Here is a 70,608-nt window from a genome sequence, read left to right as displayed (position 1 = left end):
TTTTCTTTTTCTTTTTCTTTTTCTTTTTTCTTTTTTCTTTTTCTTTTCTCTCTTTTTTTTTTCCTAGTGGCAGTAAAATATTCCTTTGAACTGATAGCAGAACTCAGAATTCATCAAGTTTCAGGCCATAAATTCCCTGTGGCAGCCAAAGCCACTGAGCAAGGGAGCACAGCTTCGAAGGATTTAGGGGAGAGCGGTTCTGGGAACTCAGATGTGGGATGTCTGGAAGGTGCTGGGAATGTGATGCAACTCAGCTTAGGGCTTTCAAGATGTCATGAATTATGCTTCAGAGGAGGCAAGCTGGAGAATCATTGATTGTGATAGGCAGGTGGATAAAAGCAGTCTGAGATGCAATCCTAAAGCTAAGAAATCCTGTCCTAAGATCAGTTCAGAAAGTCAGTCATATCATTAAAGTCCATCAGGTGGCTACTTTCCCCCAAGAACCCAGAACATTTCCATGGCAGTTCCACATGGTTCTGCAGGCCGCCAGACCATTCCTTGCCAATTTTCTCTGAAATTATATAGTGTCAGGCAGTGTGAACAGAGAGCAGAGAGCGGAGAGCAGAAAAGCCCCCATTTCTACACTGAGTGAACAGGTAGGTCATGTCTGAAAGGAACAGGATGCAACACCTGTCTTAAGAGCAGTTGACATAGTCAGAAGTAAAATGGATCAAAACAGGACTGTCGAAGACCATAAGTACCTCTATCTGTCACTGCTGACACACAGCTGCTGGAAGGAAGACAAGCTCATATGGCTTTAGGACAAAACCTCACTCACACGTACCTTCTGCATGGAGTAGGAGGCCACTCAGGTGGTGGGTGTGGGTTCTTTGGGGCTGGCCTTTGTGGGAGCAACCAGCACCAGCCTGACCACCAGAGCCATGCCATGGGCAACCCCTGCTTCTAGCCATCCCCATATCTAGACATGGAGCTGGCACTGTGCAAAGTTCTCACACCTCCATATGGCCCAGTGCAAAGAGAGAAGCTTGGGAATAGTTGGGATATTTGGAATATTTGTACACTATGGCATCCCAAGGATTTTCTTTCTAACATTTGAAATGGCATTTTCTTTTGAAAGATTTGGTAAGATATTTGAGAAACATTTGGAAACATTTTTAAAAGGTCAAAATGAAAACAAACATTTGGAAAATAGAGAATCCACTCAGTCTGAAATGTTCATTTCCTTTGGATATGCTACACATAATTTTTTATTTTCTTACAGGGCTTCAACATTTCTTCTTTTCTGGTCAGAAAAGAATGTCAGATCCTGAGAATCTCCGTGGGGCTGGAGGAGCCTTTCCCACTTGGCCCTTCTGTGCACACATCATTCATACAAGAAACAGGCTCTTGGACCATAAAAAAAATTGAACAATTTGCCTCCAAAAGGAAACCACCACCACAGTAGAAAAAGATGCTGTGAACAAAAGTTATTGTTTAATGTGATAAAGAAAATCAGTGTTGACAAAACCCTTCCATTGTATCCCATTTCCTACAGTTCGGCTATTTGAAAACAAAGATTCTACTCTCTCTCTCTTCCACAGGCTTGCCCTAAAGCTTATCTTTCTCCCAGTTATGTGTCACTTGAATTCTACCAATTTTACACGCCCTGCAGTTTCTCTGACTTTGCTTGTCAGGACCATGGGGCAGGGATACATTTGTTAGCCATTTTCCAAAGCACAGTGGGCTACTGCTTCCTGATGCAGGCACTATACTAGTACAGATAATAAACAAAGAGGAACATGCCAAGCCACACAAGAGTTAAAATTTTGAAGTTTTCTTTCTGTTTTTCTCATTGCAATTTTAATGTAGTCATTTAGAATTCAATATATTTCACCCTTACTGCTCACTAAATACTCTCAGATCCGCAGAGATGTAGAGCTGCGGAACATGTTCAAAGTAAGGAGAAATTGATGGCCACAGATGCACAACATTATTACTAATTTCTTGTTTTTCATCATTCCTCTCCAGTCAAGAAAAAAAGATCAAATAATTGAACTCTGAAACTGGTGACAAACCTTATGGCATTTGGATTCTGAAATAAAAGAGAAAGCCTGTGTCTGCAATTATCTGGCAATTCAGCCTTAATGTTTGTTGTCCTTGGCGTTATTTTTAAGACATCTCAATTTCAAAAGTTATCCTCTGACAAGTGGAGATTTCTAAGGTATTGGCGGTGTCCTCTCTCTGACCCTGTGAAGGCAACAGTTTGAGATGGTTAGGATGTCTCTGGGTTTCACTTACCAGGCCATCAGTAAGTACCGACATACTTACCCTACATTTATTCTCACTGTGCATCTGATATACTAAAAGTGATAAAGCCACGACAAATGCTTTGCTCCTACTATAGTGCAGGTTTCAAAATTCCCAGCGATGCTCCCTGTGTGTTAGTGGTGCTGCCAGGAAGAACTTTGGCTTCTCAGATGCCACGTGGTTCACCTTCATTCACTTGCCTAAATACAGGTGTCTAAGGATAGGCATCCTTTGGAGCTGGTAGGTACAACATCAGACCTATGGGTGACACATGACAACTTTCCACAGTCATGTCAGGGACCACACAAGATATGCTACTGCATTCTCAGGGAACTGAATCCAGCTCTAGAAAGCATCCAGGCACCTACACTCAGGTGCTTGCCTAAAGCTACATCCTTCCCCCACTTCAGGATGAGCTGAGTCTTTCCATAAAATCTGTCAGTTTCTCTTCTTTGACTGCACAGCTGGGCAGGTGTCAGCATCTGTGCTGCAGGTGCTGAAGACACCCTGCCTAGCAGAATGTCATGACCACCATCACTACATCAAGTGAACATTGAGAGATTCTTCATGTTTGTGTGAAAAAATCCTTTGGAAGCACTGGCTTCTTTCCAATGAAAAGTTTTAGCCATTTAAGGTGGGGAGAACAGAGGGAAGTGGTTTTATTTGTTCTAAAATAAATACCAGGTTGACAGATTTCTTCAACACTGACTACAGATTTCTTTAACACTGACTAGTATGCATTTCTTTCTCATTTCAGTTTTGAAGTCTACTAAAAACTTTGTGACTGCACGTTCATTCCTCGCAGTGATACTAAAGGCAAGCAGTGCTCCACGACGAAACCTTGTCCAGCCAAAAATGATGGAAAGTCTACTATGAACTTCAGTAAGGGTAAGATTTTACCCCTAATTTTTGTGGTCAAAGAATATCCATGGGCTTTAGTTCTCCAACATATGATCCTTAGCTGAAGTAGATCAGGCACGACAGGGAAAATTCAGACAAATCACTCTGAGATCTTAAAATGGGGCAGAAATACCCTCAAATGTCATGCACTTGCACAGGGATGCTACAAGGGGATTTGAAAATAGTAGAGAGGTGAAAAGCTGCAGGATGCTGTCAGGAGTAGAAATGGTTCTGGAGGAGGTCAGAGGAGGGCAAGATAAGACATTTCTCTGAATGCATGAAAGTGCAGCTTGAAACTCGGTAAAAGTTCAGGGCTGTGCTGCCTTTATCCAAACCAGATTTCCTAGCTTCACTCTCTGTGGGCAGGATTATTTTTCAGCTGTTATTTCCTAGCTTTCCTGTTGCTGTATGCAATTGTTTCAAGGAATGTTTAGCTATCTTCATAACTCTGTGATTAATAACCAAGGTGGATTTTAGAGGAGGCCATGACATTGTCTGCACCAATGCAGTGTAGCACAGTTGGAACAGGACTATGGAGTGGGTCAGTGCTAAGGACCCACCTCACACTCCTCAGCACTGTGGGGTTTTCAGCCCAGCTCCAGTCTGGTTCAGGTGCCCATGAGGAGGCAGCACAGGCTACAAGCACTCCTAGGGACCACTCTCACCCTGGTTTCATCTATCAGCTCAGTTCGAGCTCCCTGAGGCCAGTCTGCAGTATAAATCTTTGCAGATCATGCATGGGGAAGGCAGATACATCAAAAACATGCTCCTTGCACACTCATGCAACTGAATGCTGGTGTCAGCACAGCCCCAGTGTAGAGGCAGTAGAATAACTCCCCTCTTTGCCCTCATTACAGCAGATGGAATCATGGTGCTCCTTGCTATAGCAATTCTGTTCAGGAAGAGACAGTGTAGCAGCAGAAGGGAGATGAGTCTGCAAAGCTGGACGTGGCTGCTTCAGCATTAGGATGTTAGACATTAAGACATTAACTATAGGCAGCTCCAACTATTTTTCCTACAAGCCACAGAACACCATGCTGATCCAACCCATCCAGAGCACCTGGGAGTACAGAAATGAGTGTGTAGGAAGTGGTTAACAATTAGTGAAACTAATTAGTGAAACTAACTAGCACATGGTTAAGAAAGGGAGAGGGGGAAGGCTCCTTTCCAGACACCTCTTCTCAATCAGTGTTAACACGCTGGGCTAAAATGCAACAGCTCAGCTTGCACTCAGGTGCTGACAGCTACCTGTTGGGATGCGAGTAACCCCTGCTGGGCTGCCTGCAGTTTATCCAGCCTGTAAAAACATAAATCACTTAATCTCTACTCTGAGCTTGAAGGGAGTCAGTAGTTCAGGCTCATTTTTATTGCAATTTATATGACTATTCCTGGTTGGAGGAGCAGGCATCAAAAAAGGAAAGAACTAGAACCCTGTCCTCTCTGTGATCACTGACCCATCTCTAGCCCTTCAGGGATGACAGATGCAGTCAGTCCAGTGGAACACAGAGCTGTTCTGCAAGAGCACAGTGCTGCCCAGATGCAGTGCTGTCAGCTCTCAGGGACAAATTTGCCATCTTTGAGAGCAATTCTTGCAGTGCTTGGTGTTCTGCTTGCTCTCTAACTTCTGAAATCAAGGTAGCAGAACTGTAACAGAGGTATTCTATTTCTTGAGCCCAGATTTTGCAAACTCACAGAAAACCTAATGAGAGCAAAATGCTCCAACTCAAGAATGAAAATAAAGAGAACTCTAAATTTGCGATTTAAAAAATGCTTAATTGGTACGACTATCGTTGGGATGAGTACTGTTGCACTTGGTGATTTTGTGGAAGTAGCAATATTTAAACAGCACACTCTAAGGCTAAGGCCTAGCTAAGCTCTGCTCTCTTTCCAATCTCTCTTCTAAATTAAGTTATCATCTCCAATGTGCTTGTTGTCTCCCTGTCCAGGAATGGAGTCTCATTCCCTGACAAGTGTTCAAAATACTCGAATGACACAAAACCTTTCCCTGGGTCTGTAAGAACATAGCTCCTACATTTAAATGGGAAATTTCTTGAATATAAATATTTCATTATTTGATCCTGCAAAGGCCCATGAGTCAATATATCATTGAATATGCTGAGTTGGAAGGAACCCATCAGGATCATCGAGTCCAACTCCCGGCCCTGCGTAGGACACCCCAAGAATCACACCATGGGCCTGAGAACCTTGTCCAAATGCTTCTTGAGCTCAGACAGGCTTGGTGCTGTGACCAGTTCCCTAGGGAGCCTGTTCCAGTGCCCAACCACTGCCCTCGAGGAGGAGTCAACAGCTCCTATCAGTTTAGAGTAGTCAGCAAACTTAGTATCCCTTCAAGCCTTGCATCCAAGTAGTTAATGAAGATGTTGAAGAGAACTGGGCAGAGGATGGAGCCCTGCAGAACCCCACTAGTGACTGGACGCCAGCCCAATGTCACCCCATTTACTATAATTCTTTGGACCTGATCTGTGAGGCAGTTCTCACCCACCGTGTAACATGGTTATCCAGCTGTATGCTGGACATTTTGTCCAGAAGACTACTCTGAGAGACAGTATCAAAAGCTTTGCTGAAGTCCTAAAAGAGTGTATCTGCTGGCTTTGCTTGATGAATTAGGTGGGTTACCCTGTAGTAGAAAGAAATCAAGTTCGCCAAGCAGGACTTTCCTCTCATGAAGCCATGCTGGCTGTGACCAGTGACTGCGTTGTCCTCCAGGTGTTGTTCAATACGTTCCAGAATAATCTTTTCCATGATTTTACCAGTCACTGAAGTGAGACTGACTGGCCTGTAGTTTCTGGGGTCCTTCCTGCCCTCCTTGAAAATTGGGACAACATTCACCAGCTTCCAGTCAGTTGGGGCCTCTCCTGATTCCCAAGATAGCTAAAAAATCACCTGTGAAAGCTGCTCATGTGCATAAGTGTTTCTGAAGTGGGTTCCCAAAAAGGATCTTTTTAGTGATGATCAGCAAAATCCTAATAGTTAGGGGTCCAGTGCAGAGATTTGGATGCTTGTTATACTTATGTAAACCTTCTGGATCGACGAGGTTGGCTAAAAATACAAGCAGTAAGTGGAAAGAATTGTAACACTTCTACTATTAGTCAGACCCCCGAAGAGCAAAGAGCATCATGGGGAAGAAAAAAATACTGGAAATTAAATTAACCAAACTTTGCTGAAATGGCACTAAAAGCTTGTTGCAGATGGAAAGAATATGATACATTACCAGAAATGGCCAACTTTTCCAGGTCCATTCCAGTCTGCAGATTTGTAATTCGAATCTTCTTGTTTTCTGAAATGCAGCATGGTACTGCTCCAGGCCCCTGATCAAAGTAATGCCAGTGTCAGTGTCCTGCTGGCTGGTGATATCAGTCCTCCCAGGCCTCCAGGATGCTTTAGGCAGATGACCTTGGGCCCATGCATGTGTTTCACCATGACCATAAGTGCAAAGTATGTGAAGAAAAAACGACAGATCTAAACAGGCAGCTCAGCTTGATGAAGGAATACACATATTTTCCTTTGGCTCTCACTAACTTCATAAAACCATCATTTCATTGCATCTCTGACTTTCTTTATCAGTTTTGTGTCTTGCAGTGGTGGATACAGCTCCATTATAAACAGGGGCTCTGTACAGTCATGGAGCTTGGCACATGACCCACTTGCAAGGGAGCATAGAAGCCCCACAAAGCAGAGCTTTTGAGGAACCCTCGGGGTGGTGCAGGTCCATAAACTCCCAGAAAACTCATGGCTAATGTTTTGTGCATTAGTCTCGTGGGTGTAGGAAAATGCTGGCCAAGGAGGAGGTGCCTGCCCAACAAGGTCTTGGTGTATGGCTGGGACCTGGATTTAGCTGTGTGGATCAGATAAACAGCAGTTTCCTCTACTTTCATCCCTTGAAGTTTTAGTAGTTGTCAGTTTAAAAATTAATTGGATTTTTTGGTTCAATGTATTTTACCTATTTTTGTTTTAACTTGTTTCTGCATTCCCCTATTGCCCTCCTCCTCAGCTCAGGCTGAGGCTGAAAGCTATTTACTCTGGTCCGAATTCTGCTCTCAGGTCCACCAGGATAAAATCAGTGACTAGTTTAAGCATGAGCAAAATCAGGACTGTTCTCTTGCCCTTTCTGTGCAAATGCAGCAGAGAAGGCCAGCAGATTCCTGGGATGCATGAGCAGAACCACAAAGAGCAGATCATGGGAAATGATTGCTCCTTCTACTCAGCACTCAATAGACCATATGCACAATACTGTGTCAATTTTTTGTTCCAGTACTATGAACACATCAATAAACTGGAGAAATTTCAGTGGAGGGCCACCAGTATAGTCAGGGATAAAGCACTTGCCTTGTGAGGAGAGGCTGAGGGCACTGGGTCTGCTCAGCCTGCAGAAGAGAGTTTCAGTGAGACCTGACCGCAACCCACTGTCCCTGTGGGGAGGCACCCTCCATCAGGGATGAAGCCAAGCTCTTCACAGTGGTGTGGAGTGGGAGGATAAGAGGTAATAGACATAAGTTGAAATAAAAGAGGTTCAGTTTGGATAAAGGAGAAACTCTTTTATTCTGAGGAGAGTCTGGGAGACAAACAGGATGCCCAGAGATGCTGTCCAAAGCAGGCTGAGCAGGGAGTGCATTCCACCAGTGGACCAACAAACCAACATATGCTGACAGATAGGCATATTGCTAAAGGCTTGACACAGGTGGGGTCCTTCACTCCACATCTGAAGCATGCCCTTCACTCCACTCTGTACTCTGAAGTAATGCCCATCTCAGGTCCAGCAGCCTTTATTAGCACTGCTTTTGTTATTACTATTGTTTGAGGGGTTGTTCTGAATTAGGCTTGACAGCTAATTAATTATCATAAAAACCGAGCTGCTTCCACTGTTCCTCTAATAATCTGGGTAAATAAGCAAGCACTATCCAGCTCTGTGTCTATACCAGTTTCATGTCTGTGCAACTTCACTTTAGCTTTAATGGAAGGGGAAAATAAGGTCCCATGAGCCATTTGCATTTGATCGTGTGTCCACAGTTGACATATGGCACACACATACAACACACAAATGAGTGGTTTTGTTTCTCCTTTTGCAGACATTTTTCATCTGACACTTTCATGATACTTAACTGCTCTCTCCCACGCGAGCAAAGTTTCCTCACAGAGACCTGAGTGAAGAGTAGCACAAGCTCTGGACCAGCAAATATTTACAGCATAAGTAGAAGGTTGGCGTTGCCTTTGTTAAATAATAGTTTATTTCTCTATTAACTTAATGTAATTACATGCAGAAAATACTTTATAGACTTAGCTCTCAAAATTAGCCTGGTCCATAGGATGCTGGGAAGCAGGGATAGGATTGATCACTAGGGGAGCAACTAAGCAGTCTTCTGGTTTAATTTGCGAAGCAGGATGTGGGTGATCAGGTTGGCCAGGGAACAGCCGTTACCTGTGACATCATTCTTATGATCCCCAGCCATCTGAATTCCCTCCATGCCCATGCTATTACATTACTGGACATCATTAAGAGACCTGGCCTGCCAGAGTGCTTGGGCTTATTTGACGCTCAGCAAGGAACATGTTCCTCACCCCTGCTCTGAAGAAAACATCAAAAGTGTTCATACAGCTCAGCATTTCCTCGTCAGAAGATGCTGAATTCAGACTGTCTTTGGTGTAGTGAGACTTAATAGAGATGGGTGTGTTGGGGTTCTGTTGGTGGTTGCTGCACTCCAAAAAGTTCTAAAGGGTTTGTTATAGCACCTCACGGTGCCAAACAGGGTATTGAATGTGGATTTGCCTTTCAATGGCATTCTAGTTTCAGCATTGTATTTATAAAGTGGAAAATGAACTACAGTTGTAGAAACTGCTTACTACAGTGAACCTATCTGTTACCTCCAGGAGGCAAGGGAGTCCTGGACCTGGAATAGGATGTCTCAATCACAAAGGAAAGTGATCTGGCTCAAAATGCACAGGCTTAGAGATGCCCCGTACCACTCTGTGTCGTACTGGCAGCACAGAGCAGACACAAACTCATCCTGGCCAGGCATGGTCTGGATGTAACATGTAGGTACCCACCTCAGAATGTTCTGGCTCTGCTAGGGCTTTGCACTTTCCACTCTCGGCCCATTTTCCTACTTCATATATTTGAGAGGACTGTTTAAAACATGGGTAAGAGAGCAGTGTTCTGGCAGTGGCATTAACAGGAGCTGTATATTTTGGAATGCCTTTTCAGCACAGGCTAAACAGTGAAACCACTGAAACCCCAAACCAAGCTTATGACTCTTCTTTTCTTGAGGGATTTTTGTTCCTGTCCCCAGTATCCTGGAAATGGGGGGGCCTAGGAATGTAACATTTTTTTTTCAGTTTCAGATATTAAGAACCTTTGCAGTGTTCCTTACAAAAAAATATTCTGACACTTCACTGCTTTGAAGGCTTTATTGGTGGAGGAGAAAGAGCAAATATTGGCATATGAATAATGTGTGGATTACAAAAAGAAAAAATATAAATTGGGTTAAGTATTTTTTCTTATCTCCAGCTCACTGCACTTTCATCCTCTTTCCAGCTCAACCGAAATTTTAGCCAGTTCAGATGTTTCCTCAGAGACCCATAAAAGCTCTACAGCCTAAAGAAAGCCCCATAAAATAACTAAAACCTCCCAGTGTGAAGTTCTGCCTCCCTCCCACTCAGCAATTAACTCTTCTTCCTCCCACTTACATAGAAGTCAGCTTCCCACACAATGGATGCCAAGTTTTCTCCTATTTTTTTTTCACATCAACCTCAAGAGAAGGTCAAGAGATTTGTAACCATCCTGTCCTTGGACTGTCCTGGGTTCTTCTCATCTCTAGATCTCTCCTGGGACAGCTGCAGTCTGCTATGGGCCTCTATCAATTTTATTGGCCATCAAAAGACTCTCAAATCTCCTTGATTTCAACCATTTCTCCTACGGAAACATGTCCTACCCATACTTTATGTCTTCATCTCTCTAACCTCTATGCTACTAACTTACTTAGAAAGAAACACTTTGGCTACTGAAAGCCAAGTTCTGGTGAAGGTCTTGGCACTTCGCAACTCTTTTACTTTGTGCCAGGCACATAGAGAGGTTACAGTAAAACAGAGCCCATTGCTCTCAGGTGACTCCCACATCTCCCTGTGACACAACCCCAGCATTATCCTAGCTCACATCCCTCCTTCTTTGTTGATGGCAGACCTGCAAAAGGTCTCTTTTAACACCCACATTCACCTTTTTAATTTGTTTTTTGCCCCTTTTATTTTCTGGAGGATGAGAAATCACTTCTCCACCCTCATTTCCTTTTCCTGTAGCTCTAATTATAGTTACTTACTGTCTGAGCATGTTTGCTCAGAAACTCTGGAATCATGGTGCAGTTTGTTTTCAAGACCATTTGCAAGAGGAAAATATCAAATGTTGGTAAGTGTACCAACATTTATTATATGGGGTTCCCCCTATAGTTAGTTCATATGAAGTATTCCTTGTACAACATTGCAAAAAGCATGTGACTGACTGACTGTTTAGAGAAACAGTAAAGTCTGCTCTGTACCAGGCTCCCAGCCCCTCGACAGCTGGCTAGCTTCTGCTAGTTTCATAGTGACAAACTGGATAAGCAAATACATGTGTCTGAATGAGGCCTATTTAAGCTCCATAGAAAAAGCTGAAAGCTCTGCAAGACAAGTCTAAGCAAGCAAGACATATTTAGATGTGGATGCACAATTCCCTGAGATGCTTTCTGGAATTCAAGAGGAAGTTAAGCTATCCATGTCAACACAGCCAACAACTGGACCATCTGTGGGTATTCTCACAGAGAATTTAAGATATTAAGATCCCCATTTCCTACCTAAGTGCAAGAACTGCAATTCATCTGAGGTTTGACTGTCTTTGTCAAGCCACTTCTGCACGTTCTGCCATTTATTATTTCCCATCAGATCTACTCAGATCTTGAAGGAGAACCACGTTCCAGTTCAACATCATAAAACACAAAACAACATTACAGTAGACAAACAAACATTTTTCATAAAATAGGGAAACACAGCAACAATTTGCATGTAGAGAAAGCCACATTTGCTGTGCAACTAGAACAGACACCTAAAATCACTCAGGAATGGGGGAAATGGCAAATGGGCCCTTACGTGGCACTGTTCACTCTTTCTAAAATATTAATTTATAGTCACTTCCAGCCTTAAAGTAATCAGCCTCTTAGGTGAAGCACAACAGAGACATCTCTGCTGACCCACCATGTGAATTCATGGTCACAGCTGCTCTGCTCTCCTGCATGGGGGCAGAAACTGCAATGTGAGCCCAATCATAAGCGTTTAGTTTATTGCATCTGTAAACAGTTAGTTGTCCAGTTCTATATACCAATTCAAATTCAACATCACTAGATGTTTTTCTGCAGAGGCTGAAAACTGAAGCGAAACCATAACTTGTCCCTAACCCAGTGCAGAGGCAACTACTCTTCATTAATGCCTTTTTTGAATAGGAAATCTCAGTTTTCAGAAGGCAGATATTGCATTTTCAAGAAGTGATTTTCTACTGCAATCTAAGGAAGGAGGTGGGGATTAATCAGCTTATTTGAAGCTTCCAGCTCCAGACTGTTTCCTTGCAGCTGTTGGCAGCTGGCTAACCCACACTCTGGGTACCCAAATGATGGAGGAACTTGCATTTCCAGCTCTTGAGACACTGAAAAAGGACTACAGACCCATGTGTGTGAAATATGTGGATTCTGTACCAAAGTGCCTTTTTGTAGAGTTTTTTTATGCTCAGTGACAAACAAAGGCTACTGGAAAAGGTGCAAGATTGAAAACAAGACCCCATACTGAGGGGCTTTTCCTATAACTGGGCTTCCTAAACAATAAACAAGTATTCCTGGAGCAGTGGAACTTGGAGAAACCCATGGCCAGATTTTTACCCATGCCGAGAGGTCCCCAAGATATCTGAGTCCAGTCCTGTGAAGCATCAGGAGTCGGTGGGGATTCCAAAAGGTCCCTTTCATACTTCTGTAATCGCATAAAACAATATTAAGACAAGGACAATATTTATCAGGGGATATTCTTGTAGAGGAAAACCCTCAGGGATGGGTCCATTGACAATTGCAATCTTCTTTTCTGTTATTTTTGGCAGGGTGAGATTCAAAAGGACAAAAGCAGCATTCATTTGGTGTACTGCTATTGAATGAAATGCTAGGTGTTGAGCCTAAGACCACCTCAGGTTTAGCTGCATGCAAGGGAAAAACAAGAGAGACACTGCAAAGTCAGCAAAACCCCAGAGGGCAACTCACTATCATACTGGTTCTTGCCTTTTTTTTCTGTTTGGAAAACAAATGAGTTATGTTTCATGTGGCTGGCAGCAGCTAAGAGACTAGAAAAGTGAACACATATCGTGCAAAGGCACGCTCCCCCTCCATAATAATGGAGCCAACAAATAGAGCTTTGAATGGAGAAAGACAAGTTAGGCAATGTCACTTGTTTTACACAACAGCTATAAAAATCTCAACATTCTATATGCTGCAGAAATTAACTCGCACCACAATATTTTTACCTCCCAACTGATACATTACATGATTATTTCAAGAAAATGTTTTTCACAAGCCTGAAGGTCTTCTTTGGAGCTGTGATCCCTCAGATGAACAGAATCTTTGTAAAAATAAAAAGCTGCATGACAAGAATGGGAAACTGCAGTTGGGCACCAAGATGACAGGACACTCCTCAGCATGGAGAAACTAGACACCTGTCTTCAGCATCTTGCTTTTGGTCATGAGAGAGCAAAGATCCATGAACTACACATGTTTCCATTGGCAAACTGTGGTTGAAACCTTTTTGCAAAGGAAGCCAAGGCCTGGGAATCCCAGAAGTCTGAAGGATCACAAGAAGTGCATCACATTTCGATCACAAGCTGTTTGGAGTAACTGGCAGTACCAAGGGACATTTGGCCTCTTCAGAGTGCCATGTAAGGTGGACCAGTGAAAGATTACCAAATATTTTCAGAATTTTTCAAGTTCTTGCAAATTATATGCAGGTTTCATATGCACTAAGTCAGTTTTCCACTGTTGATATTTAGTGCATCTTTCCCTTATCAAATGAGGATATTTTTCCTCCTGCTGCTGCGATTCTAAAGCAGGTCCCATAACCTTGCAGTGTGCAGAAGTGTGGTGCAGTAGAGCTTTAGCACGACAGGAAGCCCTCACTCTGTCCTGGGAGAAAAACTCAGTCTCGATCAAAATGTATAAGCATCGGAACTCTTCCAATACCTACTTAATCCACTTGTTTGAAACATTTGCATATTGCTAAAACTCACTAATAATTTGCTAGTACCATGTGTTTTTCATCTGTTATATCCTTCAGTGCCATACATTTTTCTCCTCAGATGCAACTCAAACAATCCTTATAAAGCTTTTTGTCTCTATATCTTATATGATGGTTCTTAAAAACAATCCTGTTTTCAGTACAGGTTACTCAAATGTGATGTAATATACCGATTGATGTATACAATATTATAAAAATGTGAAGTGATATATCGATTGATGTACACAATATTATAATGTACTCCATAATATACACAAGAATTCACTAATGAATAATTCACTGTATGAATAAATGGCATTTCAGTTACTCTAAGCAACATGTTTTTTTCTTGTTTCTGGACCTTTGAGCTTTTAAAGAAAAACAGCCCAAGCAGATTTCTCAGCACACGATTCCAGAATAATTTTCAAAAGAAAATTTCAAAAGGAAGAAACCAAAGCAGAGTTTTCTTTGTAACAAAGGATCTTAAAGCATATTTCTAGTAGGGGAGCTGAAAATCCAGAAAAATATTATAACCTTAAAGTGTAAAATAAGAGCTACAGCAGCAGCAAAGGTAATGGGAAATGACCAGTCAGCTCTGACCTAACCTAAAACATTCCTGTGCAAAAAGCCAGCAGTAAATCTGGGAATCACCAGCCTTCCCATCAGAGAAAGATTCCCATCACCTTGAAAGTCATGCCATGTTTGTCAGCAAGACCAGTTTTGAGCCTTTGCAGACTGAGGACTAGCAGAGTACCTGGCAGGAGAGCAAATGGGCTGCAGCACGATCGTGGCCACTCTGTGCAGGAGCCCAGGGCAATGCAGTACAGTGGACGAGCCTATCAGTGTGCAGTTTTGCAAGGTAAACATTCAGAGCTGGACAGTACCCAAAAATGAACAGTAGAGGTAATAATAGCAGTACTTGAAATTAATGGATGAGTCCTCATTCTGGTTAGTTACTTCTCTGTTTTATTTAGGTTCCAATGGCTAAAGCTGGTGTGGACAATACTATTCATTTTGTAGGTCTTGTTTTTTCTCACATTCAAGGAAAGGAAATGGTAATATACTCACAGTTTGGAACTGTTTTCTCTTGTTTATTCAGTGCTGATTAGCAGTATAAACTAAACACAACCTCAGCTGACTTCTATTTACATTCTCTGCTGTTTCAGTAGAGAACATCGTGTATCTGCTCTGGGCAGCCTCTTCTCTGTATGCTCTTGCCTTTAGGTGGTTTTGTCTATATGGGTCACCATGTCACATAGGTTTGGCCTCTAACCCTGCCCCTCCCTGAGGGATGGGACTCCCAGCACCTGCCCAAGGACATCTGGTGGGATGAGGGGTGCAGATCTGCAGAAGGCCTTTGCCTTTCTCAAGGCTGTCTCAACCAAAAGGTAGGGCAACTAAAACACTCTGAGGAGCCATTTCGAGCTCCTTCCCTCTTCTCCACAGTTGATCTTTGAACACTAATATTACAACGCTGGCCAAAATAATCATCAATCCAGTGTGATGGCACGTGTAGTCTGGGAGAAGGAGGTGACTCACTAGTGACTGAGTCCCACTCATGAGCTTGCCACAAGCAAGAGCTGCCATGCCAGAATTCCTGCTCAGTAGGGACACACATGGGCTGCACAAGAAGGGCTCACATAGAAGTTTTGCAGCCAGGTAGGACAGGGACCAGCATGAAAACAGAGATACTGGTCAGCTGAAGGATGATGCTACTGACCAGAGAGAAGGGGGAAATGCTGCTATTGGGTGTTTGGGAGGGACTTAAAGTTGTGGCATTAACATCTGCTATGTTTATGCAGGAGAGAAATGCGTGTGCAAGGCAGGTTAAACATCTGTTTGAAGACATTGAGTGGGACAATACAGATCATGCACATGGGTGCCAGGGAGGAACACCAACCTCTGAGTGATACATTGAGAAATATTTTTGGATATACCTTAGATCGTACTTTCAAGACATTGCCAGTGCTCCACTCAGCTCCAAGAAAAAATATCCAATTACCAAAAGAAGAAGGTCAATGAAAGGGAAAAACAGAGTTAATGATGGAGAATCAACAAAAGCTCATGGGTATTTTATTAGCAGTTTAAATAAACACAGCCCACACTTTTAATGAAGAGGACCTACAGCTCACATAGCAAAGACTGTCAGAAGGATGAAGTGTGGAAAGCAATAGGGCAGGCAGAAACACTATTGCTATTACATTTAAGATGAGTTTGAAAACCTCCTGGAAATAGTCTGTAATGCTTTTACTCCTGTTGCAAGATAAACTGGTTCTTGTTGCCCACAATACTCTAGGGGAAATCACAATTTTAGGAGAAGTATCTCCCGTGAAAGCCCAGCAGGAGTACATTGTGTATTTGCATCTGTTTCTAATTATAACCTTCCAAAGCTTTAGACAGAACAGCTTGCAAGTTTTGCCTTGTGAGGGACGGATTTCTTAGAGATTCTCTCTAAGACCTGAAAATGGATTTTGCTGCTCCTGAACCAAAACTGTGCTCTCATTAAAAAAATTTTCACACAGTGTGTGTGAAATGATGAGTGCACATAGAATAGAATCACAGTATCACAGAATATACTGAGTTGGAAGGGACCCATCAGGATTGAGTCCAAGTCCTGGTCCTATGCAGGACACCCCCAGAATCACACCATGTGTGTTGTCCAAGAGTGTTGTCCAAATGCTTCTTGAACTCAGGGTTGGTGCTGTGATCACTTCCCTGGGGAGCCTGTTCCAGTTCTCAATCACCCTCCAGGTGAAAAACTTCTTCCATATATCTAACATAAACCTCCACTCCTGCCACTCATCCCCTGCAGCAGAGACCTGCTACAAGACCTGGCCAAACAGTATCTCCTGCCATCTAGAGGCTTTCTGCATAACCACGAGGGAGAGTATCACCCACACTCACATGTGACCTGATCCTCAGGCTCAGCTGAGAGCTTCCATAAGTCTCATCTGGAAAGCACGTGCAGCAACTACTCACAATGAGAAACCAAGGTCAGAAATTCTTCATGGGAGTCTAGGAGACTATATGTCTTCCCTTCTCTTGCTTTCAGAGCCTCCCTCACTTCCTCTCAAATGATCACGTTTTATTTGGGAGCCATCTTGAAACCTCCATTTAGAAAAGAAAAAGGCTTTTTTTTTTTTTTTTAATAATTGAAGATGTTTCTTTCCAAAAAGGTGATCCTCTCCCTTTATTCAGTAATCCACACCTGGAGTCCACTGTGTTCAGTTCTGCATTCTCCAGTACAAGAGACATGGACATAATGGAGAGAGTCTAATGAAGTGCCATGAAGGCGATGAAGGAACAGGAGCACTTCTGGCATAATGAAAGGCTGAGAGACCTGAGACTTTTCAGACTGGAGGAGAGAACACTCAGTGGAATCATACCCCTGATGCAAGGAGTAATGAAGATGGAGCCAGGCTCTTCTCAGTGGTGTCCAGTGACAGACAGAAGTCAGTGGGCACAAACTCAAATACAGGAAAACCCATTTAAACCAAAGAAAAATATTCTTTTATTGTGGGATGGTTGTTAAACACTGACCGAGGTTGCCGAGAGAAACTGTGGAGTTTCCACCATGAGAGATCTTTAAAATGCAAGAGGACAAGGTCTTGCTGTAGCTGACCCTGCTTTCAGCAGAAGCAATCGGAACTAGATGATCCTCAGTGGTCCCTTCCCGCCTCAGTCATTCTGTGAGTCTATGACAATTTTTGTCCAATAAATAAATCCACTGTGGAAAATGCTTGAGATTGCACTTAGTTTTTGTAAAATTTTGGTTCTGTTTTTGTCTGGCTGCATAACGCAGTACTTGGTATCATTCATAGACTTGTACACTTCTTCAGGTTAGAGGGAACCTTTGGAAGTCAGGACCAAGACACTTCTCAAAGCAAGGCCAACATCAAAGCTAGATCAGGTTACTCATGGCCCTCTCCAGGCCAGTTATGAGCACCCTCAGGGATGGAGTTTTCCCTGCCTCTCTAGGCAGTCCCTGTACTTGATCAGCTCGATGCTATAAACATTTTCTTAATACTTCCTTGAAATTATTCGTGTTGCAGTCTGTGTCCATTGCCCTTCAACCTTTCACTGTGTGTATCTCTCAGAAAAGTGTGGGTTCATCTTTACGATCCCATTAGGCCACTGAAGATATCAACTAGATCCATCACTGTCAGCCAAGCCTTCCTTCCCCAAGGCTGAACAAACCCAGTGCTTGCCCTTTCCTTGTATGTCCTGTGCACCAGTACCCTAACCATTGTGGTCACCCTCTTGTTGATCCACTTGTTTGCCTTGTACAGGAGGGCAGATGGTACTCCATGTATAGGCTCACCTGTGCTAAAGAGAGAAGTGCCTCACTGAGCCCACTGACTGTGTCATTGCTAATGCACCTTGGCCTGTTGGTGAGCTTCAATGCCACAAGTATGTGCTTCCTTGGCATGTGCCATGTGGACGTTCCCCAGCTCTTTTTCTGCTGATCAGGTCATGTTTGGAGTTGGGTGACACTGGCACTGAGGAGTTATGGCAACTGCTGGCACCTGACGACCTGGTCCCTGTGAATTTTCTTGACACTGTGATTATTGCACTCAGCTACAATCCTGGTGGTGTTCTCCTTCAGGTGCTACTTCTCACTAGGGTCATATTTTTCACTGACTGTTGTGGTGCAGTTCGCAGAGTCCTGCGGGAGTGCTTCCTGCTTTATGGGACACACAAACATGACGAGAAAAGGAGCAGCAGTACAAGACATGGCTTTGTTTTCAAATGTTACCAGCTGAGGGCCCTCAGGCAGGCTGGCAGGGCTCCATGGGTGGGACTTTTTCAACATGCATGGATGCCAGTTTTGCCTTAGGAAGCAGAGCTGGGCTGCTGCAGCATTGACCTTATTCCCTTCTGCATTTACCTTATTCTCTTCTGCCAGAGGAAGACAGCTCTTCACATGAATAACATCTATCTGCCTGGTGAGAAAATAGGACATGGGTTTTGTGGAGAGCAAACTGTAGGGAGGAACCACAAGCATCATTTCACATTGTTCAGAGGGTTGGGTTACCTCCCATGAAGGCCTTCTATTATCTTTCCAAGTGACACCCAGTGCCTCCTTCATCACCAAAGAGCTCTTCTGTTCACATGCTGGGTCCACATGCTGGGCTTTGGCTGCCCCCAAGAACCCTTGGCATCTGTCACATGTTGGCAATTGTTCCTGATGCCTTTGGGGTAGAAATCCCAATTCTCACAAAAAATATGGTACAGTGATCAGAGATTAGCATCTGGAGTTGACCAGGGCCAGACAATGCTTTGAGCAGCTTCTTTGCTTGTCTCTTCCTCCCCACCCCTTCCTCCGCTGTGTTTTTCTCCCTTTTTTTTAAACCCTGTACAATTCCTCACCAGGCAGGGCCCTGGCATCCCTCCACCCCTGAGAGACTTGGATCAGAGGCAATGCAGGCCAAGCTGTATGAATTTTCTCTCTGTGGGGATCCTCCCTCTCCTCCATCCTGTTCCCTCAAGAATCATTTTGACAAGAAGGCAGGGGTAGTGCAACACCCCTCAGAGCCTCTGAAGGGACATGGCATTCTCTAAGCTGGCGCCAAGAGCTTGAAGACCAGATGTAGATGTGGCTTTGCCAGTAAGAGGGGCATGGGAGGAGAGCTGACAGAGGAAAAGACCCATCCCTCTCCCATTAGCACCATCTGGAGCTGTACAACATTCCCTGATACACAGGGCAGTCACAAAGCTGTACAGCTATTTCAGTTGAGATGAGATTTATCTCCAAGCGGGTGTGCTGCTTCTCCTATGGTGGCAGAGCAGGACCAGTGTGTCATGGGGACAGCAGGGAAGTAGGGAAGGAAAGGGGAGGGCAGCTCACAGCTCAGGACACTGACAGGGCCTTAGAGAGAGGATCTGGATGGGACATGGCCTTCCTGACCCACGTGGTCTTTAGACACCTCTGTAATCCCACCACCTCTTAGGTGAACATTGACCAAGACGAGTACCATCTCTTCAAGAAACTAGCTAGTATCACAATAATATGTTTACCCTGCACATGGGGCAAAGGATGCAAATGTGTCAATCAGATCACCTCAAATCGCACAGATAATTTACCTAGACCTCAAAGTGAAGGGAACAGACTGCATACCACTGCACTTCATGTGTTTCCCTGCTGTGCCCCACTGCTGACTCTGCCCCGGCTGAGTCTCTTAGAAGATTTACACTGGAAGGGAAGAGGGCCCTTCCACCCCTGCCCCAGCACCCTCCAGTTCCTCCCCCGCTGAGGCTGCAGAAAAAACAACGATCTCAGCTCTTCACCCATAATGACATACCTGAATGGGACTGTCCCACCCCAAGAGTATTTCCAGAAGGAATGAAGGAACCATGTCTCTGCAGACAAAATCTACTTGCGGTCTCTGAAGGTGAAATGCAGCTCTTCTGCAAAGCTGCTCTCCGGACAGTCACCCCAGCCTGTATTGCTGCAAGGACCAACATGTGAGACTTTTCACTTTCCTTTGCTGAACTGCATCAGTTTCCTGACTTCTCATTTCTCAAGCGCATAAAAGTCCCTCTGATGAGCAGCTTTGCCCTCTAGCACATAAACCACTTCCCAGCCTCAGTTTAGTATCAGCAGCAAGCCTGCTGATGGTGCACTCCACCTATTCACTCCATCCTATTGTCCAGGTCATTAGACTGTACTGGATCCAGCACTGGCCCTGGGAATGGCACTTGCAACCAGCGGTCATTTGGACTTTGCATTTTGAGCCTCAAAACGCAGCTAATTTCATATCCACTATTTCTAAAGTCTAACTATCCAAGCCATATTCCACCAATTTCGCTACAGACACACAGTGGGAGACCATGCCAAGCACCTTACACAAGCCAAAGTCTATGACATTCACTGTTCTCCCCTCTGCACAGAGGAACTTGTCTCAACAAAGAATATGATCAGGCAGGTCAGGCATGATTTTCCATTGGTAACTCCATGATAACTGCTAACCATCTTCAAAACGGAACAACACATTCACATGCTTCCAGTCCCTTAGAAAAAGTTGACACTTACTCCTCTCCCAAGGAGGACTTTTCAAAAGCTAACAATTCGTCACTTTGTCACATTATGTGACACAGATGACCAGAAAGGATGAAACAGAAGTGGAACCATGTATCATAGGTTTATTAGGGAAAAAAGTTATACTTCAAGACCATATATTTTGCACTGTACTGAAGAAAAAGTATGTGAGAATAATTAAAATGTTAAAACCCAAATCACCATAAAAAAGAAAATGCTCTTTTAATCACTTTAGTACCTTTTTTGTCCCCATACAATTTAAAATAACTACAGGAAGAAACTCAAAAGCTGTTAGAACTACACTACATCTAAGCTGGAACAAGAGTGAGAGAGGAACCAGAGAATGGATCAGTTCCCCAGGTATACCTTTTATTCATGTCAGCTTTTGCTTTATGATTTGGTTGGAAGAGATTTCAGTAGTATTGCAAAGGAAGTGTATCCCAATTGTCCTTAGGATGGACGATAGTCAAATGAGCTTCCTGCTAGTTGACTCCTGTGTTGGTGACTTGGGCTTCTTTTTGGAGGGCAAATAAGTTAAAAGCAGTTTCTAATTTGCAACTTACTCATCCTATGCCTCTGCACAGTAACGTGAAAGATACTGACAAGGAATAAATAACATACAAAATAAGATGAGAATGGATTGAAGAAAAGTTGCACAACAACTTTTAAATAGCAAAGGATAGAAAGTTTAACTGATGCTGATAAACTGCTGTGTATGTGTTTTTGCTGGACTAACAGTGCCACTCTAACATAGATAGAGGGGTAGATTCCCATTGAATGTCCAGTCCAAAGGCTGCCAAGGAAGTGAGACACACGTCTTTGATCAGTAATTCAAATGTTACATCAACAGTACTCACAAGAAGAATATAGCTCTTTCCTTGGTTAATATATTGTGCATAGCAATATCTCAAAGAATTAACAGCACCTTTTACATAAAAATTCCAAACATATTTATCTAGTGAACAAGAAAATCTCAGCATCTCTAAACAGTACTTTTGCAGATGTACAGTACTGTATTTATATAGATATAGATACACATATATCTCACAGTGAATTTACACTGTGAATGACCTGGTGATTAGTCCAGCAGTGGGTGAACCCACAGGGTAAGTCTTCAGGAGAATAAATTGCCTTTGGTGGGTGGCCAGTTACATTGCATGATTGCATAGGGGAGCCCCGTTGGGAGGAAAGGACAGTTTAGTATCCCATTAAGCAAGCACAGCAAGCTTAGGTCATTCCCGTAAGATATAAGAAACTTTCAAATTTTCATGGCTAATACAGTTCTGGTTTTCACAGGCTGCACATATTGCAAACTTCTCTCTATGCCTTAAAGACACAGAAGGAAGGTAGGACACCAAACTTATATCCTATCCCTGCTTTCAAGCAGAAATCAAGCAGCACCACAGATACAGGCTGGTAAAGGATGTTCATGTTTGGCTTCACGAGGGTTTCTTGAGCAGCTGGTTTTCACTGGTTTGCCTCATTTACCTTTCTTTTTTTTTTTTTCTTTTCCAAATCAGTTGCTCACAGTCCTCTGGTAGAAATAATTTGAAAAGCATGGTCTGCCTAAGACAGGAAAACAGACTGCTACCATTTTCCTGGGATGGGCACACCACACTCATACCAGCCCACATAGTAGTAGGGTGTTGTGTATCCAATGCGTCCAAATGATACAGGTTCCTGGCGGTACTGGCGGTAGTACCCTGTCAGGAGAAAAACACCAATTTGTATTCCACAACAAAGACACAGTAATTTAACAAGAGTAACAGATGCAGTGAGAGTCAATCTCACAACTCAAATGAAAACTTAAAAATGGTCTGGTAGGCAATTATGTCAAAAGGGTATTGGCTAGCCCTGGTATTTGGTCTAGATCTTTCCTGAATGATCTAACTCTGGTTCTTCATATTTGTTGCAGCTTTGACTGGTTTTACTGTTCAAAATCTCTTTAACTATTGTGTAATGCTATGGTCTGCCAAAGAGCTTCTGCCTTTAACCCCAAAAGGTGGGCATATTTCAGTTGTGTTTATGAAGTTTCTAAGTCAGTTTAAATATATAAAGGACTCTGGGGCAAAAAAATACCATCAAATCATATTATCTCACAGGGCTTCAGGAAGTGTCAGCTTTTCAAAAAACAAAAAGGTATCATTTCATGCAGTAAATATTGAGTTAAGCTCTCCCTTCCCCTTTTTCTTCATCTGCAGAAAGAATGTGACTGCTTAAAGCATTAGAAGAGGTGCAGCATTCTTGTTCACATAGCTCGTGCACTGGAACATCTGAAATATTCGTGGCTTGCGCCAATAATATAACTTTTGCGTGCTCTCTATCTCTGTCTCCTAGACCTAGTTATACACATCTGGATTAATCATCCTTCTTCTGAACTGAGAAATACACTACTTCCCAGTGATATATTAGTATCAGTGACTTTTTCAGTTTCTTCCTGGTAACGCCACCATCAAAAGAATATCAACAAATAATTTAACATAGAAACCATTAACATTAACTGAATAACTTAAACCAACAGACTTACTGAAAAGATTGGCTGACTTTCATGACTGGTTTCATTTTGTGAAGCAAGTTGTTGCCTTCCTGGCTACATGAGCTGAGCAGTTTACTCAGAGGAACTCCTTCAAGGTGAGAATTTTCACTCAGAGAGAATTATCTACCAGGCCAGAATAAAACTACTGACCTTAAGTCACTAGACATACTCATTCGTGTATTGCATTGAGTGAACTGGTTAGAAACCATTCACAAAAGCCATATTTTCAAATATGTTGCTGGTTCTTCTTGGCACATGGAAGAGTTTTTGTACCTCAATTCAATGAGGCAGGTCTTGTCATTAAGAGAAACATTTCACAGACCTATACAATTGTTTCTTTCTGTCTTTGCATTTTGTTCCTGTAAAGCATTTGCCTTATACGCCCCTCTCTTTCTGTCTGTCTCTCTTTCTCCACCCTCAAGCTGTCTGGGACTTTTATAACCTGTTTTCACCTACTGCATCAGCTGGACTATTCAAGAGAGCTGCCAGCAGCTGTGAACAGCGCTCCACTCTGTGCTCTGTTCCTTACCCCTTAATCCTACAGATGGGATGACAGGCACCTGGCCAGCATCCCACTCCCCCATTGCTGTACCTTGGATGGTGGGCAGGGCTTCAATGTACGACTGAGGTCCTGTTCTTCCATCCAGGTGTGAATCCACAAATTGGCAGTGGTCCTCGCCCCTTCCCCAGCTATCCCCAATGCTGTAGAAGGTGTCTGAAGGGTGATACAGACAGATTACTTAACTCAGCAATACTTTTGTTTGGGATGCTCTTTGCCACCAGGAAAATAGAAGTGGAAGAAAGCAGGAGGAATGTTACAGTGAAAAACACAGTATTACCAATAAGCAAACAGCGGCTAGAAAGAGGGAGAATGCTACCTTCAGAGTATTGAAGAAGAAATTATGGAAAATAAATGGATTACAGCTCCATAAGGAGTAGACCCTATTTTGCAAGTCCATGGGCCCTGCACCATAGGTGATGGGTGGAGAGAATTTCAACTATACTAGTCATTTGAATATATCATGTGAAAGTAAATACACCCATATAAGCATTAGCATTAATTCTTCTCAAGAGAAGGACTCCCACAGAGCCGTCACGCAATTCTTTCACATATAAAATGAAGAAAGTGAGAAGACAGAGATGGCAAGTAATCATATATCAAGAAATTAATCTTGGTGCCTACCTTTCAGATCATCACTGAGGTAAATTTTATACCTTAAGGAGTTGCAAAGAACCACTCCTACAAACTTGCGGTACCAAGTTCGTTTCACATACTGCTTGCCAGTGCAGTCTGAGTAGGTGGGGTCATATTTAAAAGTGAATGGGATCCAGATAGGCTCACCACCTTGGGGAAAATAATAAATTCCACATTAGAGACAGACTTCAGCATTTCAATCTGAGTTTTGCTGAGGTTAACATTTAATAATATGTTTTACAAGACACACTGCAGCAGATTAATGCATAACTTTTCTATATCCAGAAATACTACTTCAAGAACAAATACTGTTAAAAAAAGAGAAGAGAGGGACTTGATTAAATTCCTTGTAGGCAGTAGACAACTGTTAAACTGATTAAAAAACATGATCTCATGTACTGAACCACAGCTTTAAGTAAACAGTCTCATTTGTTTTAATAAGAATTCTTCTTTACCTAGTATTACAATTTCTTTCCTCAACATGGCCTGATCTCAGGTCTGACAGTGACTTGCATTTTAAGACTAAGTACAAAACTTAACCCTAGTACTGAAGAACAGATGTTAAGAATTCTGTGGTAATGGCCTGAGATGTGATTCTTGCTATCTGGTTAAAAAGATCATATCACAAATGTACTTTTCTGTTTTGTTTCTCAGATTACATCAAAACAGATGAGTTTTCAACAACAAACAAGTGAGATCTTTCCTGGGGAACTCTGTTCAGAGCACTGCTGCAAAGGAGAATGCTTAATTGTATTGCAAAAGACTAAATATTCCTACTGCCTTACCTAAATGTTTGTTTTACACTAGACAAGACAATATAATTTATTTTGAAATTGCTATTGTAGTAATGTATACAGAATGATACAAAAAGTTTCCAATGTGATAACTGGTATTTTTGTCTCTAGCTACAGCACAAAGCCCTGGTTTTACTGTGCTATTTTGAGGTGGTTTACAAATGAGATTGAAAGTTTTTTTCTGTTAGTCATTCTTCCTCCCTCTCACTAGGCACATAGTCCAAATCCTGCAAACACTATCATGTGATCAGCAATCCTTAAAACTCCACTGGTGTGAATAGAAATGTTAACTGTACTGATTTTACTCAGCCACACAGTGAAGGGATTACAGGATTTTAGCCACAGATTTATCTTTAGAATAAAACAGTAAACTATTTCTTGAATGCAATTTTGTTGCTGTGAATAATCTGCTTTTGTCCACCACTTTTGCCCACCTCCAAAAATCCAAAAGGATAAACTTAGCATGACCTGTAAGAGCTGTATTGGATGTTCAGAATCTCTTAATTTCCACAAGTTCCCAGAGCTCTGCCATCTCTTTTTGGTCTGTCTTTACTACTGCGGCCACATGAAGTATTTTCTCTTTGTCCAGTTGGAGAAGAAACTACAAGTGCAAAAGCCATCACCTTCCAAAGCTTCCATTCTTTGAACAGACCAACAAAGTAATGGATAGCAAAAAAGCTGAAGGTGTCTGGAAAGGTCACCACTCTCAGAGGCCTCTCACACTGACTGCCAGAGACATAGCATGCTCTGCAATACCTGTGCATCATCAGAGACTTCTGAGAGGACACAGAAAAAAACCCAAGTAAAATAAAACAGAGAAGGAAGGGAAATGCTGGACACTATTTTCATAAACACTGTAGCAAAAAAGCTCCAGAACCAAGCATTTTAATTGCTTAGGAAAGCTGACAGAGTATAGTGTATAATAACTATGAGGGGGTTTTTTTCTGCATCTCTTCTGAGAGCACGTACTGCCTCGGGTTACCCTACCAATGTTCACGTCAGCAAGGTTAGTCCCAACACCAGGAAATCAGATCTTCTGATTAGGGGCTGAACTAGCTTACTGCAAATTTGGAAACAGCTCAACAATCTGGAAAGCTCATCAGCTTTGTGGTATATCATTTGAGTCAGTAGCAAATCTGTGAGTTTTTCAGCATTTATAAGGGCATGATGATTTTTATAGATGAGCATAAGAACTAGAGAGACAAAAACCTGATGCTGCTATTCAAGCTTTGCTTAGGCAACTGAAGGACACAGAGATACAGAAGCAATAGAGTTTAATGCTTAATACTAAGCAATTTAAGCCTTTGTACCAGGCAGAAAGATGGACTAAAATCAAATGCTTATTCGAACATAGCTTTACAAGCTTTCTTTTCAGAAAATAGAATAAGGGGTCCTAAGACAAAAAATGTTTTGTGAATTAGTCCCATGAATTACTACTACCTGCTTAAAACTGTAACTAAAACTGCATGTTTAAATGTTTGTAACTTCTATATTCTAACTGCTTTGCACAGATTTTATGCACTTCATGAAAGAAACAACAGAGTAAGACTTACCAGGTGGTCTGACAATGAGAAGAGGATTGTCTAGAAGAATAAAACAAATAAAAAATTTAGTATTTTTTTTCCAAATCTGGTTTTGTAATATGAAACATACAGTCACTCAACAGGATGACAGTACAGCATACATAACTACATTATGAATGTGGGACTTAATATTGTCTTTTCAATTTGCAGACCTAACGTGTGTTTGTTATTCTGCTGTTTCCTCAGTTAATGAAATTTGCCACAGGATTGTATATTTATTTTGATACTGTAAAAACTCTATTGAGATTAGTATCAAAGTCCAAAGCCAGCTTTGAAACATTTCCTCTTCTCAGAAGGTCCTCAGAGCAGGAAGACATTTTTTCACTGTACACTTTTGAACGAATAGCGGGCCTGTCCTCCAACAGGAAATATAACCTAACTCTTGCATGCAAACCTCGGTCTCAGACATCCATCATGCTCAGCACAGTTCTTCAGTGCTATTAATAAATATGTGAAATTTATAATTTTAATCCTTTTTGTCATAGTGGCAGAAATTTTTGAGGAGCTCCTTGGGCAGTGCAATGTGCAGTGTCCACTCCCTCAGGAGTTTCTTGCTTGAAATACTCTTTAAATAAAGAAAGATAGAGTAAGGATAACAAAATAACATGATCTAGTGCATTAGCTTCTCTATATTCATTACACTGCAGTTTCTATTGTCTCTTACTGTACACAAAGTACCCAAAGAAAAAGCATGGTGGTTGTCTACTAATGGGGAAGAAAAACTCTAGGAAGTTTTAAAAGTTTGATAAAAGAGAACGATGGGTTTCTGATCTCTTCAATGTGTTACTAGGGGTGAGATTGAACATTTTCAATAAGCTGCTTGATCCTATGATGGCATTCTTTATTGAATATTCCCAGCAGCTCAAACCTTATGGTTGCATTAGAAGAGGACTCTGAATTAGCAATTACTTTCTCTTATGACCTATTCCATCACTCTAACTATACCACCTGGCTTTGCGTTTAGCAACTGTTTTTGTACTTATGCCACCTTATGGAGAGTCACCTTTGGCTACACGACAAACAAAAGATCAGTGCTGCAAACAAAACTTTAAATTTGGTGTACTTAACATGTTAAAGCTCACTGATTTTGGATGGGAAAACTAGGCATTCAGACCCATAGACTGGTAGCCAGCTAATCAGGAAAACAATCTGCAAGATACGGCACAAAATCAAAGAATCATAGAATCATTTAGGTTTGAAAAGACCTTTAAGGATCACTGAGTCCAACCGTTAACTCAGCAGTGCCAAGTACTCCACTAAACCATGTCCCTAAGTGCCATATCTCCATGTCTTTTAAATACCTCCAGGGATGGGTATTCCACCACTTCCCTGGGCAGCCTGTTCTAGGTTCCAGCCTGTTGACAGCCCTTCTCTGGACATGCTTCAGCACCTCAAAGTCTTCCTTGCAGTGAGGGGCCCAGAACTGGACACAGCACTTGAGGTGCAGCCTCACCAGTGCCGAATAGGGGGGCACAGTCACCTCCCTGGTCCTGCTGGCCACACTATTGCTGATACAAGCCAGCATGCCATTGACCTTCTTGGCCACCCAGGCAATATTAAATATTATGCTTGGATTTATACTTGAGCTTCTTACTCCTTTAATGAAAATCTGAACATGTTACCCAGGACCGTTTTCTTATCTTGCATTTTTGTCTCCCTTCTGTGATGACTTACTTGCACAGTTCTTAGTGGAGCTTCTGAAGTGAGCACTACAGAGTGAAGTCAAATGAGCAAAGGCAGAGACCACAGAAACCCCATGTTGTTAAAAGGGCAAAATTTGCAAGAAACAACAGACCTTTCACTGAAGTGAAGACTGAAAAAATTGTCCTTAATTATTTAGTGAAGTCATTGGCCTCTGGCTTGATGGTAGTAGAAGAAGAAGAAGTGGGCAAAAATAGCTCATTTAACATACTATTTTTAGAAGAGGGTGTTGCTCTTGAATGTACTATTAGCCCTGTGAAAGAGCAGCATGCCTTGTCAAAAAAAAAGAGCAGAGAATTTTGTCTGTCTGATGGAACTGTTGCCTTCTATATTTCTTCCAGAGACAACTGCTTCCAACTGTTTAGCTGTCCACAATTAGGAAACTACTTTACTAAATGCTGGTCAATCTATCAAAGATATTAAGCTTCCCATTGCTTCTGCATTGTTGAACGTTAGTATTCTTGTACATTTGAAATTCAGCCCCCTGTTCCCCCAGAGTTCACTTTATTGTAACTTACATTTTAATAGTGGTATTAGGAGTGCATATTATTTTCCTGTTTTAACTGATAACAAATAATTAAAGTAAAAAAAAAAAAAATTCAAAGTAGCAAGATCAGGATAATCACCATTATTAGCATGCTGTTTTCAGTCATTGCCTTGCTACATCTCTTATTAAAAATTCAATTTTGAGATGAAAATAAAAAGCAAACCATACCAGATTCTGTGATAAATGAGACAGAAGAGCTAACAGGTCCATAACCAAAGGGATTCTTTGCCTGAACTTTAAAATAATACCTGAAACAAAAAGAGAGGGGAAATAAGATGAAAAGAGATCCCAGTGCAATGGCTAAATTGTAAGTAATTTAAAACAGGGTAAGAATCAAAACAGCAGAACAGCGCTGAGTGTCCTTTTCGTTAAATGGAGTTGGATACTGAGCCAGGGTATGAGCTGGCTGTTACAGACAAATGTCTCCTTTTTGCAATTGCTCCCATGCATATTTTTGGATCATTTATTTATGTATCATCCCCCTTCCAAAAACCGCATACAACTATATCCACTTTCTATGAAACAACTGGTAGCAAAAGACTAAAAGAAAAAGTTGCAAGGAAATCAAATTCTGATCTCAGGAATAGTTTTAAACCAGACCAACTCCTAGGAAAGCAGTGATGTAAACTGCAAACTGAAACTGGATCAGATTTGGATATGCGATCAGAAACTAAGCTTTTGACCTTCGTGTAAAAACTCCAGCAGCATTAAGATCACAATACTTGAGTAATACAAGGCAGCATCACATGTTGCCTTATTGATTCCCCCAAAGTTTTTAAATCACGTGCTTAAGTCAAAGCACATGACTCACCACTAGAACTCCATTCTTTGCTCGACAGAAGCAAAATTATCCTCATCCTTAGAGAAGAATATGTGTAAGCACATTTTAGTTCATTTCCAAATACAATGATTTTTAGTTGATGCTTGCCCTGTCATTTTTTTCCCAGATTAATGTTTTCTTCTTTTTCTTTTATATTTGTACCAGTCCAGCAGAAACCAGTTAGAATGAAAGATTACTGTAAAAATTTCCAGCACAGCATTTTTTAAATTCCTGAGTTTACGTTTTCCTTTCTTTCCCCCTTGTTCAAGTTCATTCTTGTAAAGAAATTAATAAAACATAAAAAATTACCGTGCCTCTGTAATATCCACATCTCATTTGGATCTTAATTTAAACTCTCACCCAAAAGCAGACATCTTCAAAAGATCTATACATGACCCACATAATAGGTCAAGTGATTACTTACATGGATGGTTGCCACCAATGGCTGGATTACCTTACATGAAAATATCCCATCTGAGTGGCTGGCCTGATGCACCTCAGTTTGGGAAAGGGAGCCTGCTTCATTAAAAATATCAGGCTGCCCTTGGTGGTGAAGCTCTCCCCATCCTGCACAAAAAACTGCCAGTGCTGGTTCTCTTGCATGGGCCACACTGGGCTGAGACATGATGCTTATACTTTACAGTCTCCCATGCATTAGGAAGATCTAATACAATTCTGTTGCAAGAACTTTGCTGGTTTTAGTCTGCCACTCAATTTTTACGATGTGCACTTTCCTGTATCATCAGTTCTATCTTAGCCACAGAACAGAGCCTGGAGGTCACTCCTGAAAGGGCCCTCTCTGGCCTAAGCACCAGCTAAGCACATAGGAAATTATTCATAACAATAAACTGGAGGTGACATGGTTGAACCAGCCCTTTGGCAAAGGTGACTGCCTTTTTTTCACAGAATCACAGAATCAACCAGGTTGAAAAAGACCTCTGAGATCATCGAGTCCAACCTATGACCTAACACCACCCTGTCAACTAGACTGTGCCACTGAGTGCCACAGCCAGTCCCTTCTTGAATACCTCCATGGACGGTGACTCCACCACCTCTCCCTGGGCAGCCCATTCCAGTGTCTGATCACTCTGTAAAAAATTTCTTCCTAATATCCAACCTGAACCTCCCCTGGCACAGCTTTAAGCCCATGTCCTCTTGTCCTACTGCTGGTTGCCTGGGAAAAGAGACTGACCCCCATCTCACTCCAGCCTCCTTTCAGGTAGTTGTAGAGAGTGAGGAGGTCTCCCCTGAGCCTCCTCTTCTCCAGGCTAAACAGCCCCAGCTCCCTCAGCCTCTCTTCATAGGGCCTGTGTTCCACTCCCTTCGCCAGCCTCACTGTCCTCTGGACACTCTCCAGCACCTCAATGTCCTTCCTAAACTGAGGGGCCCAGAACTGGATGCAGTACTCAAGGTGTGGCCTAACTAGGGCTGAGTACAGGGCCAGAATCACTGCCCTGGTCCTGCTGGCCACACTATTCCTGATACATTAAAAGAAATGTTTTTTATCAAGTAAGGTGAACTGCTTTGCCTCAAAATCAAATTGATCTTTATGAAAAGGCTAAAAAGATGTGCAACACCCTTCTGTCTTCATCAGAAGGGTGGTAGTCACGTGAACACTGGGTTTTGCCATGAAGCAAAACCTGGTTATCTCCAGGATATGGGCCAGGACATCTTCTTGTTTACTCCTTAAAAATTACAGGTAGGTTGTCTAGATGAAATCAATGCGGAAGCTGCAGGAATTGAAATATTCTTGACTTCATCCATGACACCAGATTTACCTTGCACCTGTGTCAGACCTGGAGCACATGCATGGTCAGACTCTCTGTGGGACACGTTTCCATGTCTGCATGGGGGACGTGTCCCCTGTCTCTACTGTGTCCTGCAGCTGATACCAGAACTACTCCATTTCTGCTTTGTTCAGACAGTTCTGCCTTTAATGAATGACTATATGATGTTCACAAACAACTCACAGCTTTCTTTAAAAGAGACACATGATGAGGTAAAACAGCAGAATAAATAGCAGAATTTAGCAGTTAAATAGCAAAATTTAGTAAGGCTGTGCTTTTTGCTCATGCCTAGCACAATCCTCTTGCTGGCAGAAAAATTTCCCCCTGGTTTTAACTACTGACCTTGCTTTTTGTACAAAAGAGTGTTTAGCATGGCTGGGGAAAGAGGACAGGCAAAAAACCTCCCATGTGCTCCTCCACTTCTAGCCACCTGAGCAGAGCATGGCAGCCTGAGCTCTGCTTTAATCCAAAATTGCCAATGTTCTCATGGGGCACCTGTGCCCATCCATACCTCCTTCACTCACTAGCACTTTTTCCACCCGGACTGGGACAGGAGTGAGCAGCACAAGCATGACCACAGGAATAGGACACAGCGCAGTGATTCCTCATGCTGGCTCCCGAAACAGCCACAACACAGCACCAAGCTTAACTGACTTAACTCAGTACCTGCTCTAAATACTTCAGAAGAGCAGAAGAAAAATGTTTTCCAGCTTACACCTCTTCCATGATGCTTCAAAACATAGTGGAAACATCTATATGTATGTCTGATGTCCCACTGCTTCCAAAGTAGTATAATTAGATACCATCTTTGCAACACGGTGGCACCTTCTGAGCAACCCTTTCAATGCACTTAATTTATGTGTATTAATGGCAGCTTCAAACCATTCCCATCGGATGTATGAGTGTGATGATCCACCTCTGAAACTGGAGAGAGAGCAGCCCAAGAACCTTGTGCTCCTATTTAAGTAGAGAAAAACATGCAGTTTTGTATCCAATGTTTAATGCAGGAACTGATTACCTATGGAGTCAGGACAACTGTGCATTCAGCTGTCCTGTTACATACAGAGAAGCCCATCTGGGACACAGGATTGTTCAAGCTCCTGCCTGACCGTCTAAAAAAAAAATCGATGATGAAGTTATGAGCACATTTTTCTTCACAAATTGGAAAATTGGTTTCTAAGCCTTTATATACACAAGAAGCCTCTAGTCGTGCCAGAAAGAGAGCCAGGTCTCATGACTTACTGACCTGTGATTTAGACATAGACATTGCTATGATTGCTGTATTAAGAACATCAATAAAATAATGCAGTCAGGATATAATTCTTTCTCAGACATGACAAATAATAAAGAAATTGCCAAAGCCTTTCTAGGTCCAGGAATCTGACATTTGCATTAGTCAGAATCCTTCAGCTGATGACTTTGCCAGGAAATCTCAAATCCGTATAACTCCACTGGTTTTCATCACAAAAATACATGAACAAAATTTATAATATATCATTTGATTAAGCTTTGTTTACACTTTGCTTAGGCAGAACTGCAATTAATTGCTACCAATAGGCACAGAAGAATCACAACTGCCACAGATGGAGTGGCATTTGTTGTTCATTTTCAAAACAGAACCAGAAAAAAGCTTTTCCTCCTAAGAGTAAAGTTCCTTTGAGATTTTATTTACCAGTTCTACTGATATGTCAAGAAAGGACACAGTAAACTGTAACAGGGCAATGAATTTGTAATATTTTTATTCATTTAGACTATATGATTAGTTGTTCACCAAACCTGTCACTTGGAGCAAAATCATTTTACTACTTAATTCAAGATGTCTCCCTTCTCTGGGAATTAAACAGTTGGCACTCGCAGAACAAAGTGAGATAATCACTTAGCATGATAATTAGAGAAGCAGCTTTAAAAAAAAAAAATTAGTTAGCTGTAAATTCCTTTTTCCAGACTCTCCAAAGGCATCCCTGCATGGATCCCCAGCCCTGCACTCAGCGGCAGGCTGAGATGCCAGTCAGGGATGCCAGTCAGCCATGGTATGCACAGTGGCACTGTCCACACATGCTGCAGGTGGTAGGGCAGGAGCCATAGCACCATGACCATGTGCCAGCCACAAGGATGGTGGAATGGCTGCTGCTGGACCTCCGGCAGTGCTAGGTGATAGCCAGGGTGGATGCACAGAGGGTATGCAGGCAGAGCACGTGGCTTCTACCTGCATGAGGGAAACTGGCATGCCCAACCCAGTGACTGGGAGGGACAGACATGTGCTGCTACCCAGGAAGGGTAGGGGACAAGCCAATGTGACAGCACCCCATAGACCCACTGTCCAGCAGGAGCAGTGGATGAGGGGAAAAAAGAGGTTGGGAGGGAATCAGGAAGGACAGCTTTCTCCCCATGGCAGAGGCTAAAATCCTCCTACAACTGCACCATCCCTTTCAGATGAAAGACACTTAAAGTAGCTGCCTGCAGGTTCACAGGATAGTGCAAAGTGTCTCCCTACATAAAAAACGGCCCAGCATTACATCTCTCATGAATAGTTACAACAAATATTATAATAAGACAGTAGAGTCAAGGTGGAACAGGACTTTCCAACACAGCAGGTGTGAGGCATGTATGTGCCACACAGGTCTACTACTTGCACAGGACAAAGGTTTCATTGACATCTTAGCTCTTCTGTGCTGCCCTGGTGGCACACAGCAGCCAGCTGTGGCTGATGAAGCTTGTTGGCTGATGAAGCTTGTGGCTTTGCTTTAACAGAGATACAGAAAGGAAACAGAAATTTCTGGTGTGTCTGGACAGAAGATCCAGGCTCTGTTTGCAGTTGTGAGCCCTGAGTAAATGCTTGAGAACTTCCTATGTACAACACCAGAATTGGTAGCAGGCACTATGGGATCAAAGTGTTCCCAGATGAAACATAACCCAAGTGAACAGGGAAAAAGATTTCATGAGACATGGAGATATGGTGGTAAACAACAGTGTTTTAAATCATGACACTCCCATCAGGCAGTGACACAGGTTTCCTGAGAAAAGGCAGGAAAAAGTCTAAACATGCTCAAGAAGGAGACTGAAATGTTCATGGCAAGGATTATAATGTTTGTGACTGTGGATTTAGTGGTTGAGCAGATGCTGTCCAGCCCTTTGCACCATCTTCTGTGACAGTTGAGAATTAAGGTTAGGGAAGAGACATTGTCAAAACTGCTGTTTTAAAGATTTATTAAGGTTTAAAGTAATTTTAGTGTTTACAATCACACATCACAAGGAAGCAGCTCCTGTGCCCACTGAAGCTGACCAGAGTTTCACTAATGGAAAAACTTCCACTTCTCAAATGGGGTCAGACCAGTCCTCAGAAGAAAACTTATGACACGGATTAAACAGAGATTTCCGTTTTGTTTGTAAAACCTAAACACCAGGCAGATGTTTTCCAGGATATGGTGACAGCTTCAAATCTTCTCTGGGGCTGACTTCAGCCAAGATGCCAACTTGTTTCTCATACGCTGCACATGCTGCAAAATTGCACCACCCATAGGCCCTCATGGGACACCCAGCAGCCAATAGCATCTTACAGTAAATCTGTCTGAATCTGAGATTTCTCACAAAATACACTAACAATGCAAACACAAAATTTTTAGACTAACCTCATCTTTCACGCCTTATTTTCTTAATTAGTCATGGGGTCTTTTTGCAGAGGTTAGGGAGTTATTTTTAAGACAGAAAATATTCAATCAATTCAGTCTGTGTATTTGGAGAATGTAAATGAGATTGGCTGATACACAAAATTTGTCTGTTATAAAGATCCCTCCTTCTCCACCACAGACCCCACATGAAGCCTTTATTGCCTTTCAAGAGCATATAACAGGGACCAATGGATTATACCATTTTCAGGAAGGTGCTGGGGAAACAATATGCCTAAATAAATAGCACTTGCTTGAACCTCCCTACACTGAAACAGAACCTTAATATTCAACAGGACAGTCACTACGTTCATGGAGATGCATGAACCTATAACCTTGCTGTTCCTATAAAACTCCATTCAAATACAGAAAAATTGTGAACTTCTGAAGCCTGGAGTTAATGTACATCTCATCAAATGAGTCACAGGTTGGCAGCTCAACTCCCACCAATTCCCCTGCACTGAGCGTTGCCAGGACAGAAGCTGCAGAACTCCTGTAAGCTTTTGCTGCAACTACTCCTTCTGGTGACCTGGAGCCCTTTAAGTGTTGGATATGAGAAGCAGAGAGTTTTCTCTGGCCTTCAACACTGTCCTTGGGCATCAGGAGAGGGAGACTTGACTGAGAGTCTGAAGAGGTGAGGAACTGCAGCTGGAAAGGGGGAAATGGCACAGAAGCAAGAGACGGAGGGTCCCCCAGGAGAAGCTGGGGTGTCAAAGCAATGCCTCCCTGGCCTGCATGGGGGACAAGGTGAGAGTGGAGAAGTGTATACTGATGAAGGGGAAAAGGGCTGGGGATATAGAGGAGTCTGGGATGTGGAGGGAGGAACTAGCAGCAAGAGGAGAGTCGTTTAGGGAAAGGGTGTCTTCAAGTCACAAGGACATGGATGTAAAAAGGCAGGAGGGTCTGCAACTGCTTCCACCACTATCTAGGAACAGTGTTTAGGAGATCTCAAACCTCTTCCATCTTGTTATAACAGATGAAAACCATAGATAAACTGTGTCTGATACCACCTTCCATACATCTGGAGCTACAATGTTTTGTAATGAGAGCACTAGCAGATGTAGAGCATATAACTGAAGCTCTCTACTGTGAAATAATTTTGCCTTAACACACCATGAACGACCCTAAAAGGCTTTCATTAAGCTCTAGATTATTAATCTTCAGAATAAGTGGTCTTTTTTTATCTCTTGGATATGTAAGAACAGGCCTCATGAAGCATGATAGACAAAACAGGTAAGGATAAGAGGGCATAGTTTTTCCTGAATTTCAGACTGAGAATTTGAAAGAAAAGTCTGAAAGACTCCAAGGATCTCTCAAAAGAAGTAATTTTAATGCAATCCCTTTGTGGCCATTTACTTCCCACCGAATTCCCACGAATTATTCCAATATCAGGCAAAGCATGCGTTCTTGTTCTGCCATTTCATTGAGATTTTTTGCAAGATACAGACCTAAATCTCCTGCCAAACTGATTTCCGATGAATCACCACAGCCTCACTATACACCACCAAGCCTTCTCTTCCAGCACAACCCATGTGAACAAAAAGTGAAAACAGACCAGTAGGCAGCACTTCCTCACCAGCCCTCAGGTATCAAATCTTGACCAGACCAGTATGTGGGAATGGCCACATCACATCAAGAATATATTTTAGTATACTCTTCCTCCCCCAACATTTGATTCAGTTATGCAAAAGACTATAAAATGCGTTTTAAAATAAGATTTTTCCTGTTACTGATAGGTGGTTTTATACACACAAATGCATATCCATGTACACAGTCATCTGCTCCAGGGTTAATATGGTAAAGATATCACGTAAGTAGTTGTGCAGTTTACAGAGCAATTTGCTGTCAAACAGGTTGAATAAAATCTAAATCACATGTAAATATTTACACTAAGACCAAGAAAAACAACTGACAATTCTCAAAATTTGTTTTACTTCCTTAATAGAGTTGAAAAGGAGTGGGTCAAATCCTTACCGTGTGTTGGGCTTCAGGTTCTCAATCGGCAAATGAGTAGACCCTGCAGTCCTGGTTGACCACTTATTTTTTAAAAAGTCATCATAGGATGCACTGTATACCAGATAGCCTGTAAACAGGAAAGACAAATAGTTGTGAGGATTCTAAATAAATTTTAAGTAAATGATATCTCTAGGTGTTATGGTGAATTCTATGGGTTAAAAGGAGTAGAAACATCTTTGAATATGGAAGCGATTCAATGTCTAACTCTTCTGGAAAACTCCAGGCTGTAAGAATTTCCTGTCATTACCTAATGATGTTACATCAGAGTATGGCACCTAGGTGTGAATTCTGATTTAAAACACAGTGAAGGCAAAAAGATGACAGAGGCAATCCATTCACTGCTTTAAGTGATACATGGACTGTGCAGAGACTAATATAGTTAGAAATACCAGAGGATTTTTTGGGAAAAAACCTGAAGTTATACAAACTGTGCTCATTAAGCTACTGTCTCAACAGTCTTGAATAATGAAATATTGTGGGAAAGATACCACACAGCCTGTTCAAGTGCCATCTTCTCCCTTCCCAGTCATTATCGCTGCTTCAGTTCTGCCAGTTCTCATCCCTCTGCTATGGTGTCAGCTGCAGAGCTGGGTGAGGATCCTCCAAAACTGGATGTTGGCAGCAAAGCAGTGGCCTTTTGAAATGCTCACTTCAAATCTTTTGGGTCCACTGACAAACAGGATTAATTTCTAAAATATTTTGGTTATTTACTCTAGTGTTTTTAAAGCAACTTTTGAGATTCATTCTTGAAGTCCATTGGGATTTTCTCTGGCTCTCAGAAGGTCTACAGACATTAAAGGAGATTTAATTTAATACATTTGTTTCATATATTCTCCATCTCTGAACTTTGTCAGACTGATATTTCAGCAAAATTCCAGCAAAACAAGCTAAGCATAGCCTGGGCCACAGATTCCAAGATAATTGACTTTTACACATTATTTTCCTAAAAAAAAAAAAAAAAGCAGACTAGAAGATCAGCATGCCAGAAGCCCCTCTACAGGCAGACCATTCCTGCAGCCGCACTCAGGACCCAGGCACGACCCAGACTGGGTTGTCTGCTTGAAACGGACTGAAGCTGAGTGTGAAAGATGCTCCAAAGGCAGGCTGTGGAGGTGCCTGCAGTGGAGCTGAGGCCAGTACCTGGGGGACGAAGTGCTCAGTTGAGCAAAGCACTATCAGAGCTACCATGTAGGTAGGATGCGATGCCTTCGGAACCACTGTCACAAAATCAGTGCCAAAACCGAGATATCTGGACCAACATGGGCTGGTCAGTCTGGCACTGAGGGTTGATGGAGAGACCCTTCTCTTCATGAAGTAGCTCACCTCCCTCAGAAAATTGCAGAGCAGTGAAACATCAGAGTCATGAGACATCAGCTCAGTTTAAAAACTGTCATTTGAGAAAACCTTTCCCCAACAGTAGGACAAGAGGGCATGGTCTTAAGCTCTGCCATGGGAGGTTTAGGTTAGATATCAGGAAGACATTTTTTACAGAGAGAGTAATCAGACATTGGAATGGGCTGCCCAGGGAGGTAGTGGATTCACCGTCCCTGGAGGTTTTTAAGATGAGACTGGATGTGGCACTTAGTGCTGGGGTCTAGTAACCACGGTGGTGTTGGATCAAGGGTTGGACCTGATGATCTCGGAGGTCTTTTCCAACATGGTCAGTTCTATAATTCTCCATTATACCATTAGGAGAGCAACCTTGGGAGAGTACCTGTTACCATGTCTCCTCGAGCAGGTTTAGCCCAGTCCACAATGACAAAGGAATGACAGCCTTCAACTGCCACGACAGTGATGTTGTGAGGGGCTTTCAGGGGATGCTGATCTTTCTCTCTGAAGTCATTAGGGATGATTTCATCAAGGCTGTCCACTTGGAAGTGCTCCAGGGCCTCTGTCAAGGAGCATGGGGCTGCTGGATCTTTACTGAGATAGGTCACATAAGGAGCTAGAAAAGACAAGGAAGGGTGGCATTTAGTTAGCAGTTTGTTAGGTACCACAGAGTAGCACACAGGCTGCCAATTTCTTGAAGAGAGTCAAGTTTTGTGATGCATTTTAAAATTCCTCCCCTTCCAGCCCAGAGACTGCTGCCAACAAAGCATGGCTCAAAGTCAATTTGATTGATGAGCAGGGGGAATGGGATGCCAATATTCAGGTCTACTCCACAATCACAATTGTACAAAATTACACGAAGACAGAAGGATTGTCTTTGCTAGAAGAAGCAGAAGAGAGCAGTCTGACTGCAGGACTCTCTACACGCTACCTCCAGCTGCTCTGGAAGGTAGGATGAAAATGTCACCCAAACTCTGCTTTTCCACACATGGGAACAGATCCCTGACAGGGCCTTTGATCATCTAAGCCTTTACAGGTGAGTTGGTTCTTACACAAACAATATGAAGCTGGTGTGAAACAACAAAGGCAGTATGAAGACTAATTCCAAGGTGAAGTCCAACCAGTTTAAATGTATTGTTGTTGTGGTCCCCTGGGTACTAAGGGACCAGGAGTCATGAGTCTCTATCTTACAGGCACGTGCTCCCAACCTGTAACTTCTATTTTTAAAAGCTTTATTCTGACTGGAATTGCACTTCAGTTCAGGAAAAGATTAAATCATCTTTTTATTGCCTTGAAAGTCACCGTAACATTCAAAGTAAGGACTATAAAACTTCTTTGGAAATGTTTATTCAGTTGCAATAATACAATTCATTGAAATGGTAATATTATTTCCCTAGTGCCTTGAAATGTTCATAAACCAGCGTTTTTTGGTTTATCTTATTGGATTTCATGCCCTAAAGGAATTTTTTCCAGATCTTGCAATGAAGTTAAATTTAGCCAAACGAATCAAGAAGCACTGTCAGTGAGAGAGAGGAATAGAAACATCATGAAATTGTTTGGATGGGGAAACTGAAGATGCACTGGAAAAAGTCTTGGCATATATAAAAACAAATTTTTACTGCAGCAGCAGAGTTCCACTCTAAGCTGCGTGAAGCTTGTGGATATTGGAAGGGAAGGCAATGCATGGATTAAAGATGATTCTCCATCCCCTGAACTCCCATCTGAAATGCCAGGTGAGTCAGCAGCTGATCTGACCTCAGTTCAAGTTCCAGCGGTATGTAAAGGGCTGGAGGGGGTGTCACCAGTCTGGGGTGTAGGCTGGAATGCAGTGCCTTACAATCTCCAAATCCCTCTGTTCTGGCCCCCAGCTGCTTCTCTGACAAAGAAGGAGAGCAGCTCTGAAGTCAGTGCTGCAACAACAACCTACACACTTGAATAGCTCGTGTACACAGGAGACAGCCTCATGGCTCATGTAATGTACTGGGGGTTCCTTCACCAAATTCCTTCTACAGAGCAAACATACAAATAGCAAAATCAAATTTATCTCTATTGAATCTATTTTTTTGAAAATTCACATCCAAAATGCCCTTCATTACTTGACTTTGAAGCACACCTTTGACATACATGCTTGTGCAAGGTGGATGAAATCACTGGGGTTGCATGGGTCAGTGGAAAAGAATTAAGTCCCCCAGAGGAAGACTCGCACCTACATGGAGACTTGCACTGTTTGAACTACTGGTGTGAAATTTGATGCAGTTAAGCTGAACAAAGCAGTGGAATAGACACTCTTGCTCTCTTACTGACTTCATCTAGATTGAATACGATGCAAACCACAAAGCAGAGCATTCACATTGAAAGAGTACAAAGAGGTTTGAACAAAAGTGGTCCCCACACGTAGACATCCAAGCATAGAAGCAAGGAACAAGGTACTGCTCTTTGGGCTTCTGAAGTGGCAGTCCTTAAAAGGTCCACACACAAGTCCGATGGATGTTTTTGCACAATGGTCTCAGCTTAAGGGCTGACCTTGCTAGAACAAGAATTCTTTGCAGTACAAGTAGTAAGCTACAAAAACCAAAGGGCATCCTTACCAGTGAACCGCTTCTTTCCAGCGATATCGTATTCTGACACAGGGCCAGTGCCAACAACACTAGTCTCCGGATAGATAACTTCCAATTCTGTTGTTGTAGAAGCAGTGGTGGTGGTTACAGTGGTAGTGGTTGGTGGCGAGGTGCTCTCAAAAAATTCGTAGTCTTCAGAGGAAACATAAGATGAAAATGTTAGCATACTTCATCTTATTTTGGCTTAAGTATGAGAAAGGAAACAGTTCTGTCACCAGCCACAGTCTCAATGGAGTGCAACATACACTGCTCTAGCTGCTGCACACTCCTTACGGGCCTCCAAGTGGAGGTTGGTCGCACCTCAGCCTTTCAATGGCTTCTGTCAAACCAATGGACGGAGCACAAAGTCTTTGCCTTTGAATAATAGTGTTGTTGCTGATTTAGACCTCACTCACAAATTTAAATAGAATGGTAGCAAACAAATGTATTCATACGGCAACATCCTGAATGAGCATCTGCTACCTCCCTTCACAACCCCCAAGAGAAGATGGCATAGTAACTGAATCCCTGGCCAAAACCCTCAGATGCCAAATGAAGGAGATAAGGGAGTGAAAAAATGGCTCTTTAAGAAAACTCTTAACTCTGTGTTGTTATTTTAAACCACTACAGGTGGTTCATACTGCTCTTAAACCCTCCTGCAACTTGAGATGTGGAGTCTGGTACTTGTCATCTGTGGTCCCACTTAGGGCCATTAAGGAAGGCTAACCAGCCCACATGAATCCTGATATTCAGTCCCATTAAATTCAGTGCTCTTTGAAAAGCTACTGTGCTACCTGATTGACACACAAAATGAAGGGAAAGTAGCATTTGGCATCCTTGCCATGACCTCATGCAAGCTGGGGGACTTGGCCCATAGCTTTGAGTATTTTGTGCTAAACTGCTAAAGCATATGTTTTCTGCAGGTGACCTGTACCTAAGAGGAAGCCTGGCAAAAGACCTGTGCACTGAGGATATTTTGCATTCATGGGGATGTAAGGAACATGCGATGTAGGTCTTGTGCAGTTTTTAATTCTTTCTCTCTTCCTCAAATTCTAAATGTCGGTCTCAGTATGAAGTGAGCAGAATTAAAAGCTCAAACATCTATGATATCTTCCGCTCAGCTGCTGCACTCCCTTTTTAAGTGCTTTTCTGTTGTTGGTTTGACTTAAGACCCAGCACTACAACCACAAAGAAAAAAACTTTCATTATTCTAGAGCCATAAATTCTATTAAAAGAGCTTTTTGTTTAAGTGAGGTCTGTACTTACATGCGGGTAGAAGCACGAGTCTGAGGACTAAAAGGGATAGAACATTAGATAGCACTGATGACACAAAGTGAATGCTATTTCCAGTAACTGAGAATTTGCATTCCCTGTGCAAACTTATAATTAAATGCTGGGACTTGAGGCTTCATCTTCAGCTGAGTTTTGTGTGTCCTGGATTATAATATCAAGATGGCACGAATATAACTCTGCAAAAATATTTCCTTCTTCTTCTTTCATCTAACTTCAAATGTCTTTGATTGAAATTCTACATGAATTTAGCAGATTAATTATTTTATATGTAGGTGGCCTTATTCAGTATGAGTATATTTAATTGTCTAAATACAGACTACACATGAAAAAATAAAGACAAAAAAATATTCATAGTGCTGTAGAGTGCTAAAAACTCTCTAAGGTATTTCAAGTTTCCAGGGCTCAGATACTATTTGGATTTTCAATTTCAGAAGAGTTCATTGACTTTGACTGGGCTGGAGTTATAAGTTGTACCAGAGGAAGTGAATTTAGGATTGAAGCAGTGTCTGTATGACCCAGCTCTGAATATAATTTATTTCCTCAACAGGTTCCTGTTAGATTGCAGGACTGATAGAAAGGGACTTTCATGTCCAGAAACAGGTGTGTTTGCAACCTTTCTCTTCACATGTGATGCAGGACTCTTCCAGCTCACCACCCCTTGCTTAAGCTCCCATTCACCAATTTGCCCCCTTGAACCCAATTCCAGAGAAAGAAGACAGAAAAACCTCCAGCCCCAAACATGCCACTTGCAGTAGACTTTTACAGTTAAACAGTACCATCATCATATATCACATATGCCTCTGGAGTTGCTGTCATATCTGAATCCAGTCCCGAGAACGTATCTATTGGAGAAAGAAAAAAACGCTTTAAGAATTCAATAAAATATTTCTGGAATAAAGTTTAATATAAAAATATTTAGCCAGTTAATTTGTAAAGAAATAAGATAAGTGCCTAGTTTCCAAATAACACAGTTACAGACTGCTCTGCATATTTAAAATAACAGATGAGCAGCTAAATGCAGTAGCCAGGAGTTTTGCTGGGGGGAAATGGGTTCAAGGCTGCTACTCAAAATCAAGAGCAATGCACCTGCCAGGAACTCTGCCCCAGGCCGCAGTGGCTCTGGACCAAAGGTAGGCTGCCAACAAATACGTAACACTCATGTCAGGATTTGAAATATTTTATAGTCTCAAGAGCAGCAAATGTGAAAACACTATATAAGAAAACAATCAAGTAATTAAAATACTTCTGTCCAAATATTTTTATGGAGGTATAAAAAACAAACAACCCACAGGGCTGTGACATTTACAGACTGTGTCAATGCTTGCAAGTAATGAAGCCCAAAAGAAATGGATGTGTAGAATGAAGTACTTGGTGCTAGATTTTCTGGGGTTTTACTTCGCACTAGCTCTAGTCTGATCCTGCGGAATGAAGGCCCATTACAGGTTGGGCCACATACATATAATCCTGAAGCACTGTTTCTGCTTTAGTTTCATCCAACAGGAATTCAGTTTGTGCACACAAAGATTGCTCCATGATGCAAATGAAAGCATAGCAAGAATGGATGATTATGAGGTGTACATCAATAACACACTCCTAATCCACCCCAAAAATAATGCAAATGCACAAAAAGACTTCTCAGATGCCTATTCCTTCATATTATCTCAGTATCTCTTCAGGTCATGAATCCAGCACCAGATACATCAACCATCAAGCACCTCATCTGTTGAATCCTGGAAGCTTTCCTGTACACTCTGAGAGACACATTTCTCTACATATTATTCAGGGAAGTCAAAGAGTACACAAAGCTCAGAATAGTCATAAAAAGCCACGCAAACAAAGCAAAAGCACTGTGGTGGAACCCACTGAAGGCATCCTCAGAAGTCTTCAACGAAATGCTGGGAGTGGCCAGTGTGTGAACAAAGACAAGTGAGAGACAGCTTTGACCTCAAAACACTTCACATAAATTGGTAATGTAACACTCCATATGAAAGTAATAGTGTTATTTTCACCAAGCCAGTAATACACACAGTGCAAAATTTCAACTACCAATGTTAAATATTTCACAAATATAATCTGAATTACACATTTTCATTTTGCAGATTTTTTTTTTGTTTAGAATAAACAATAATTGTATAAGACTGCTTTTTTTCTCCTACAATAATTTTCTTTATCTGTAGTGTGGTTTCAATGCCAAAATAAGCTTTGAAAACATAGGAAATGGGTTAATCCTTGTCAGACTTTCATATATCAGAAACTGACATTTTCTTATGGTAGACTTCTGCAGTCACTCTTCAGGAGATCATCTCCTTGGAAGTCACTTGACTTCTCTGAGGGTAGTCAGTCACAAAGTAGTTCTGCAGATCTCATCACAATTGACCAGCATCAACCAACGGCTATAATGTATGTGCTCAGTTTTGTCTGACTAAATCCAAGTAAACAAGAGGATCAGATATGCAGAAATTTGAAATCCTTCATGGGCAGATTTCAGCTCATTCACGTGTATTAGCTAGTCAGTCTTTCACCTACCTACAATCCAGCAAAGCCAAATTTGATTTTCTACTTTTGTACTCAACTTCACTGTCTGTGCTTGTTTAGCATCAGCTGTGCAATGGTGACGATAGGAGTACTTCCCAAAAGACCTCTCATTTTATTATTTTCTGTACATACACCAACTGCAGTTCTGCAGCTTGCTCCATCACCCTTCACTGGAGCTCTTGAGTGAACCCTGCCTGTAACAAACGAGGCTTAGTTTTCCTATGGCCACTTGCCATAGCCTTTTGACATCTATAAGGATGTCAAATCAGCAGACTGTGCTTGATTTTATCACACATAGCATGTGGTAAAGTTTCCATCAGTCTTTTTCTTTGTGAATTTATGAATAAAGTTTAGCTGATTGATTTTACTGGTAAATCGTGCTTGTGTGGCCAAAATCCTCCTTGAAAGTTAGAGACTGCTGAATCTAGTGAAACATTGACAATAAACTCTGCTGGGTTGAGCAGAAGAGTAAGAGAGTAAGAGCATTTGCCAAAGCTTGAATAGAATATTTGGCAGTGGGTTTTGGCACTTGCAGCCCCCGGCTGTTTGTGAGTAAAGCACTTAGCAACAAATATCAAGCTTTGGCAGAAAGAGTATTGCACTAAATGATCTGGAATAATGTCTAGACTCAGATTAAAGGGAAAGACAAGATAAAAACATAATTTGGAAATGGTCAAGTAAAAACTGCAATAATTGTTTTGATAATTCAAGTAGTAGTTGTTTATCGCTCCTGAAATATACACTTCACTTGTTAAACAAAACCAGCCATCAATAAATAAATATGACAACAATGATTTCTTTTCAAGCAAGTTCCTCTGTGGAACAGACAGGTTGTTTTGCTATGTTTATCAAATCTTGAGGCAGGTCACTAGGATTAAAAAACAACTAAAAAGATTAGACTCTTCAGAGAAGTTTTCAAAATTGCCCGGTAAAGACTAATACTGCTCCAACTATATACCAGGCGAGAAGTAGAAATCCAGTACCATCTTGCCCTTTTAGTCTTCCACTGTGAGGCATTTGCAGACATACTGTCAAAATGCCAGGCAGTTTATAAGTGACTTAAGGGCCATTCTCACTGAACACACAGCCTGAGTAAAAACTTAGTTTTTATTCATGCCTCTACAAAGTTCAAGGATTCAGTAAGCTCATCTGGTAGAAGGCAAAAAACCCAAGCAGAATGTTTTTAAATGTTCATAAAATCACATGAAAGTTCCCCAGACCACAGCCCATAATTCTGCTAAAAGTAATACTGCAAAGCTTTTTGTTGTTCAGCTTCTGGAGCCTACATTCAGCTTAACCCCAGCCATATTTCATGAATTCTTACTGTTCTTATAATTTGTATTCTCAGAAGAGGTCCTCCAGGTAACAAACAGCACAGATCAAAGAGAGGAAACATTACATGATATAATCAATATTTAAGATAAGCAAAAGGAGCTGGGGGTGTGGGAGGGACTCTACCAAAAATCAAGGCTCCCTTTAGGCAAATATGAAATTACGAGAGTGACCATACATAATAACAATATTTGCAACACTTTTGTAAATACAATTAAGAACTATGAAAGCACCAAATGGAAGAGCAAAAATCTTTGCAGAAATATATAACAATGATGGCCATTTTTATATACATACATTTGTGTGCTTACACATCCATGTGTATGTGCACATGCAAGTAAACTTCTGTAAATACATACTGTCAAATATGGGGCTAATGCTTACATAAATATTAACACCATAACTCATTGTAATTCCACATGCACAAGGCATTGACATCTCTGACTCATTACCCAGGGCAGCTGGCAAGAGAATTTTGTTTTCTGCTTCTGAGATCCTCTCCAAAGATTCCATCCTTAGACCCACTGAGTTGCTGAAACCACATCTTCCCATATTGCTGCATTCTTCAAGTGATCATTCAGCTTCCTAGGCCATGGTTACAGGACCTACTTGTAAATCTACTTTGGCTTAAGAGATACAGGTGTATGGGGGAAAGGTAAAGGGAGCTCACTACACATTACAACTGGCTACTGCCGTTGGCAGATGCCTGATGGTCAACATGCTGTTTAAATTATGGCTGTGCTGCTGCTTCTGCCCATTAGTAGACTGAGCTGGGGATTACCTACAAACAGGAAGGGTAAGGGTATGAGGCTCCCTGATCTGGTTTTGCAAAATAAGCATCTAACTGGTTTACAGCGCAACTTCAGGTGGGGAAAGCATAAAACATAGTGGGGAACAGGTTCAACACCCAAAGACTCTAGTGCATTTATATGTGTTTACTCTGGATTTCAGTTTGGCACCACATCCTAAGCTTGTATAACTGCAACAGGGAAAAAGTGACATGCACTGACACTGGTTTGTATTTTCATATTCTAAAGAAATTAGTGTACAACTCTCTGCCTTATCCGTGCAGAGCCAAGGTTGACTTTCACCAGCTTCATCTGTGCTGTGCTGCATTCCTGCTAGACAATCTTTATCTCCAAGGGCTGGTAAGAGAACAAGAATCTCATTTTGCAAATGCTGGTTCCACCACAGCTCAAAAGAGAGACTTTTCAGAATTCATTGTGATAAATGAACACAAAATAGACAAAATGTATGGTGCCTCCAGGTCCTTCCCTGGCCTGAAATGGACTGAGAAAACCGCATATGTGACTGCTTTGACCACAAAACTACTGTCTACATTTGTGCTCCTGTGAGTGAACACATGCACTAGGAGTGAATCTAACACAAGGTAAGAAATCTGTTGAAAACAATGTATTTCCACAGAAAAATTCAGTTTTGGGGAAAGTTGGAATTTTCCAATGAAAAAACATTTAACACCCAAACACTTCTTCATATCCTCTAATCTCAGCTCCTACCTTAGTAAATGGACCAAAGTCTTCAGAGGCATATTCTTTCCCATTTTACATCTGTGTAACTCTGCTGTACAAATAGCACAGACAAGGAAATTAAAACAGCACGAAAGGAAATTACCTTCTGCATTGCATTCTGGCAGGCCATTGAACCCCAACAGCAAGTTGCCTTCATCATCATACTGTCCATAGGTGCCTGGAGGACAGGTTGGGATTGGTTTCTCAGTGGGTGGGTCAGTGGTGGTTGGTTCGGGAGTGGTGGTGGTTGTTGTAGCAACAGTTGTTGTAGTGGTTGTGGTAGTTGTTGTGGGTATTGTTGTAGTAGTAGTTGAGGGAGTGGTTGTTTTCTTAACCATTTCAAGACCAATCAGAGGCTTTCCTCCAAGGCTTATTATTGGTTTATCTTGTGCACTCGCTACAGGTTTACTGAATCTGCCATGTCCAAACAAAGGTAATCCATCAGGACTCACCATTGGGGCCCCATTTTCATCTAGGAGAAAAGAAAAAAACTGAAAAATCTCACCATTAATCCATTTCAGTCTTATAGCAGGGTGTTTTATCACAGTAGATACCACAAGAGTACTGACAGTGCGAATACAGCTTCCTGCAAGTAAACTGACAGAGTGTTATCTAGGGTGTTATCTAGGAAACAGCCGTGGCTAAGGGAGCTGGAAAATGGTTCAGAAGAACCTCAGATAAACCACAGTGGTGTTCACTTTTTTTCCACTGTTTGATAAACACTATAGGGAGGTTTCACTTCAAATCACAATGTGCAGACAGTGAATTTAATCTAAGTCACTCTCCTAACTGTTGATGAAAGGTATAATGAATCCATATTCTGCTCCCTAATGTCAAACATGCAAGGAAAAACTGGGATGAGCTGGTGAGATGCTGTCACTGCAGATAAACTTGTGTGCCAGATTCTGGATACTGCAAATATTCATGATAACCAGTTTAAGAACAGTCACTGAATTTGTATTCAAGAGATCTATACAGATGGACTGACATGCAAACAGCAGTGTTTTCAGAGATCACACACAGGGTTTCTTACTATCTGTGGTAAAAATGAAATACACACATACATATGGCTGGTACAGTGCTAGTAGTGGGAAACAATTATTATTATATATACAAAGATATAAACAATCATCAATCCTTATTCTGGCTAAGTTCTGCATTTCTTTATAATGCTGATACAAGTAAGATGGACTCGAGAGATTCTTTCTGCCTCATACTCTGAAACCCCACAAAACGCCCCAAAGCCTTCCCATGTCCTGCATTGTGTTGACTGTGTGATGGAGATCTGAGTACAAGCAACTCCAAAGGGCTTGCATGAGACCTGAAGCAGTCAACAGTTTAAAGATTTGTACTATGGGTACAAAAACTGTAAATGTTTTTTCTGTAAGAAGGAAGTTGTAACTTACCAACAATTGTACGTCCATCTCCTCCTAATTTCACTCGGAGAGGGTTGCCTTGGGAATCTTGGAGGTATTTTCCTTCACCATTTAACACTAGCCCTCGGTCAAGATCTACAATCTAAAAGCAATAGATAAACTCAATTTTAGCTAGCACAAGAGGAGGTGAAATGAAATGTCACAGCAACAGAAATCCTGGGGAAATTTATACACTAAGTGTGATGTTCAGGAATGGCTACAACACACAGGGCCTTTTAAGGGCCTAATTGATAGCAATCACTGAAAAATCACGGCTGAAGAAAGCAAATCCCCAGAAAATCTCTGGGCTCCAGAGCTGCACAACCATATTCATATCATCTAATGTAGCTCTCATGTGCAAAAGAGCAATTCCCTTGATTTTCTTGGGCTGCATGACTCCTAAGGTGGATTCCTGTAATACTTATTTCAGTATGACCCTGAATCCTTTTGAAGATGGGATTTAAAAGTATGTCTACTAACCAAAGAAAATGGAAAAATTAAACTAGTAAATTTATATTGAAATGGAAGTGAAAACAAAGTAGCTCAGATTTTAATTCGGTCAGCAGACTGAAGAAAAGCCTCTGTCTCATAAAACAAATGTGTCTGAGAGCTTGGATTGAATTCAAGAGCTAACTGCAGTTAAAATCCAGTCCGTGTTGCTATTTCAACCCAAAAGAGTTTAATTGTATGCTATTTTAACCTGAGGTAACAGATGCTGAGCCACAAAACACAAAAATGCAAAAGGTGTTAAGTGCTGGAAGGAAAATGGGAAGAGGACATGACCAACAGTTCCAGGTTGGCAAGCCAGACTTACATCTGGTGCTGAGGAAAAGACTGCAGCAGGAAGGACAGCAGATCATGAGTTCAGTCTCTGAAGCCCTCTAGGCCCTAGATTTGGCATAGATCCTCTTGCTTTACAAGGTGTTTGCCCTGCTTGCAGCAATGCCTTCCTCTCAAGAAGCAGACAGAGATGCCCCATGGTCACTCTAGGACCTTTCTTGCCCACTTTCTGGAGCCTATTTAAAGGGCTTTGGGCATGTTTTTCAAAATGCCTCCTCTTGAATGTGACAAAGCTGATGCATTTTTATGTTCCTCTATGCAAATGGTGAGATCGAAGCGGCCATAAAATAAATGTCTTTATGTGTCATACCATGTGTAAGCAGCTCTGCTAACGCCAGGGAGGCTGACCACAGTCTCCTACTGCTCAGCATGTGGGCTAACATGCAGGAAGTACCAGTTTCTTCCCTGCTTTCCTTGGTTATAAATTCACTGGAAAGGATTTTAAAAGACAAGGTCTGGGCATGTAGGCAGCTCGTGGGGCTTTCCTATCAATGGCATCTTGAGCTCTTCTCCAAATATCTCTGGAAAATGGTATTTGAATGTCTGTAAGAATGGCAAAATACTTAAAAGATATCTACATATGTGCATTTAAAGCATCGTGACACTTATGGAGTAACATTATATTTCAATATTCTTGCTCACAAGCTTCCACCTGACACACAAGTCTGGGGGAAGCATTGCTGAACATATCTTTCATAGTAGTTATCCTGGACAGTTCCCACTCACACTGCACAGCAGACAAGCCCTGAGTCACTGGGGAGTTTAAGTCCCACTGACTTTGAAGAAAAAATGTATCACTAAATCAGTAAACTTATGGGAGTAATGTTATAGTTGAAAATTTGAGCCATTATGCTTTAAATCAGACATTTAAAATGTTAAAATAACAAAATCCAGAATTTGTCATTATATTTCGGTAGAACACTGGAAACTAGACCACTAAGTATAACTTCACTTTACAGCTTCATTGACTGATGGCACTGTTCGCCTGTCTTTTCTTAATGAAAATGTAAATACTATAAAAGGCCAAAGCATCTTGAACTTGGAGAGAAGGTCACCCTACCCACTTTATTCCTTGAGGGCCATTGATTACTTTCTGTCCACTTGGTTTTCCGTTATTACCAGGGATTATTTTTCCATTTCCATTTTTCGTTGTAAGATTTGGTCTGCCATTGTAACCTGAAACATAGAAGAAAACACACTATTCTGAAGAAAGCTGTGCCACTTACAAACTGCATTTTAAATTGCAAGTAAAGGCATCTTCTGACTGACCTGAACATAAACAAGAGCAGAAAGAGCCCTCACCACACTCTGCACACCAGGCACTCCATTTCTGCTTGGAGCAACTGTTGTGACACCATCAGATCCCTGTAGCTGACACAAGCATCTAAATTTATTTCTTCTTAAAAAGTTTAAACACCCATGGTTTGTTTCTACCATGTTTATTTGGTCTCCTTACTCCCTCTTTTCTTTTTTTTTTTAAGAAAGCAGGTCAATATTTCTCAATGACACTACGGTCATTAAAATGTTTGCGATATTTGAAAATATTTGAAGTGGGATGAGGGAAGAAATCATTATTAAATGAAAACACATGTTCAATCCTATGCTTAGACTATATCCTGTAGCGACAAACTGAAAGGAGAGTGGATGGCAATTTTCTCTACACCTTTTTTTAACCTGTAAAAGGAAGGACTCTCCTCTAGCTGAAAAACCACTGCTAAACAGAAGCACACTCAGGTCAGAGGTGGAGAAGCAGTGGCACTGAGCTGCAGGTCCCCCAGCTCTGAAACAGCAGCAATTTTCACAGCCTAGCTCAGAGACTTGTCTCCAGAAAAATTCAGTGAAAATACATACATATACACTAAATAACTGAACCTGCATTTTGATGGAGGACTTTTCAGCTAACTGCTGACCTTAGAAAAAACACAATTAGTGAGACTAGTACAACAAAGACAAGATACCTGGTCTATAAGGAGGTCTGACAACTTGCCGTTGGGAAGGGCTCCGTAGCCTGGAGTTCAGTAGTCGCTGACGAGGAGACAAAGTGGAAGAAGAAACTGTTGGAGAAACAGTGTGTGTGGTGGTAGATGAAGGAGAATGCGGCCAGACAAAGCTTGTTTTAGATGGGGTATGCTTATTAGAGGACTGAGTAATATGTGATGCTATGGCAGAGCTTCCTGGTGATTCAGGAGAAGCCACTTTTAATGTTGAAGCTTTTTCCATCTCTTCCTCTTCAGAACCTACTTTGTGAGGTAGAAGAGTGTCCATAGATTTTCTTTTATTGCTAGTAGTGTCATCATATGTGTTTTTGTTACCTCTAGAAACAGCAGGAGACCGTTTTGCTGCCAAAGATGTGGGTTTCTCTTCCACTTCTTTCTGATCATATTCACTGTAATAATCACTCTCTTCATTAGAAACTGACTGATGAGATTTAGATGAAGAAGATGAAGGAACTTTTTGAGGAAGTTCAGTGTTGGATATTTTTGAGGGCAATAGACCATATTTTTTCTCTGTTTGAGATGCTGTTCTCATAGCAACCCTTGAGCGAGTAGGTAATGAAGGACGAGTTTGTCTTGAAGTGGATGACAACCTTGGATTATACTGGTTGTCTTTTGCTGTATCACTGGCAGAACTGGAGTCTGGCTGAATATGCTTTGGTTTGTAAGAAGGTACCTGAGAACCTGGCTGCTGTTGCTTTGATTGAGATGAACTTGAACTTCCCTGAGAGAAAGATGAAGGTAATTTCCTAGAAGAGGACACCTCTTTAGGAAACACAGAGTGGCTGCTTGCTCTGTCACTGCCCTCTGTTACATCCTCATCATCATCTTCCTGCAACTCCTCATTACTCTGGGAATAGATGTGAGATGGGAGGCGCCTGCCCCTTGAATGCAGTAATGAAGGACTGGTTTGTGCCCTCTGTGAAGACTCTGAGTGGGAGGTCTTCTCCACTGGAAGATGAGAGGAGAATATCTTTCTAGACAATGACACACTTGGTTTTGATCGAACAAGTGTTTCTTTTACCTCTCGACTGTCCTGCTCTTCAGGCTTGTGTTCGGAAAGAGAAGACTGAAAAAGAGAATGCTTTTCTGGAGCAGCTGTTCGACTTCGCTGTTCTTCTGAGTCAAAGTGGGGTGATTTTTCACCATGTGTCTCTCTGAGTTGAGAATCAGAATCAACCTGAGGATTTCTTCTCTTTGAATAGATTGCTGAAGAAGACTGTCTGGAAGAGGGTAGAGAAGGAAATAAGGGATTTTGATCTTGTGAGTCCTCCCTATGATTCTTATCAACATCTTTTCCATTGGATTTGGAACGGGTAGAGGAGTGAGAGTGAGTTGAAGTGTGACCAGAAATAGCAGATCTAGATGAGACTGCCACTGCAGCCAATTTTGAATCCTTCCGCATGCGAGAACTGGAGCCTGAGGATAGCCTTATTTGCTGTGACCTGGAACTGGGTTGTCCTGCTCTGTCCTCTGCTTCTTCACTGTCAAACTCGTTATGGCTATCACGAGCATGGGAACCTGCTGATTTGGACAGACTTAGAGAGCCAGACCCACTGCGATGACCTAAGACAACCTCATGAGAGACAGCAGATTGCTGACTTGATGGCAAAGCCAGGCGACTAGGCTCTGAAGTTTTAGAAGACAGTTTCACCAGCATGGAGTCTGGCTTCTCTTTCTCATTACCCACAAGATCATTATTTTTGGCAGGCAGAGAATGGGAAGAGGCTTTAGAAGGCACATTATTGTTGCTTTGCCTCTGTTGCTTTGTTTCATTATCTGTGTATTTGGGAACAGATGAGGCAGAAGAATGTTGTGCTGAGGATGGCAACACCGCTGGTGGCTCACGTTTCTCTGTGCTTGTCTGGCGTGACACTTCTGATGCGTGGGTTCGAACAGAGGTCCTCCCTGAGGAAAGGACAGGGTGAACTGGACGACCAGGGGACAAGGGTCTAACATTCCGCCTCTGGTCCTGCACTTTTGGTGGTGATGTTGGAGCTTCTTGGGAAGAATTGTGATCATCTGTCACCTCAGTGGACTGGAGATCAGGTTCCAGCTCTCCTGTCTTTCTAGAAGGTAACTGAGATTTACTCAAGACCCCTCGAGTCAAGATTTTATTCTTATATTCAGAAAGGAGATTCTTTTTATCACTAACATTAGGTGAATGAACAGACAATTGCTTAGAAGAAGGTGATGGCTGGGCTTTTGAAGAAACAGAAGAAGACTGAGAAGATGAGCCAGCATTCCCAGTTTTTTTAGCCTCTGAATTATCTTGAATATTTGTCTTTTGCTGAGCAACTGAATCCTCATGAGCATCTAGGGGGGGGAAAAAAAGTGTTTATTCACCATAGAAGATGCACAAAAAACTGACCAAGAGAAGAAACCACCCAGGAAGCAAGAACAAAACAACTTACGAGAATATGAGACAACAATTGTTTCTGTATTAACCAGGTTGTGCAGTACAGCTAAGTTAAATTCTGGATTGTAGAAAGGTACCTATGTGGAATTATTGTATCTTGGGTAAAACTTCTTTCAGTGAAACCAAATCTTCAGCAGAGTTTAGTCATGTTGATGGCATGGTGCTGCATTATCCCATGTAAGGCTGTAGACCCCATTTTTAGTTAACCCAGCAAATATTCTGAGTAAAACACTCTAACCGACTTTCAAGACTTTCAAGCAGGAGTTCTCAGGAATAGGGCAGCCAAAGACTCAAAGCATTGCAAAGACCCAAAGCCTTTGGATAGCAAGAGTACATAGTGTTGCCATGCAGGAAATGGAGTATGGCATGCATTTATTTAAGATGTTAAAATGTTCATAAGATGTCCTTTTACCTGCTGCAGAGTGACAAACACTTATTTGGACAATATAGTAATAAAAAGAACTAATAGAAACAGTGTTAAGGAAGTAAAATCCCACAGGTTAGATAGAGAGTAGAGGAGTTAAGTCAGTTAGAATTAACACAGCCGGGACCAAGGCAAGAATGGGAGAACTACGCAACTGGTTCCTGGCTTGGTGCTCACCTGCTGGGATGGCGACACTGAAGGCTTTAGACTGAGGACCTGGTCCCCTCCTGTTTGCTGCACGAATTTTGAAAATATAGCGCTCCCCGGCCTGAAGACCATCTATTATTGCTGATGTTGTAGCTCCAGAGTAGGTGATGGACTTTGCTCCAAATGGCTTGAGAGCCGGGGCGTATGAAAGAATGTATTCTGAAATGATTTGGCAGACGGTTGGAAGGAGAAACTGAAAACAGTCCTGTTTCCAGCGGACAGACTGTATGGGTAGGATGAATTAGAACGTGCATTACTAAAATTAATACACTAGCAATGCACGCCGAGTCAACAGCTGGAGTATAAAGACATGAGAGAGAGATATATACATATATATGTAGGTAAGTTGAACATCGGTTCATCTTAACAGACAAAACCAAATCACATCAATGACCTAATCACTGAGACAATATGTTAGCTATACCTTTGTAAAAATACACAAGCAACAATGCCCATCGGGGTGAAGTGTCATCAAGAGGAGCCGGATGACATCCGTGCGCACTTCCAGAGAAGGTGTGGGGGACATGAGAAAATTATAGCACCAACTCCTGCGCTGTTTGGTGTGCTGCACCAGGAGACCTTGTTTTTTGGTTTTGGACACCAACTAATAAAGGGAAAAAAAATGAGTTCTGAAAAATAAATCAGAAATAACAGAGGAAATCTATGAAGAGAAAATGCCCTGGAGGCAAAAAACACGTATGAACATTGCTGTGAAAATATGCACTGTCCTACTACTTGTGGAAATCTAGTCTGAAAGACTGTGAGAACGCTAGGTAGTGCAGATCACTATGATCAGAATACCTGTTTTGTTATGGCTCACTGACTATGAGCACATTGTATACTTCCCAAAAAATAGAGAAATTTTGAACTTACTGACTAGCTACTACGGTATTTGCAATGAATAACACGTGATGCAGAGAATATTCTTCTAAAACATAACTCGCTTACAATGTGGACAACACACAACTGCATTGCTGATGGTAGCTATATTCACCACCAAATAAGAATGTTAAAATTTTTTCTTTTCCACAGAAATTATTTGGGAGAAGAATAAAACTGTGTATTCACATAACTATCATTCAAAACATCAGTATTAAAATCAGATTACATCATTCATTGCTATTAATTACTTTCTGATCCTAATTTCCAACACAGTCTTGGCACAGCTACAATTGCACTCTATTGTAAGACCCTAGCCATGCAAAAGTAGTTCTTCCAGTCCACTGTGGTGAAATTCTACCAGTTCCAAAGGCCATATAGGCATTTCTCAGCAGTGCTGGAGCCTGAGGGATATCCCCATGAAAACACTAAAGAACTTACTTTAATCTTGGAAAAAATATTACTGCAGTCAAATATAAATATTTCCAGCAGAGTCTTTGCTTAAAGGAGTTTTAGCTGTAACCTACAGGTAAAAGTCATGCCTGGGTGATTGAGGTTCTTATTCAGAAAAGATACTTCTACTAGAAAATGACAGCACTATTGCTAAATGTGAGCAATATCATATCTGTACAACAAAATCAAAATCTGATATCCTGTGCTTAACTAGAGCGAGGGCCAAACACCATGGCAGAGAGAGCAAAGCAAGGTTTTGTTGCTACTTAAGAAACTCACCCTGCTCTCACCTTTGACTTTCAGATTACTGTGATACCTGTGCCCTTTCTTAGCTTTCTGTATTGAAAGAAATTTCACCCCTATAGGAATAATTGTGGGCATGAAGAGGAATCTTCCCATTATACCCCCAAAAACTGCAGGTAAGATCTCAGACATCTGCAGGTTTCATTTTCTTTTCAAATCCTCTGTAAGATGTATTGGACAAAAACAGGGTTTTGATAATAAATTTCAAGGGCTGCCAGCTTGAAACACAAAAACTTCACACAAAAAACCCCAGCAACACCTGAGCAATCACAGTACCATGAGGAAAAAACTCTGGAACATAATGGTGTCTTTAAAAAGAAGAAATGTATTTTTTCTGAAAATGAGCCCATATTCCTTGTGCTAAGAAATAAGCCAGGCATAGTTCATCAAAATAAAGAAAAAAAATTCATCAGTATTTTATATGCAAATACATTTAATGCTCTCAGTTGAAAAATAAATCAATGTATTAGAAGACATGGTAAGCTTTGAATCTTTTTTATTTTCCTCTAGGATACAGGTGTTACTTTAATTGCAGAGACACTTGTGTAGCTTCTGATAACTCTCAGATAGCTACTGAAGGACATTTTCTCCCACAATTTTAATATATGGCATAAATATATAAGGACAGGGTTGAAAACCAAAAGACTTAAAAGACAAAAATTCCTGATTACTACGTGCCATCAAAATGACCACGAAGTGCTAATTCAGTGATTTTATTTAGCCAGTAAAAATATCTTGTCATTTATTTAGTTTAAAAATTGGGCCTTTCCTGTAACACTTCATACTCAAGAAAAACCACAACGTATTAAACACATACAAGCATTCAGCCCTTGAATATTAGGTATCTTTAAAATTATTGTCTTGAATGAATCATCTAATGATTAGCAGACAAAAATGCACGAAGGCCTACAGACTGCTCAAAATTAGGAGCAGATCTCAAATTTGAGATAATGTCCCTGCATGACCCTACTTTAAGAAATAATAATTCTTGGACACTATTGCAGGTCCATTGAAGTAACTGGCAAGACTTCTACTGACTTCAAAAAGGAATGAATTCCACCACCGCCTTGGAAAACACATGGAGTAGGTCTTACATGCAGACACAGTATATTTCCCTCCAGGCCAATGTTTTTTAAATCCTGAGATGCTACAGTGCTGATAAGGCACCTCCAAAAACCTGTGTAATTTAAGAACACAATCCTGTCAACCACTGAAGAACAGGAGAGGCCAAAAAATCAGCCTGTTCCTGTTCAGAGGGAAACAGGAAAAAAAATCCCAAAAAGCTTTTTTTTTTAATACTATGCAAAAACATAACCACTGACAAATTATCATTATGACTATGTACAATAATGCTACAGTACACAAAATTTATGCACGATATCTGCTGAATACACAATTTGTGCTTGCTTCTAAAGCTGAGGCTTTCCTTCCATGATAAACTAGAAATAAATCACAACAAAAGCCCACCCACTTTCTTGGCAACTACCCAACTTTTCCTTCTTCACCTAATTCTTATAAATCTTTCCAGAAACCTCCTTCTTGAGCTCCATTTCAACTTGTTTATTAATGGAAAAAGAGGTAAAATGTGCATGCATGATACTCCAGAAAGCTCTCTGACATCCCAGGCACAATGGGAGGTCACAGAGTGACAATGGCTTCTCAGTGGTGCTGTGGAGACTCAGGGCTAGAAGCATGAAAATCTTACTTGGGTATAAGCCATTAACAAATGAAAAAATCCTGGCACACCAAATGTTCCAGCTTACTGTGGGACGGCAGCCTGGCTTTCAGAAGATCAGCTCCTTGAGGGAGTTAGAAACCAACACTGATAACTCACCTTTGACTTTTCCTTCACTCTCTGGGAGAGCATCCCAGGATGCTGCTACAGAGGTTGGTTTCCCCTTTAGTGGCCAAACATCCAAATTTTCAGGTGCACTGGCAGGAGCTGCGAAACAGCCAAACGCAGAAGAGGTAATTAAGAAAAGTAAACGAACACAGTACACATCGTTTGCTCCATCTTCTCACAGCAGAGATTACTATACGGCCATTTCAAAGATAAATGTGAAGCGCACACATGACTCAGGCCCATGCATGCCTCTGTTTACACCTCTCTCTCAGACTACCACAGCAAAATTTTATTCCATATTTTTAGGAACAGTATGTCTGCACAAGACTGCTACTGTGGCTTAGCTGGAACAACACGGTAATTTGGTTGTTAGGGACCACTTCCCTGTACCAAAGGGGCCTGACAGCTTCTCCGTGGTGGATAGAGGATTTAAATTTGCTGCCCACAGAGTGGGACGGAAGACTTGCTGCTCTTCCCACTGAAGGGGCTCATCCAGTTTCAGGGGTGCAAAGTGCTGACTCATTCCACAGAAATACCCCCTGTTCTTGTCATACCACAAGAGCAGTCTGGTGTGCTCTCCAGGGCACTACTGCAGGGATTCAGGCAGCAGCACTGAGGTTCTTCCCATAATCCCAACCCTCTGTTGCCCCTGGCAACCACTTATTCTGACTTTCCCTCAAGTCAGCCCTATTCCACAGCTCAAATCCTAAGACCTGTGTACCCTACAGACCTTTTGAATACATACCCGCCTCTGGGGTCCGTTGGTAAACAGACACACTCCATTTGCCTTCCTTTTCTCCTTCCAAGATTTGAATGGCAAACTCGTACATAGTGTCTGGCACTAGATTTTCCACCAGTGCCCGTCGGTTGGACACCTGCTTGTAATCCCACCTTGCCGATTCCCCCTTTTCCCGATAGCGAACATTATATTGCCTGGGATCAGAAACACAGGAAAATAAAAATTCACCTGTGGAAACCTAGCATTAGCAGAACCACAGAGTGATGGTGATGCTTTGCCCTCAGCTAGTCCACTGGGGCTTACTGAGGAACCTAAGAAATTGCAAAAAATAAAGTACCGCCACCACAAAACCCCAACATCTTTTAAATAAACACATTTGTCTTCTTCTAACAGAGTGTGATCCCTTCCACCTCAAAGGACGGACCACTCTTTCAAGACTCTTACTCAAAATACCCTCTTCCCCCAGGGGAAGTCACAGAGGGTTCCACACCACCATCTCACAGTCGTGAGCATGTGAGAGCCCTTTGCTGGGAGCCCTTTGCTCCCAGAGCAGCACCGGCTTGGTTCCCACGTCTGCCTAGACAGCTGCTTCCACAAGGAAACAGAGAATATCTGAAATTATCACTTTTCCTGCTGTGACCCTCAGGGTATTTCCACACCAGGTTGCACAGCTCTTTGGCGTTCCCAAGCTGAGCAACACAGTCCGGTGCTTTCAGACCTTTGGCAGTTTCCAGCTCATTTCCCTGTTTGTTGTGGTCTCCATCTGCTGTGGGATGCTGCTGTGAGTCAAGCTCTCTCACACAGGAGCCCTTGACCTGCCCAGCCTCAGCGGTATGGGCCTTCTGGAAGGTTAGAGGATGCAGGGTGCCATGATGGGTGTCTTTCCCATTGCAGTGATGTTTCCTTCATCCACAGTATGATTGTCTCAAAGCTGTAGTCTTGTTTTGCCAATCCAACTCAAGACCTCACCTCTGTGGGCTGTGCCCTGTCCCCCACTTCTTTCTCCATGGACACGTGGGGATTTGCTGACCATGGTGACATACCAGCATTTGAACTGCAAAATACCCACAGTTGGGGCTGGCAACATTTCAGCACTTACTCAGATTTCTAAATACTAACAGTGCTGGGAGGCAACCTAAATTATTCTCATAACCAACAGGAATTAAATAAATGCAAAAGCATTCAGTAGTGTGTTAGCAGCAGTTCCCCTTCAGTACTCATTTAAAAAACACAGGGTTAACTACCTATTTGCTGCAACCTTCTGTTTTTCATACAGTGGGTCTGTCCAAGCAACGAGCACAGACTGAGAGGACATAACTCGAACAGTTATGTCGTGTGCCACCTCCACCTCTTCCTCCTCTGAAATGGCAAAACAGAATAGCATATCAATAACAACATTAGATTTCTCAAAAAAATCAGTAAATGTCTTCAACTGACACTATAATACTCACACAGCACAGCTGAATTACAAGTACAAGTAGGAGTGGGAAACCAAGTAGATTGATTACTGATGGTATCCCCATGGAAACATCATTTCTTTTGTTAGTTGTCTGCCTAAAAGACAACTAATACTAATATATTCTAATTAGACTACTAGTACTAATATATTCTACAGTCTTTCAATATTCTATTGGCGCCCAAACTATCACTTACAGCAAAAGTATTATTAACATACTGATATGCATCATCTCTGGCAAACTCACTGCCACAGCAGTGGAGAGCAGAAATTTTGACTTATGAAAAATTTTGAGATTTTAAAATTTGGTTTCATTTTGAAGAGCAATAAAACCTTCTCCAAAAAATTCTTCACATCTTTTATGCTTCAAATTCCTGCATCTTTTATGCTTCAAACAGGTTGTTTGAATTCAACATTTAATTTTTTATGGTATACAAGGCAAAAAAAAAAAAAGTAAATGAAAAAAATCATTACTTTATCAATCCTGCTTGAATTAAAGAAGCAATTGGAGACATCCATAAAGCTCTGTAGCACACAGAGAAAAACCTAGCAGCTCCAGCACCAAAAGACTTGCAGTCTAAAAATCACAAAGTTATCTCTTTGTATCCAATTGTCTTCATTCATGGACAGCAGATGTGAAAGAAACATACCTGTGACTTTTCTTTTAGTTAAAGATGACCTATAGACAGGTTGGCTCCGTCCCTGGGAGCTCCTTGATGGCAGCGAAACCACATGAACTGACTCAGAGGCTGTACATGCAGGGGAAAAACAGAGGTTTTCCTGTCACCCTTTTCGTTGAAAAGAAATAATGGATTTTAGAGTGGTCCCACCACATGCAAGGAGAATCTGGGATATGGCTCTTCTCTCCACCCTTTCCCTCTGCTGTTAATGAGTAACTAACACTCATGTCTCTTTAACACAGTATCAAGTTCTTCTACAATTTCTACCCTCTTCTTTAGGTAATACCCTACTCTCTGTTAAAAACACATTATAGAATACAATCGTGGGGAGCATTTTCATTTATAGAAAGCTGTTTGATGGCTAGAACAACATGTGATCTGTGATTACCTAGCAGCCACAGAGGACTACAGAAGTGTGCTAGTTAAACTGGGTGCTATCAGGGAACTCTAACTCACCTAGTTTTCTTGCTTCCTGGTTTTGTCGCTCTTGCGGCATTGGAGCATAGCTCATCCTTCGGCTGCTCTCTCCATACCCACGGGGATAACCTTGGGATCTGCTGCGTGGACCTCTGAAGCCTGCTCCAAAAGGTGGCTTCCACCGAAAAGGTAACTTGCTATCTGGAGACTGGGCGCGTACTCTCAGAGGTCTGCTTGGCATGTCCTTCTCTTTAAAAAATAAGCAAACACACACGCAAACCCCACTATAGTTATTATGAAGCACATGACATGTACAGCAGTCCGTGCATGTCTGTCGCAAGCACATCTATTAACATCAGAATAAAGAGCATAATTTTATAGCTTTTTATTTTTTTCTATACAACTAAATTTCAGTAACAGCAAGTTTCCAAGCTGGATATACAATACTCAGTGTCTTTTCCCAGACCCTTCAGACAGACTCCTGCAAGACACCAAAAGTGAAAACATACCGTAACACAAGGACTCCTTCCAAAAATTGGGGATGTCTTGTAGCTTTCCTGTTTAATCTTTTCCTTTTCCATTTTTTTAATCCCCTTTCCTAGTTCAAGCACACCAGTACATTATTTTTTTGGCAAATGCTAAAGTGTAAAATGAAGCACAGAACTATTTCACTGTTTTTCAACTTTCTTTTAGAAAGTAATCCACATTAAAAGCAGGTTCCTTTCCCCTAAACGCATCACTAATGGTTCTGCTCCCCAGCAGACTCATATTTAATAAGGTCTGTTCTGCATGTGTTTCAACTCCTGACTTCCCAAACTCTCAATATAGGATCCTTCGAGCATCCAGCATTTTAACAGGTACCTTATGCAAGTCAGGAGTTTTTTTTACATTTGCTGGCAAGTTGGCAGCATTCTTTTAAGTGACACTGATGCAAGGATTACTCAAGTAACCAGTTTGGTTCTCTGAACAGCATCTCCAGTCTTCACGGTATTCTCCATTGGATATGACCTGCACTATGTTACTGTGCAGGCTGAAAGCAGATCTGATAGGAGGAAGAAAAGGGCTGACAGCACCACCCAGGACTGAGATCTTTCATACTTGGAGCGATTTTTGCCTCTTATCTTTTACATTTTGCACTCACAGCAGGTTTTTCTGTCTTTTCCAGCAATGCCGTTCCACTAAGCACAGAGGTTACACACTATATTCACACCCCCTCACTCACTGGTTATGTCAACCATCGACAACACAGCAATGTCAAGAGAATAAGGCACTGGGGCAGAGACCCGCCAGAGACATGGACAGACAATGAAAGACAGTGCACCAAAGCACCTGTTCAGGAGCTCATATTTATTCATTACATCACTTAAACATTTTACTTTAAGTATGTATTGATGGCTGCATGTCCCTATATATGCCAGAAGTAGGTATTTTTCCAATATTTCTGCTCGGTAACACTTTCTATAACCAATATGCTCACTGGTCTTGATCTGTGAACAAGTTCGCATCTTCTTAGACACTCCTAACACACATTCTTCTATTAAATTACCATTTGGAAAGAATCACAGCAACTCTCAGAGCTATTTGCAGAGCTTCTCTTGAAACCCCTGTGAGAAACACAAGGCTTCAGTGTTGATGAGGTGTGTAACATATGCAGGGAACTGCATAGTTGCAGGGAACTCTGCTTTTCTACTGAAATACTGGGCAGCAGCTCATCATGGTAAACCATGGCTTTTTATTTTGTCTAAAAAGACATGGATCATCAGTTTAAACACATGGACAGACTTCAGCAGCTTGTCTCTTTTGGTAGTGCTCCTCACCACCTCAGCAAAATGAAGCAGCTATAAAAGCAGATTAATCAGTCAATTAAGCTGATTTTACAAACCTTTTTTTGTTGCCAGAGCAGGGTATATTAGTGGATCACAGCAGTGGAACTGGTCCCAGGTGTTTAACAAATAATAAATGCCTTTTGCTTGACAATAAATATAGTTGCTTTCATGAGGGTCCCTGACCACTTTCCAAGGAACATTCTCAGTCATGTACTCTATTAAAAGAAAACACCTGCTCCTAAGTGGTTTCTTTTTTTGGCTTTTCTGAGTAGTTGGACAACACAGGATTTCAAAAGCCCGTGAGTCAGTGATTATACAGTCACAGATCCTTCATTTACAGTACCACCATGGAGAACTGAAAGAGGGCAAAATCCAAGTTGGAACAGACACCTAGACATCTCTTCTCAACCTTCTGTTCAAAGACAAACTACCTCCAACACTGGAGAGGAGGCCAGATCTGGCTTTCCCTAGCTCAGTCTTCAAAATCTCTCAGGATGAAGATGTCACAGCCTCCCTGGGGACCTGCTCCAGTGCTGCACCACCTGCCTATGGTGAAAGTTTTTATCATAGAATTGTTTAGGCTGAAAAACCTGCTTAGGTTAGTTCATCCGGTAATCCAGCACTGCCAAGTCCACCACTAAACCATGTTCCTAAGTGCCATATCTACATGTCTTTTAAATACCTCCGGGGGTGGTAACTCACCCATTTCCCTAGGCAGTCTGTTCCACTGCTTGACCACCCTTTCAGTAAAAAAAAATTTCCTAGTATCCGATTTAAGCCTCCCCTGGCACAACTTGAGACCATTTCCTCTTGTCCTGTCACTTGCCACTTGGGAGAAGAGTCCGACCCCCACCTTGCTATAGTCTCCTTTCAGGTAGTTGCAGAGCAATAAGGTCTCCCCTTCTCCAGGCTAAACCACTCCACCACCCTCAGCTGCTCCTCACAAGACTTGTGCTCCAGACCCTTCACCATCTCTGTTGCTCTCCTCTTCCAGCACTGCAATGTCTTTCTTGTAGTGAGGGGCCCGAAACTGTATAGTTTTTGACGTGTGGCCTCACAAGTGCCAAGTACCGTGGGATGACCCCTTCCCTGGTCCTGCTGGTCACAATACTTCTGATACATTTCCCTAATGTCCAACCCAAACTTCCCAAACTGCTACTTGCAGCTGCTGCCCAGCATTAGAATAATACATGGGCCCTGCCACCAAGAAGTGGTTCTCTTGCATCCTCCTGTCAAGTAGTGGTTGGCTGCTGAGGGATGCTGCTCTGTCCTCCTGTTTGTCAGATTACCTGCCCCACTCCCTCATCCTCTCATTGTAGCTCATGTGCCATAGGCAGCCACCACCTCCACAGACCTCAACATCTCTCCTGAGTGTGCCAGCCTTGGCCAGAGGGAAGGAACATATCCCCTCGACCAGCCACACTTTCCCAGGTGCCTGTAGTTTTTGCCAGGCTGCAGTGCAAGCACACCATGCTGGTTTTCCCTCAGCAGCCCCACAGGCTCACTGGCCCAGGGTAGCTGGAAGGAACACTGCAGCCCATCAGCTCTGCTTCCCCAGTGAAAGCTGCAGCTTTCATCTGGAATTAAAATATAGAGTTGTAAGGGACAAAGGATACAAAAGGAATCAGCCCAGCCAGGGAGCCATATGGAAAGCAGTCAATCTAAAACAAATGTGGTTTTAGGCAAAGGGAAGTTTATCGGCTCTAAAGCTGAATGCAGGGGATCAGCTGAGATTTTAAAACTAGGGCTTTCCAAGGCTTCCATTAGAGTGTGGTAGCACCACACTCTACTGCTCATTTCTGTTCCCATTTCACTAGTTAGTTCCAGTTTCTGTTTATCTTTCCTCGTCACAGTTTGACCAGCAGGAATCTGAAGGCATCCAGAACAGAACTATCAGAAATGGTTTAAATGGCTTTGCTGGTAACCGCTGATCCATCAAAACCAGCATTTTTGTGTGAAGTCTGTGTCAGACTTCACAAGAAAGGGATTTCTCATTAAAAATGAAGAGCTGCCACAAGACCTTGCCACAGCCATCAGACTGGTCTGGGATAAGGGCCTGAAAGTCAGGACCTTCAGCCACACAGAGGAAGAAGATGCAGCTGGGCTCACACCTCCTCCTATGAGCACCTGCTGGGCTTCTGTCCTGCCAGGCTTAGCCATGTCAAAAAGACAGTGCTACCCAGTCAGGACATTTCCCACTCCTTAAGTTCCTTCTTCCTGCAGAAGACAGGACATAAAGTCACTGTCTTCTGCAGTCACAGCCCTTCCACATAAGCATTCTCTTGCCCTGGTCTCCTGCTCTTGTCTTGGCTCTGGGAAAGAGTCTGGATTTCCACAAAGAGGATAACCCTGGGATTGTAGAGACTAAGCAACAAAAAAAGCTCACTGTGTACTAAAGACCAGAGTTTGGTCCTCCTGGCCAGGCTCATTCATCTTCAAAAAAACCCAAACCAAACCAACAACAATAACAACAACAAAAAAACCCCCACCCACATACACAGAATTGTCCTAAACAAGCTACACTCATCAAGGAAGGGATGGGAAGGGGAAGAAATAAATCTCATGCATCATTTAAGTCATTCAACTTCCAAAGTATCCTTCCTGTGAGGATACTGAACTCACCAGGAACAACAGCCTTGAACAGTCTTAAAAGAATTAGAAGAGGCTGCCACCACAGGTCAAGCACTATGAGGACACATCCCATCACCTTCCTGCATCACTGGGATACCATTCACTGTACATCTAGGTGCTGGATGTGAACCTGGAGATGGCATGATCTGAACCCACCCAAAAGACTATGCAGTGGATTTTTGTCACAATGGGCTAAAGAAAGCAAAACCTCTTGAAAAATCAAAGCATCATTTCAATCCTAGACCAAGGGAGACAAGAACAGGTCCGAGAAAAGGGGTGTGGAAAGGAGGAGTTGAAACAGGGGACAGTGAAGTCAGTGAAAGATCTACTATAATAATATTAAAGGTGACACAGAAATAGAACACACACAGAAACCTGAAGCAGAGAGGGAAGAAACTGAGAAAAGGCTAAGAGTGAAATAGCAAGGGTGGAAAGGAGGGAAGGATGAGACAGAGCTGGAGCCACTGGATGGTGGGCTTCATCCACCTTCGACACAACCTTGCACAAATCTTCCAGCCTCCCTCAAACACATTAATGTGTCAATAAAAATTGCCTCTCTTAAGCACAAATATCCACTAGATATACAAGTACACCAATCTCAACAACAGTGATGTGGAGATCTGTAAACAATACCTCATCCTTCTCAAGGAAGAAAAGACACATCAGATTCTATCTATGAGATGGCACTCCCAGTGATGCAGGAAGTGACAGATCTAGGAACAGGGGAAACAAGCACAGAAATCCCAGTATATTCGTGACTATCTGGCGTAACACATTCCCATGTCACATAGGATGGATACATTGCAGCATCAATTCCACAGCTTCACTGAGGCCAGTTGAGTCCAACCTAGATAAATGGCCATCCAGTAGTGGCCCAGGACACTGGTCACTTTTAGGGCCCTGAGCAGTGGGGAACATTTCCACCACTTCCCTGGGCTGCAGTCTGATCCTGCCAAGCATCTCTCCCTACCTTTTCAAATGGTCTAAACTTGGACAGGCTGCCAGCTTCTCAGCAGAAGATGGCCCCATCAGGTCCCAAAACAGGATTTCATGTCAGCATGGAAGCTGCACAGCTGACAGCTACTACAGTGCTTGTGGTTTCTCCTTTCAGAGACAGTAGATATGACCTTTAGAAAGGAGTACAGGGCTGCAGTTGTCTGTTCCCCATCTAATACCTACTCTGGCACACCAGGACCTCAACTGGATTTCAGCAAACTTTGGATGAGGTCCCAACTCTGTAGAAATGAAAAAGCTAAGTCTTTGGATTCTTTCACTCCCAACCTCCTTCATTTTTCTAATAAATTCAATGAAGCTACCAAGCGCGCGATTCAATTGACAGCTGATTCTTCCTCATCTAACCATTATTTACCCCGTACATATCTCTTAAGTATTTTTTCACTTTTGTTCCAAAACTGATTTAGCAGTTTTCTGGACCTCCACTCTGGCCAAACTAAATCAACCAGTAATCATCTTCAGAACTAATCTAAAGAACTACCTGCAATTAAATAAAAATAAAATCTTTTTCTATATTCTGGAAAATGAGAAAGAGTCACTCCCTTGTATTCTCTTCAGTGCAGAAATCTAACATTACCTAGAGCTAAAGGAATTTGTGTATAGTATCTTGGCCTCAAAGAAGCAGGGCTGATTAAAGCCTTGGTATTGATTTTTCACAGATGAAATGTCCACTAGTATTGCCAAAATTTCTGTCTGTGTCAATACTGTAGGAGAACAGTTTACAAAAGCATGAGGTCTAAGCTGACAGTAAAACATCCTCTAAACAACCACACAAGGAGGTAGCTTGCACTTGCCAAATCACACAGATTCTTCAGAGGGTCTCATCAATTATTTAGCAAAGAAAAACAAAACAGCTCCAGAGGAAAAGGGATAGCCCCTAGTAATCAATCAATAACTGTGGGGAAAAACATACCAAGCACCCCAAATCTATAAAAGTAGTTGACATTTGAGGTCACAAAAAATCAGGTATTTCATTTTACTATCATAAGTCTGTGTACAAATTTTTCCTATTGTCTTCCCTAGTCTGTAAAAACTTTTCTACACTTTGCTTCTATGTGCCATAACTTCAGGACTGGAAAACTGGACCTATAAAAATGTGTTCTGCTGCACAGAGGACACATACTTGGCACAGTAAGTAGACAACATCAACACAGTTTATAAACAACAATCAATTTCTCTTTTCACTTCAGGCAGAAGTCTGGGAGACTAAGCTCAGTGACCCAGCCATATGCAAAGTAACAGCTTGAAAGCAGGAGTTGTAACTGCTTAGAGATAACAAAGTCATCAGAAGGCCAAAAATGGCAGCTTTCAAATGAAATCCTGCAATGGGCAACTTGACCAAAAATCATCGTCTGCACTGCAACAGCAAACTGGTGGGATTTTTTGTTTATTTGGGTTTTTCGGGGGGGGGGGGGGGGGGGGGGGGGGGGAAAGGGGTGTGTTTTGGTTTTTATTACTATTTTTAAATTAAGTTCTAAGCATCAAATGAGACTTACTGACTCTGGAGCCCGAATTTAAGACTACTGCTGCTTTACCAGACAAAACAGTATGGAAGATTAAATAAACCGTGCTGAACTGCTCAGTTCATTCATCCTCCTCAAAGATCTTTGTCTTAAGAAGTCTTTAACTGCTCCCTAAGCTCAACCAATTGTCCTCTGAGGTAAGAACTTTGCACCACTGCCAAGGTGCAATCCAGCTGAACAACTCGGTTTATGAACACCTTATAGCATTCCTCTCAAAACCCCCCACTAGGACTAGAATAGTACCTCAGCCAGAGATGGCTCCTAGATCTCTGAGCTATTTCTTTGGGAAACAATACTCCTCTATACCATGCATTCTCATAAGTGTCCAAGTCTGGATATCACCACAAAGGTATCAGCTGTACTTGTAGCAAAAAATGATAGTGAATCAATGAACAGGAAAAAAAGAGGCACTACCTTTTGATTCTTCAGCTGGCAACTCTAAATTTAATTCCATTTGTGAGGCAAGACTCTTTGTAAAACATTCGCACTGCTAAAACCTATTGTATTGGCCAGTCCTAAATGCAACTGCTTGATCAGTGACACTAAAGTTCAGAACACATGTGGCCAACACATCTTAAGGCAGCTCTACAATTGCCCCTTTTTTTGACAGCTTGTGAAACAAAGGCAGGCGTCTGCCCAGGGGTGCAGAAACACTGAGCAATGCCAGCCCCACAGGAGGCACCAGGAAAGCCAGGGAGTAAAGCCTCATACTCATGTGGCAGTGTTCATTTACTGGCTCAATTATGGCCCAACCTTCTCCAGGAAAAAATTTATTGTTTGCAAAAATACTTTGCAACTCTCCGTTCTTCTTCATGCCCCCAGTGGGCACTGTTTTCCAAATGGAGCTCTACCCCTTCCAGTAGGTAAATCACTTTGTATGTTGGCTTTAAGGGTTGGGACAATTCTGATATGCCATTTTGTTTTTTCACCCGATCTGAAATAGATTATTAAACAAAGTGTATTTGAAAAGGAGAAAGCAGAGCTTTACTAGTAAAGCCATGCGTCTAAAGCCTTATAGTCCTTAGTGCAGCTCTCAACCCAGTTGTTATTCATGAACAGGAAAAGCAAAATGTCGTTTTACCGTAACTGAAAAAGATGGGGGAAAGAAAACATCCCATCTTTCTCATTCAGCAATCCACAGAGGAGCGACTTTTCTCCTCACCTTCACATACTCTCACTGTTAACTACTGCCTTACCGCTGTCTGCAAGCCACATCAGCAGAAAAGAAGAAAGAGGACAGATATAATATCACAGGAAAATACTTGTTTTCCACCCAAAAATTAATGCATTGTGTCATTTTGGCAAAGCATTACAGGATATTTTTTTTTAAGTTGATGGTTTGATGCAAGTTCTGTTGAGAAAATGTGAACAATTCTACCAGCTTCAATGAGGACTGGACTGGGGCCATCCCAAGAAGTGTTCACTCTGCAGAGATATTTCCTGCAGTCAGTGAGCCAGCTCAAACAGTGCTGATGTGGCCCTCTGAATCGAGATGTGCTAACTGCTCTAATTCCACAAGACCCTGGACTCAACAATTTACTTCAGACCTGCCATGGCACAGAGCAGAGCACTAGCTCTAGTGGGGATCTTCACTAACATGTGTAAATGCCTAAGTACACACTAACATGTGTAAATGCCAGAGAAAGTAGGACAGAAATGGGACAACAAATACACCGTCAGGCTTACTGCATCAGTAGGTCCCCTAGCATTTTAAAACACACTGTTAGCCTTGTCCTTATGTGAGCTGATCAACTTTTTCAATGCCTCTAATTTATACTCTCAGTATCATATCTCCACCTGGAAATAAGCTAATCAGTTA

The 70,608-nt window shown here is 41.9% G+C and overlaps 1 protein-coding gene across 2 annotated transcripts; it reads right to left on the bottom strand.

The window, feature by feature from the left end:
* Positions 1–20,551: 20,551 nt before the first annotated feature.
* On the bottom strand, positions 20,552–62,038 carry FNDC1 (fibronectin type III domain containing 1). 2 transcript variants are annotated; one of them, XM_027634148.1, is made up of 19 exons: positions 61,835–62,038; positions 61,349–61,447; positions 60,487–60,601; positions 59,249–59,436; positions 58,495–58,602; positions 54,996–55,184; positions 51,940–54,291; positions 51,042–51,157; positions 49,133–49,244; positions 47,830–48,198; positions 43,107–43,175; positions 41,029–41,190; positions 38,826–39,056; positions 37,070–37,178; positions 28,992–29,071; positions 26,546–26,575; positions 24,187–24,348; positions 23,596–23,718; positions 20,552–22,170 (listed from the first exon to the last, which is right to left on the bottom strand). In XM_027634148.1, exons 1-19 carry the CDS (start codon positions 62,034–62,036, stop codon positions 22,055–22,057), a joined length of 4,932 nt encoding a protein of 1,643 aa, XP_027489949.1. In that variant the 5' UTR covers positions 62,037–62,038; the 3' UTR covers positions 20,552–22,054. The 2 variants fall into 2 exon arrangements, with proteins under 2 accessions (XP_027489949.1, XP_027489950.1); XM_027634149.1 differs by having other exon boundaries at positions 43,107–43,172.
* Between the last annotated feature and the right edge of the window lie 8,570 nt (positions 62,039–70,608).

This window comes from Corapipo altera, unplaced genomic scaffold (genome assembly GCF_003945725.1).
Source record: "Corapipo altera isolate COAL_440 unplaced genomic scaffold, ASM394572v1 2b, whole genome shotgun sequence".
Classification (NCBI taxonomy): Eukaryota; Metazoa; Chordata; class Aves; order Passeriformes; family Pipridae; genus Corapipo; species Corapipo altera.
This window is presented reverse-complemented; position numbering and strand designations above follow the sequence as displayed.

What these genes read in the sequence shown, in the direction of transcription:
- FNDC1 (XM_027634148.1), bottom strand. Translation starts at nt 62,036, where the DNA reads ATGCCAAGCAGACCTCTGAGAGTACGCGCCCAGTCTCCAGATAGCAAG. An exon ending in CAGTGTCGCCATCCCAGCAG is followed by an intron (nt 54,292 to 54,995) that starts GTGAGCACCAAG and finishes TCCCCCCCCTAG; the next exon opens with ATGCTCATGAGGATTCAGTT. An exon ending in CAGACCTCCTTATAGACCAG is followed by an intron (nt 51,158 to 51,939) that starts GTATCTTGTCTT and finishes TCTATGTTTCAG; the next exon opens with GTTACAATGGCAGACCAAAT.